Here is a 72,089-nt window from a genome sequence, read left to right on the forward strand (position 1 = left end):
TTAGCTACATGTTAAGCTATTAATCTTTAATAGTAGTTTAAGAGTTTGTTTGGTAGAGCTTTTAAAACAGTTTTTTGGTTGAAATCTAGAAAGATCTGCAAAACAGTAGCTTTCAGCTTTTAGTTCATTAAGTAAAATCCGTGTGAGTAATTATCTGAAATAAACTATAAGCTGGAGAGCTAAAAAACAGTTCTTCTCGATTCATTTTTCGCACATAATTACTTTCTCCATATATATTATTTTAGAGAATCACTTCGAGCTACAGAATCACTTTCTTTAGAGAATCATTCTTCACAGAAAATTTAGATCAGTAAGAGGTGTACCAAACAGACCCTAAATCATATCATTAGTTATGTTGCCTTTAATTAATAGGTTAAGTTGGCTAAAGATCACATAATGAGTCTAACACTCACCTCCTCCATCGCACCTCACCCACAAGTGTGCCTCTTCCTACTGTCACTGCAGCTTCCCCTCCCCGTGCAACCCCATGATGCCTACAACCCACCTCGCTGAACTCAGATTTGGAGTCAATGCCGACAACAATGGTGGGACGAGGAGCGTATCACCCACCCCTGTGACGAGATGTCGTTGTCTTGCTCTTTTTCAGTTCCAACGAAGTTGGTCAGAACGTTCTCACCCTCAATCCGTTCAACATCATAGCACTACGAACACAGACAGACTGCTTGGTTTGTGATCACCAAGTGCTTTGATTGCTCTGCGACAGCCTACATCTCCAAGGCCATCGCCTCCTCCTGCCAGGCGAGCGTGGAAAGGCCCTCGATTTTTTTATAGTAATTTCTGAGTTCCTTGAATTTTACTGTTAATCTCTCTGTTTTGTTACGATCACTGTATTTTAAATAAACATATGTTTTACATCGATTTTTTTTTATTTTGTTCTCTTATTTTATAATATGAACCCGGTTTAAAATATTCATTTTTACAAGTAAGCTCCTCGCCAATGCAAATTGTCAATTTGCTACAACCATGTCAATGTTTTGTAGATAACTTGGCCATCAGCAACAAATGAGTTCCTTTTGAAGAATGTATTTAGTATTAGCATAGTATGACAGAGAATAACCGCATGAGCTCATTTATTGCACTTCTTTTATTATCTGTGTTAAATTCATTTCATGATATTCAGTCATGTCACTTTAGAATTGACTAACTTCATAAAATCCTAGCTAGACTTGACAGAACATCTTCAGAAATGGACAAGTGCAGAAGTGCTTGATAGTTTCCCAGTGTTTAACTAATTGAGACAACATACATTTAACTAATTGAGACAACATACAAGTATGATCACGTCAGAATATTTATGTACAAGAATTGCTCTATGAGAAGCAGTTCAAACTATATTCAAATTAATCAATTGAACGATCATCTAATAAGATGAGGGGTATCACACGTCAGTCTCTCGACATATCACGTGCTAATCCATATCTCACCACAATAATCGAAGCCATCAATGATTAAAACGAATTTAATCCTGATAATTCCGGTATGTATTTTATACCCAAGATTGGAATACACGCCTTTACAACATGCTTCATCACATTATAGCATAATAAAGAGTGAATAATATAAATATATTACAAGCCTTTAAGTCATTACAAGTTTAACAATTTAAAACAACATAACATCAACGAACGCTAGGAGGAATAGATACATCAAATTTATATTCTAACTTGTTGATATTATTACGCAGTGGAAAACAACTTATAAACAACAAAATAGATGGTACAATTGCCCTAAGGCACCATCCCATCATCACAAGTAGCCCACCACTACTCCTACCCGTCACTGACATCTGCAGGCATGAAGTAACAGTATACTATTTTATCTTCACATGCAAAAACTCAACAATAGCAAGGTAAGTATGAGAGTACTCGTAATACTTACTCAATAGCGAGTATATATAATAACCCAACTCCAAAGATCATACATTTGTAATGAGTAGTAAGAAATCAGCCACATGTTAAACGAGTTTACACGCAAAGCCATTTATTGATTCAAGAGTATGAGAATCTACCAGACTTAACAACTTATACCTCATATTCTTAGATCACAAACATAAACATAATTGCCACGTGAACACTCTTTTCAACATAAACTATTACTAGTCACTTCTCAACATACCATAACCAACCAAATATCGAAACTCTACAATTAATGTGGATGGACATAAGCATACTCATAATCGAGAGCATAGCAATTCGAATTGATCTTACACCCTGCAAGGGGTACATCTTTACCCACACGACTCGAGTCTATCCTCGTTTCACCCGAGACAACCTTTATCATACTCGGAACTACCCACTCGCGTTTGCGCCTATGACACAGGGGTTACCGCGAGCGTGTTCCGGGTACCTTCAGCTCTCCGTCACTTTGCTTCTCCTCATCAACCAAGGATATTGATATATTGGCAGCATTCCGAGTAATTCCTCATCCCGGGGTTTCGCCTCAAGAAAGCAAGGGCTGCATTAGCTGCAGAATCTTCTACTAGTACATGGACAACTGTTTGGACTGATGGACTTACCAATCTTGATCGTTATAAAGGACTATGTGTCATAGGACCACAAGTAAAGTATTAGCACGACGTATGATAATCGGCTTATTCATATATTTATTGAATAAAATACTAAAAGTGCTTAAGCCAACGACAAACAACGGTTGATACTTAATCGATGCACGTGACCTATGGCTCGACCTGGCTACGTGAGCCAAGTCGGCCTGCCAAGCCAGCCCAACCACCCAAAATCCGCCCCCCAGTGGGCCGTCCCAGCTCCACAACCCGTGAATCAGCCAGCCCAACAACTGAGTGGAACAACACTATGCAGCCTGGCACTATGCAGCCCAAGCTTGGACCAAGCCCACTTCGGCCCAACCAGTACTTCTAGGCTACTGTTCAGTGGATCCCAGCTATGGGCCCCATATGTAAATAGTACAATTTCTTAATTTTCTGATTTAATTTTAGATTAAATCTTTCAGAGTCATAACTTCTTTGTTTTGTCTCCGATTTTGGTGATTCTTTCGCTGAAATTCATCTAAATTTGAGATCTACCTATCCATCACAATGTGATATCCATTGGGGCTCATTTGGTTTTTTATTTGGTATTATTTGATTCTTCTCTAGTGTCACCATTATTTATCATAGTCGCAATTGCAGAACCACCAGAATTCTGCGAGTGCTACGCCAGGAGCATCAAGAGCGAGGAGGATCTTAACTAAAATCAAGACCTTGAAGGGAACTTCAAAGAAGGCAAGTCCTATCTCTTTGATCATATTGAACCTATATTTTTAACTAATCTACATGATCAACTAAAACTAGACTTATATCGCATGTACTATGTATTGCTCTTTTATAAACTGCTTGTAGTAGTTAATCCTATTAAACACATGCCATGACATAAATGTTATCATCCAAAATACATATCACCCTAGGATTACATATTGTTATATATATTAATGATAGACGACATATTGATATCTAGCATGCTTAGGATTGAATACATCTCCTCGGAGACATCGCTTTTAAAACACCTCTCCTCGGAGATAAGATTTATTGTTATTAATGATAACTAATATACCATGAATCTTTGATGATTGTGAATTCCATGATGGTTGTGAAATCCTTGATGTTGGGTAGGATTTGGTGGGTGATGTGCAAAAATAGGTGAAAACTGTTTCGCGAGGGTAGGTAGAGTAGTACTTTGGATGAGGATGCTCCTAGGGGTTTGAGTCACCTCTGTGGTGTTCATTGCTAGGTGATACCTGCCCCAATAGTTTAAAGACCGAGTCATTGCACCAGCATGCTTAGCCACCCCCGTGCAACCATGCATCCTGATTGGGCAGAACTTGACTTCTCCTTCACCGGACTAGAGGCTGAGCATATGGGTATAATGTACAACCTCTTCAAAGTATAAACCTATTCGAATAGTCGTGTTCACGGTCATGGACATGCGAAGACGTGGTCACGCTTGAGTAGACTCCGGGTGCGTGCGTCTTGATGAGTGAGTGTGTGGACTAGATGTCCATGTGATGATGGTTCCTGGCTTAATTTGTTGGAAGCTGTGTGGTACTAGAGCTACACCAGATGTGATAATAGAGATTGCGGAGCGAGGTGTAGCCCCTCCTATGACCGAAAAACCCCAGATATAACTTGTGGCTTTTTTTTGAACTATTTAAACTGTGTTAAAGCTAATAGTAGATGGTACAATTGAATACCTGCATAAACAGCTTTGCACTTAAAACTAAAACATAAAGCCTTATCCTTAAATTTCTCTTTTATGCATCTATCAACACCTTGAAGTAGAATATGGCTTGCTGAGTACGTTTCGTACTCACTCTTGCTATCATTCAGATGAGGAAACCGATGCTGATAACGCTGGAGGCGAAGTCTGGAACAAAGAGTAGTCTTAGAAGTTATTTTCGCACCCTAGCTACTTGTGGGTTGGGTCTTTGCTTTCTGTTGTGTTTTTGTTGGTCGTTCAGCTAGGTTTGTAATATATTGTATGGTTTGTAAACCTTGTGTACTCTAAACCTTAATACTTTTATATGAAGTTTGATTATAATACTACAATTATTATACTATGCATATCAGCTACTTGATTCTGAGACTAATACAAGAGGCACATGAGATCTCGGGTTAGGGTCTTACAATCACTTTCCTCTAGACAAACCAATATGTGTTTGCGTGTCAACCGTCCGATATGCCTGTAGTCCTTAGGGAGGTGATCAAGTATCGACTAAACGTGAAAACCGACGCTAATCCTACGGTTCAGACGCATCAAAGATTTGTGGAAGATAGAAAGCAAGCCATCCAGGAGGAGGTCGACAAACTCCAAAAAGTAAACTTCATTAGAGAAGTTTGTCATGCTACGTGGCTTGCAAACCCTATCCTTGTAAAGAAAGCCAACAACAAGTGGAGAATGTGCGTCGATTTCACATCAACCATATTGTCGACTCTACAACGGGTTGTGAATTCCTGTGTTTTCTAGATGCCTATTTGGGGTATCACTGAATTAGCATGGGGATAGATGATGGAGAGAAAACTGCTTTTATTACTCATTTGGTGTATTTTGCTATGTAAAGATGCCCTTTGTTTTAAAGTGTGCTGGTGCTACTTATCAACGGCGTATTCAGAATTGTTTACAACCACAAATCCGGTGCAATGTTGAAGCTTATGTTGATGATATTGTAGTCATGTCTAGAACCAAAGATGCATTGATTGTTGACCTGAAGGAAACATTCGACAACCTCAGGAAATACTGTATGATGCTTAACCTCGAGAAGTGCATATTTGGCATTCCGTCCTGCAAGCTTCTCGGCTTCCTGTGTCAAGTCGTGGCATTGAGGCCAAATCGGGCAAAATCGAGGCCCTCGACCAGATGCGATCACCTCAAACATTGAAGGAAGTTTAAAAATTGACAGGATGCATAGCAGACCTTCATCGATTCATCTCCAAGATGAGCAAGTGAGGGATGCCCTTCCTCAAGCTTTTGAAGAAGAACGATTGATTCGAGTGGACGAAAGAGGCATAGAAGGTGTTTCAAGATTTAAAAAGGTATTTATTGTCCCCGTTGATTCTAACCTAGCCTAACAAAAAAGAGAAGCTCTTTTTGTACAGTGCAGCTACCCCACAAGTTGTAAGCACGGTCCTGGTGGTCGAACAGAAATACTCCGAGAAGAAGGCTAAGATCCAGAAGCCGGTTTACTATGTGAGCGAAGTCCTACATGATATTAAACTACGATACCCACAAGTACAGAAGTTATTATATGCCATCCTAATGTCTTCCCAAAAGCTACGACACTATTTCTAAGCACACAAGAGAACAGTCGTAATGACGTATCCACTGAAGGATGTTATACGCAATAGGAGTGCTACTAGAAGAATCGCCCAATGTGCGGTCGAGCTCAATGAGTTTGAGATAAACTATGCACCGCGTACAAGCATCAAGTCAGGTGTATTAACATAATTCATCGTTGAATGGACAAATGTTGAGGAAATAAAGCTAAATATGGCCAAGGACCATTGGACGCTCTTCTTCGACGGATCACTTACGCATCAAGGCTCAGGGGCTAGCATCATACTCAAATCTCTAATGGAAGATGAACTCAGGTACGTCATTCAATTAGAATTTAAAGCTTTCAACAATGTTGCAGAGTACGAATGACTAGTAAACGAGCTCCTCATATATCGCTTGGAATCGAGCAATTGCTCGTGAAAGAGGATTCAAAACTAGTTGTAAACCAAGTGCAGAAGGAGTACCAATGTTTAGACAACAACATGACATCTTATCTGAACGATGTACGAAAGCTCAAGTAACAGTTCAATGGGCTAGAAGTCACACACATCCGAAGAAGTTGCAATTCCACCGCTGATGAACTCGCTAGGCTCGCTTTGTCCCCTTCTCCAACACTTGCAGGAGTCCTCATCGAGAAACTCCTTAAACCATATGTATTGATAGTTTTGAGCTCAGATGCTGCCTAACTTGGCTAGCAGTCTGGTGAGGTCAGCGAGGCATGATCCACATACACGGTAGCTGCACTACTCAAACTGACTTGGATAACTCCATTCTAAACCTATCTTGAAGGTCGAGAGATCCCTGATGATGATGCGTCTGTGAAGAAAATTTCTCATAAGTCCAAGCTATACGCTTTGGTAGACAGCAAGCTTTACCAAAAGGGGAGTAATGGAATCTTCATGAAGTGCATCACTCAGAAAGAGGGCAATACAATATTGCTTGATATCCATGGAGGAAATGTGGTAATCATGCATCTTATCGCACCTTGGTCGGAAAGGTTTATCGCCAAGGACTCTTTTGGCCGACTGCCCTCCAGGATGCTTCCGCGTTAGTCAAAAAGTACGAAAGCTAGCATTTTTTTGGAAGGCAGACCCCTCGACTAGCTCAAACTCTATACACAATTCATCTTTCTTGGCCTTTCTCTATCTAGGTCTTGGATATTCTGGGTCCATTCCCAAGGGCCCAAGGTGGTTTCAAATTTCTATTCGTGGCTATCGACACATTCAGTAAGTGAATTGAGGCTGAACCCATGGAAAAGGTAACCATAGAGCAGAGAGTCGGGAGCTACATCATATGTTTTTGTGGTACATGTATGTTCTTTCTTATTACCCGCTCGAGCATTTTCCTCCTCGACCAGAGAGTCAGGGGCTACATAGTACTACCATATTCTATAAATACATGTTTTTTGCAAAAGTTTATCTGTCTTTGTGTCGGCTGCTTTGGATAGAGCCAACAGATGCATGTGTTAGGTCAATAACGAACAACTACACCTCATAAGGTATAACTTTATTTGCATCTATTCATGTTAACTTTATTTCACTGACAAGGAAATAAGGGTAAAAGCATGGTGGACAAGCAAAGTAACAACCAAGTATTCATCACAACAATCAAGAAAAACCTACTAGAAAATTTATTACATTTCCAAGCGGGAAGCTTGGGTGACAACCATCTACAAGGACGCCACTTAAAATTCCCCACGATGGAATTGATTGTTCTGGAGGCCTCAGAATGGTATGTAATTTCGAGCATCGTACATCCATCCCAGTCGTGAACCAGATTTGCTCGGCGGAAGCTGAGAGTTCGACCCTGTGTGGTGATTCCAGGAATTGGTGGCATGGCCTTTGATGTCATACCCAACAGGGTTGTTCTTTCTATCACCAAAGGAACATATTCCCATCTTAGTGGTTCCCAAATGTCATCATTGGAGGCGTGAAGAGTGACCGGCATTAGAGCATTGTGTTCAGCCGGATCGTTAATTTGGTCGCTGATCTTCAGGAAGAATGCACAATTTCTGGCCAACAAATGAGTAGACCTCCCCCTAGTCCAGGCTGCTAGGACTTGAACTCAGGCATCGACTATTCCGATGCCATTATGGCTCATGATGATTCTAATTAGCAATTCCATCCAAAAAACATGTGATATTCCACTAGAACTTGCTCCTAGAAATCAGAAGCCATTATGGTGGTCCATTGATAATACAAACCTGCACTCCCTTTGTCATCTGGAGATGAAAACATGGTATCCTCAGAGCAACAATGATGAATAGTTTCCCATCCCTTCGCACCACACATCCTTCTCGATTCACCCAGAACGCATCATAGGAGAGCGGAGGTAGGTCACAAAACCATCCAATCACTGGATTTACTACCTTGGCCTTGATCTAACGCCCCCATTTGACAACGATAAAAAGCTCGTTTGAGGCACCAATCATCTCCCAACTGTTGTCGGCCCCGTGCACTTCGGCTCCCATGCAGTGTATCTCTACCACGCTGTCCCCGTGCACGAAAGGACCTTTTAAGATCCAGGGTGCAAATTCCGCTATTTTGTGCACTTTGCGCCAGGTGGTGCAGACACAGCAGAAGAAGACAAAGTCTTTCAGATGCAGTAACTTGTTGAAGATGACTTCTAGCACCCCACGGCAAGGCCACCCAGTCGGAGGCCCCCTCCATTGGATTGAGGCTAAAGGATGAGTTTCTAAGTAAAAGCGGCAGCGCTAGAGAAGGAGATGACAACGAAAAAATTCTAAGGCAAGTAATCTATGGAAGTTGAAAAGGTTGGATGGTGAAACTCTCATCAAAAGAATAAATAGGCCTCATCCAATGATGAATTTTGGAAAAACATCCCTTTTCATAGGTGGATTTTCTAGAAATCGTTTGTCTCAGAGATATTTTGAGGCATCATTGAGGCACCTCGTTTGGCATGAAAGACGGGATGGTGGCGTCGTGTGAATCTCTGCATGCCCATCTAGATGCATTAAATGCGCATATACTCAACATTTCAAATTTCAAAGATGTTTTTTTTTTAACTCTACTCAGAGACGAATATCGGGAAGTCGAGTTTTCAAGTCTTTCTCAAGTCTCGAGTGCAGACAAGGGCAGAGTGCTTGGCCCAATAGCATTTCCACTCGATACTCGAAACAGAGCTTTTCCTAAGTCAATTCTTTCGATGGCAGACTTGATCTACCTTACCTGACTAGGTTTAGACTTGGCAGAACTCGAGTAGACATTTGTGGCAATCCTCCTTGCTGAGCAGAGTTAGGGAGCTACTTTCAAATATCTAATTATGGGGTATATACGCATAATGAGTACATCATATATGGATAGGATACCTTGTTCGCATCTTTAACGACTCTAGATATCGCGGATCCGAATATGCGGGATCCGATATACTCAGAGATCACGAAATACCATATTAGGAAGGTCTTGATCGGGTTAAATGACTCAAGTACGATTAGTATCCAAGCTAGATTCGGCTGCCTTGCTTTGATCGACAACACAGAGGACTCCTCATCAATTATGACAGGATTCAGGGCAGTGTCTGAGCCTATATAAGGCGGGGATCTAGATCCTTGAGAGGAGAACTTCTACAAAGCCCCACAACTTTGACAATCTAGAGCAATTCAACATAACTCAACTCGATGAAAGCACCAAAACCATATGAGATACTCAATGACTTCAACTCTAATTTAGTTTATATCCAATCAATTTCTTGCAATATGTCTAGCCACCTTGCTTGTACTTGAGAGAATACATATACATCAACCTCCATACATGACGTAGGATATTACTCCAGCTAGGGGCATGAACCTGTCTACATCATATGTCTTGTTTTGTGCTCAATTCCTGATCTCGAAGGTACCCCAGTCTAGTTACGGACAAATTATCAGGAACAAATATTCGATAGTTGGTGCAAAGACAAAAAATAAGAATAAAATCCAAGGCCTATTCATTTCTCATCGGTGACCGACACTATGGCAAATGCCTGTAGAATAAGGCAAGGTACACCATCACAACATTCTTCACAACAGCGGCCTCCCACATCATATAGCCATCAAGCAGGTGGAGCACGACCACTCGACTGTCGATGCTTCTGCCGAAGAAAAGGTCACCCGGGCACCCTCATCATGCGCAGCTACCGCACTGAGCACGAGCCTGTCCATGACATCATCCACAAAACAAGTGCCTACCCCAGATGCACTGATGAAATGAACGCAACACCAAGCATGTATGCATCCCCAACCATTGCAGCTGCAAAAGCTGCAATCTGCGCGCGACTGGCAGGAAGTTGGCGGCGGCAATGTATCATTGTGCGATTGCCACTACAGCCTCTACCTAGCGGCCTTGCGTGCATCCTCGATGTGCATCTCGATCTCAGCCTCTATGTACTCCTGCTCCTCGAAGGCATTCTGCAGCACGAGCAGCAGTAGCTCCGCTAGCCGCACCAGGTTGTGCTTGGGGATCTCCTTGTTGGGGTTCCACATCTCGCCGAGCCCGTTGCCAGCTGTTGCTGGTGAGGGAGTCCGGTGGCGCGCCAGACACCATGCACGCCACCACACAGAACTAGGTGGCAACACTAAAGGTTTATATAGCCAGGTTTTTGTGTGCATAAGTTGCATGGTTTTGCATTGCATTGCATATTCATGTCGATATATATTTTGTCATGCTTGCTTCGTATGCAAAGAAAACTTCTTATGAAATTTGAGATAGATAATATATGCAATGATATTTAATAATCATTCATACATGCATACATTGTGGGGGAGTTTGATATATACATATGCTTAGTTCTACTAGCATCAAAATCTTTGTGGTGTTTGATGCTAGCAAAGCTAGTTTTGGCAACATCAAATATCTTTGTGATGTTTGATATTTCCAAAATTTGTTCTTAATATATGTTTAATTTTTGGATTAGATGTATAGTAAAAACTTAAAATTTTCAAATATAACCATCCAGTGAGATTGCCATCAATTACCAAAATGAGGGAGATTGAAGGTTTATCTAGCCCCTAAGTGTGATTTTGGTAATTAATGACAATACCTATAGACTAACAATTGTGTTGAGAATTATTAGTAGGTTTTTCCATAGAAGATGCATAAGTGATAAAGCATGGATTCGTTGAGGAATGACATGAGATAAAAGAAATGCATCGATGTCATTAAGCTCTAGGTGATACTCATGAGACAAAGGAGAAGCTCAAGAAGATTGACAAGAAGCATGAAAGCAATGTCACTTATGGAGATTAAGTGACTAAATGTACGAGATTATCAATTGTGTTTATGGACTAACCTGTGTGCTATGTGCTTAAGATTGAGCGGGGTTAAGTTCCATATGAAGATTTACAATAAAAAGTGAAGGCCAAGTTACTTGTGAAGAACAATTGACTTAAGGTATAAAGTTGCCAATTAGGTTTTATGGACTAACCCACATGCTTTTGTGCTTGAAAGTGAGTTGGAGTTAGGTTCTATAAGAAGGAATGAGTTGAATTGATATATTCAATATGCCAAGTTGGAAGAGCAAGATTAAGACAAGTTTAGTGGATAACATATATGCTTGATGCTTGCGGTTCATGTCTTGGTGGTGAACCAAATGAAGATGATGTGAAAAGAGAAGTCATCTGCGCTTGGTGCATGAGAAGCAATCAAGTGAACTTCATTAAGCTTCTGGAGATCGAGTGAAGATCAAGATGAAAGTGAGGATGATCATCATCATCAAGATAAGAGGAGTTGATGACGAGGCTTAAAGAGTTATGAGAAGCGTTGGGGTTTGGTGATGTGTTCATCAAGTTCGAGGGGATTGCTGAAGGTAAGGTATAGCTAGAATAGGTTTTCTAATTTTACCGGTCTCAAGGAGTTTGCTGGGAGACCGGGTTATAGGATCAATAGCCGTACTATTAAGAGGGGTTATCGAAAACATTGTTCAATTTTTGTGTCGAGTGCTCAAACCATGTGCTTAGTGTGGGATGTGTTTGTGTTGAAAGTTCGCTTTAGGAGTCCGGGGTATCTAAAATGTGTTTTAGATTTAACCCTTTGTTGTTGTTGGCCATAGTGGTGAATAGTGATTGTAGCAAAGCTCTAGTGGTGTTTGGCATGTTCTATGTGGTTCCTAGTTTAATATTGGAGGATTAAGCTTTGGAAAATTGGTGGAAGTGTCCGAATCGACTTTTAGACTATTTTTAGTTTTGATATAATGTGTTTGAGATCATGAATTCAAGAGGGATTTGTAGCCCTCAGAGTCTAAAATCATTAAAATTGGACTTCAGGATCAAAAGTTATCGCCGTTTTCAGAGTATCAGCTGTGCTGAAATCGGAAGTTCTGATCCAAAGTTTCGATGATCGGAAGTTCTAATGGGTAGATTGGAAGTTTTGATCTGTCAAAACATCTGATGTTCAGAAGAATCAAGGTTCTTGGTTTGGAGTTGGTTTTTAATCGGAAGTTTCGATGTGTTGTTTTTCCCAGGTCCAGGAGTGAATTTCGTCTGAATTCAACCATTGGGATACTTGGGATCGGAAGTTTTGATCGGGGGATCAAAAGTTCCGATTTGTGTAATCTGAGTCCAACATCTAGTTTTTCAGAATGGGGTATTTATACCGCTTGTCCTCCTAGCGTGTTGAGGTTTTTTTTTTGCATGTTTTGTAGTGCTGAGAAGTGGTGTTAAAACTTGGTGTTGCATCTTTGAGTGCTCCTCTCCCCTCTCTATCTAGAATTTATGAGAATCAAGCCTTTGTGTCTTAGTGAGGATAGAGTGAGGTGTGTAGATCTTGAGTTGTTCGCACGTGTTGCATTAGTTACATGTGTTTGAGCACTTGGCATTGATTGTGTGCTAGTTTGAGAGTTTGTTAGTCTTAGAGACCACCGTATTCTAGACAGCTCGGTGGTGGATTGCCGATGATCTTCTCAAGTGAAGATTGTGAGGAGACTCGAAAGTGGTAGCAGAACTCACCATCTGCAGAGTGGAGAAAGGGTTGGCCATAGTGGAGGCGAGGAGTGCATGTGTGTAATCTTGTATGGTTGAAAAAGATCTAGCTCAAATATGACTGAGCTTTCTCAATGGAGATGTAGGATATCGGTGGATATTCGAATTTTGGTAATAAATTATTTATCTCTGTATTTCCTTACTCTTGTGTATTATCTTGATATACATGCTTGTATGCTTATTTATATGTGCATTGAGTTAATTTTGTGATAATCAAATCTATTGCTTTGCACTGATCGGAAGTTCCGATGAATAACATCGAAACACCTTGTGAACAGTAAAATTGGAACATTCGATGAACATTACTTTCAGCACATCCGTTTAGAGTTCTTTTTCATATCCTGCTAGATATCTTTGTCACCCTAGGGTTGTAACCTTCACATTTATTTATGACGATTGTACTCTAGTTGAGGCTAACATTTAGGTTTTTCACTTGTGAAAAATCCGTTAGTTCATTTCCGTTGCAAGTTTATGCCATATTTTAAAAGGGATGAGCTTTTGCAAAAATGCCTATTGACTCCCTTATAGGTGATATTATTGTCCTTTTAATTAGTATCAGAGCCAAATATATCTTTTAAAGCTTTACCGTCTAGAGAGTAAAGATGTCGACTAGTGGATTAATGCACATACAACTACTCCTATTAGATGACTCAAATTATTTTGAGTGGAGTACTCGCATGCTTACTATTTTTAGGACTATGATTCCTCAAATAGAGCGAGTTGTAGATATATGTATTTCTCCTCCTAATGATAAATTCATATCATTTGATGAGGAAGAGAAATATATACATCTCAATACTCAAGCTACTAATACTTTATTTAATATTTAATATTTTGAGCGAAGATGTATTTGACACGATCATGCCACTTGAGGACGCTTATCTCATTTTGACAACGTTTAAACAAAGATATGATAAGCCCAAATGGGATGAAGAAATTTCTCTTCCGAAGACGTCATTTAAAGAATGCTCTAGTTCATTGTCTTATCATGAAGAGCACCAAATGACTTTCTCTTTCGTCTAAGAGGATGTCACTTCGTCATCCACCTCACCAACATACAAATCCGAGCAAGGTAATAAAATAGTGAGTGAGATTAGTAAGTGTAACATCCTTCCTTTGGACTTTAATAACACTAGAAATGAAATTTCCGTATCTACTAGTGTTGTTATCCCTTGCATATTATCTTGTATTAAAATACCTATTTATCATAGTGATATGGTTCCTTGTTCTCATAGTGATGCATTGATTTCCACTACTATTTGTGAGACTAACATTTTAAAAGAAATTTAAGTCGATAAGAGAAAAAGCTTAGGTGAAGAAGCCAAAAAGAAAATAAAAAAGAAGCCTCCACCTAGGAGAAGATCAAGGACAAATAAAATGTGCTATACATGTCACAATATAGACATTATATCATCGATTGTCCTCAACTTGTAAGTGAAGTATCCACTTACTCAAGATGCTCATCCCCTCACTCCGATGCACAAATATGCCTTATGGCACAAGGTAAAAAGAAAGTGGTAAGTGACGTTGATAGTGATAATTCTAATTGCGATGCTAGTAATAGTGATGAGCTTGAATTTGATCTTTTGAGCAAAAATGATATGTCTAAAATAATCAAACTCATGAGCATAATAAAAGATCAAAAGTAAAACCTCGAGAGGCAAGATAAATACCCTACAAAGAAAATCGAATAGCTTAAGGTCTTAAATAAAAAGCATAAAAAGCTTAGAGAATCCATACCTCTTTATCTGTTCTTTATGGAAATCTTCAAATTAAACATGCTTCTCTATTTGATAAATTAGATGCTATGCTTCTAGTGGATTTAGAAATACCACTATTTCTCCTATTGATGATGCTGGTACTTCTAACTCTATTTCTCATGTAGCATGGAGAAAGAAAATGTTGAGCTAAAGGCTCAACTTGAAAAACTTACTAGTAAGTATGTGGAACTACAAAAAGATTATGATGAGCTTTCGTGCACTAATGAAATCTTTTAGCCTTTCATACGAAGCTAGAGATGGCTCACGAGGTAATTATCATAAATGTTAAATCATATGGAACTCGTTTGGACATTAGCACATTTTCTTTGACTAATGTAGATTTGACATGTGCTAGGGCTAGAAATTCATCTAATGATAATTCTATATCCAATGATGAATTATCTATTTCTTGTTGCTCTAATAAAATGGTCTTCTCTAGTTCTATTTGTGAAACTAACCTTGTAAAGGAAATTAAGGAGCTCAAGGATTAAGTCATTTCTTTGAAGAAATATTTGACTATATGCTTCAAAGAGAAGACCACTCTAGATAATATGCTTAAAGACCAAAGGCATCTACATCTAAAAGACAAGAGTGGACTTGGATTCAACTCCAACAAGAAGAATAAGTCCAACAATAACAGGAAGAAGGGTCAAGGTCAAGTAAAGGCCACCACACTCATCACTTGCTTCAAATGCAAGAAAAAGAGTCATCATGTTCGAGATTGCCCTTTGAAGAAGAAGAAGAGAGCATTGACCAAGAAACAACAAGGCAAGATGTCTATAAAGGAAGAAGCTTCTTCACCATCAAGAGATCAAGGAAGTTCTCATCAAGATGACCAACATTAAAAGAAGATACCCCAAGCTATGTTTAGATCACACAAGCAAATAGGCCAAACAAATAGTCATCAAAGTGAAAAGCCTCAAATGAAGAGGCTAGGTGGCAAATTTTGCTATATATGTTCCAAAAAGGGACATTTATCTTTATCATGTCCCCAAGGTACTCATCTTAAGTCTCAAATTTTCAACTAATATGTGTAGATCATATAGCTATTATGGTTAGAATGTATGGCACATTTATTTGTTGGTTGTGTAGTTTTATAGGCTTATCTGATCTTACTTGTCTTTATTGAAATCAATTTGGCTCTTTCAAGAAAATAGTGGATTATCACATAATTGTGGAATATTATGCCTTGTGCATCTCAAATACCCTTAAATTGTGAATATTTGAGCAATACCATTTAGAACTGATATAATTTCTTATCTAGCATCTATGTGGTATGTCAAAATCATATAAAGCTCAATCTCTCAAATATCCATTAATTGATCCATATTTGATTTTAATTTGAAACTTGAGATTCTTGTTACTTCTTTAGTGATCTATTTAATCTCAAGATTTTATTTGAATCACCTTCTCATTCGGATCAAATAAACTATTATTTTTATGTGTTTATCTGTAATAGTTGATTTTGTGAAAAATGCATTTGAAGCATTGTCCTTAATTTCTAAACCTTTCTTCTCATGCTTCTTTGAAAGAAAGTTGATCTATGTCATTTTATAAATACCAACTTGCGATATCTTCATATATCATTATTCTTACAATTGGTAGAGATACTAGTAATATTATTGATCAACTTTATTTCAATTTTTATTTCTAGTGATTTCTTTCTTTGTGAAAGGTTTCTTTTAACTCTAAAAGGCAAGGAAATGCGTTTATGGAAGCTTGCTATCTCAATGCTTGAACCATTTTCAATATACTTGCTTGAGACAAGTTTTTAAGAATGTTTACAACTTACTCATCTCTTCATTTGCTCAATATTTTCACTTAGTTCATTTGTTGAACTTTGTGAGTGATCATTCGTTGATCTTTTGTATTACATGTAATTTGGACAACATTTTTGATATTTACCTTTTATTTGGTATCTTTATTGCTTATATGCTATTTTGTCCAAATTATATCTTCATTGGATCTTAAAAGTGATATGCATACTTGTTTTAATTTAATTGTTAATATATATAACATGTGTGCTTTCTTTGTAATATATAGAGTAAGCCTCTCTCAAGAGCTTTTAATGGCTAAAATGTGCATAGAGTTTTTATTTGACTTCAATTGATATATGCTTTCAATCTATCAATTGGTACGAATTTTAATTGATATCATTTCCATATCAAATCAATATACACCGTTTATAGGAGAGTTTGCTCTATCTGTTGACTGTTTTGCTAACGTTTTAGGACCTAATGAGTTTGGAGATCAAATTATACTTATATGAGTTCTAGGTACAATGGAGATACATTGGATGTTTGGATTAATCATAATGAAGATCCTTCCAAAGAGAATATCATTTCAATTGGAATTTATGAAGAAGGTTTTCATCTTTCAATTAATATTTATAAAGAAGGATCGCATCAAAGTACAGCCAAGTAAGAATGAACAATGATCTACTACATCAATCCAATGTCATTTCGGCAACTTATTCTTAATTCATGCATTTAATGTCATAGATAAAACCTTATGTAGGTTGCATCATAGCATGATAATAACTTGCGTGAATTTATTTTTCATACTAGTGCCTAAAAACCCCTTTATTGCAATTATGAGCAATTTGAAGTAGTATATCTTTGTGTGAACTTTATAATCATATTTATGATTCATCCAATCTCAAATATTCAAAAGAATTCATTTCAAATGTTAAGTTGTTCTTATATGCAATATTGATGAAGATTGCAAAATATATCTTTTGCTTGAGGTTTATAGTCCGTTTTGAATGACCTTATTAAATATATAAGCTTATGAGATATTAACTCTTTATGATAAATAAAAAAATTGTTATATCAACAATTTTGATATGTTCAACTTTGAGCCTAATCAATTGCACTTGTATTTTGGATATTGATTTCGGATTCATGCGTAACTTGCCTTCAATTAAATTTATTTCAATTGATATCTCTTTCATTTGGTGTGCCTTGCATTTTCAATTGACATCTCTTTCTTTTGGCATACCTTGCATTTTCAATTGACATCTCTTTCAGTTGGCATGCCTTGCATTTTCAATTGGTATCTCTTTTATTTGGCATGCCTTGGATTTTCAATTAATATCTTTTATAGGTATCTAATTGATATCTTTTGAAATTTTAATTGTATCTTTTTAAAATCTTATTTGACATCTCTTTAAACCCCTTTGACCTATTGTATAGCATGATCACCCTAAATTATTCATAATTGGATAAGTGCATATGATTTCACTCAAATTACGAGAAATACACAAAATTGTTAAGTAAGCTCGCTAATGTGCTTATGGGAGATTTTTTTAAAAAAATCATATCTAATTTGTAAATTCTTCAAAATTCTTCTATTTTAGCATTGATATCAATTAGGAGAGAATTTATACTAGATGTTATATTTTGTAAAAGAACTTTGCTTATAGGGAAGTTTTAAAGGTTATACCTTTGATAAATGAGATGAATGTTTTTTATGCATAAGTTGCATGGTTTTGGTTTTCATTGTATATTCATGTTGATATATACTTTGCCATTCTTGCTTCGTATGTCCGAAGACCATTAGACCACAAAAGTAACATGGTGAAATTTTCAACTTTCAAAAGCACTTTCACATGATATGCCCCTTATCAAACATACAACACAGGCACAGTAAAATTAACAGAGGAACCATACGGCAACACAGGCCTAGGTTGTACTCCAGTATTTTTAGTAAAATTAACTGAGGAACCATGCATCATCCTGACCTGCAGAAATAAGTTCTGACCATCTGGTCTGCTCCCCCAGTCATGCCGAAGGCTGGCCCGGTCATATAGTAGATCCAAGCAAAGCAGAGCATGACAAAAGAGCACAGGAGGGAGAAGAAGAAATGGACTAGGCCTTGGCGTAGGACAAAGCAAAGTCGAGGAAAGGCCATGCAACAGCGAGGACAGAAGAAAAAAAAATGCATCACTTAACATAAGTCACAGAAGCAGACCAGATCTGTCTCAGCATCTCCCTGCAGTTGCTTTCTCTCCTTTTGATGCCTGTCTCCTCCCTTCCACTTCTCCACTTTATCTTTCTTCAGTTCGACGAGCCAACGGTGGTAGTGCAAGTGGCACTGCCTCTCTCCAGTGATCCAGTCTCCAACTCTCCATTGTGGTCAGAGCAGGCGCAAGCAAAAGATGAACTGCAAATGCTTGCAAAGAAGGCAACAATGTTTACAAGACAGCTTCTTTTTTCTGAACTAAGAACATGGCATCACTTTAAGAATTCATCTAAAGATTCCAAACAGTGTGGCAAGAGATTTTTCACCCGCAAGCAAACAAAGCTCCAAATAATTACTGACGGCAAGATGCATTCGAGTTCGATTTTAATATTTGAAAAGATGCATCAGCTCCTAAATCCATCTAGTGTATACAGCACGACAATATGTACATGTACAACGTCTGAATCTCAAGAAGCAAAAATACTTGAGATTCTTCTTGGTAGATGCGAGTACAAAAAGAATAAATAACAGGAAGGTTTGGGATGTGCTCTGCAATCATGGAGTCGGCACTTACATTTTTAAGTCTTCGAAAAGGCGGTACTCTAGTTTAGCTCACATCTTTTCAACATTAGCATGCGTGTCGGCAGAGCCTCTTGACGCCAACTATTCAGAAAACTGCCAACCATCATTTCCACTGTTTCCGGGCACGCTCGGGATCATACGATCATGCTCAAGAGTCAAGACTTCACCAATGGATCCCATGATGTAAAAAGTCAGTGGAATAGTCACCAGTTAACCCTATACAATTTTCTTACTGTTCTTGGATGAACACTCTGCGAATAAAGTTCTGGAACCTTCTTGAGTATAGCTTTGGGTCTACAGCAGAAATGCGGCCAGGGTTGACCTGGAAGGACTTGTAAGCATGCTCAAGTTTCTTAGTTATGTCATAGTCTTGAAGAATGTCAATTATTCCAAAGAAGAGGTAGACATCCCGCGATCCTCCACTTGGCATGGTTATGAACAAGTGTCTTTCATTTAGGAGACACTTGTCGAGTATTTTCTTTGACCTGCGTTCTGCCTGGGCGGGCATGTTCATACCTAACTGGGCCAATGGTTTCCTGATACGAGCAGGCAGAGGTTGGATTAGCCCAATGGAAAGGATTCGACAAGATCACAGGATGCAGTAGCGAAAGTTTGGGATATGTTTAGCGCAAAAGTTAAAGGTATCTTGATATTTCCTTTGCAAACAACCGAACATTTGACTTAAACAACCAAACATGACCCCATAATGCTCCTTGTTTGTTGGCTACAAAGGGAGCAGCAAAGTAGGATCATGATGAGAACATAAAATTACCTTACTGAAAAATACAACATAAAAGTCAGCACTTTGCCATAGTGGAGGGTAGCAATCTCCGAACTAAAGTAGAGTATGAACTACAAGTTAGGGAAACAAAAAAATCCATTTATGCTACCCAACTTATCAAAATAGTTTAACTGATGCAGCCGTAGAAGCAACTAGTGGCTAGCTACACCCAAATGTTACTAGGAGGCAGGAGCTATTGATAGCTTTAATAATGAAATACTAAAGATACAATTGACAAGTTCTGAAGGACTACTGCACCTGCAAAAGGGCAAAATACATCACATTATCCTGCCAACTGTGATCTTTTTTTATTTTTTTATAAACTGTAATACTGAGATTGATCGATAAATGGGTTTCATGCTTCATCATGACTAAGTTCCTAAAGAGTTATTCTCATTATTCCTAAACAGTCCACATTTGGTTGCAAACAATCGAAAGAGAACACGAAAGTTATAAATTACCGAGAGTCGATGATCAAATCTCTGTCCTTGCATCCAGATTCCATAAAGCAAAGCTCACAAACATCATCTCCACCTTCAAATGATTTTCTTTTGCCGGTGGATTCTGATCGGCCACATCGTCAAGGTTAGATCAAAACTGGTGGACTATCAGCCTATGAGCAAAGTACGTGCAAACCACAATCCAGATTATTTGAAACTAACCGAGATCCATGCTACTTACTTGGAAAACCAATATACTGAGATACGCCTATCTTAGACATTGAGAAATCATTACGGAAGTGAACTCCTAACAACAAGCTGTAGTCCATAATTCCTTGTGCCTCTAAGAATGTGCAGTCCATCTGAATTTGCCTGTGCGGCACGAAGAGTACGATTTAGGATCGATCTCATAGTTGTCATGAAATTGCAGCCGATGAACTTAAGTTAATCTAATGGGAAACTCACTTCATCAGTTCCTCATACCAAAATCTCTGCAAGTGGAATGCATAATCAAGGTCAAGGTCCTTTAGAGTAGTGGTTTCATCAATCTTCTGTTCGGCTTTGTCAATAGTCCGACCATGTGAGGAACCTTTCAAATCAAAGCGCCTATGGATCTTATAATCTGAGCAGCAAAAGTTGCCCATTATAATGAACCGGACCTAGTTGTTTAGGTTGACATCGTGTTATTACCGAGATCATTTGCACATAAATACAACAAAAGGAAAGGAATTAAATGAGTTATGTATGTTTAGTTGACTGTTGATTACCTTGAGGCAGCCAGCTTGCTTAATGCAGTGTGTGCCATAAAACCTTGTCAATAAAGTGGACTTGTATCGATAAACATGCTCATAGTAACTCCGCAGCATCCTAATTAGAACCTGCAAACCAAGATTTGGAGTAAGTGGGTGTTTATGTCACCAACTAATATTAGTTTGTACTCTCATAAACAATCTAAATTTGGAATTTAAAGATGGCAACAAATCTAGTTTCCTAAAATATAAAAAGAACAGGTATTGCCCAAAAAAATTGCAAAAGGTGTTTTATGTTATTCGAGCTATTTTTTAAAAAGCATTTTTCAGGCACAGCAATAAAGATGACCAAAGTGGTAGAAGAAAGATGGAAGTAACAGGTAAGTATGTGACTGGTCCACGAATGAAGGGATTTTAGCCTAGCATATCAGATTATCACTAACTCACCTTCACTTCGGCCTTCTTCACGGTCTTAATCATGAATCGATCATCCTGCGTAACGAAGAAGCAGCTGCCGCTCTTGCCCGGGGACGCCAGCTCCCGGAGCGTGTCGTTCCCGCAGATGGCGAGCATGTAGTCCGCAGGATCCACCCCGAACAGCTTCCTCAGGTGTCTGGCATCACCCAGCAGTCAGGCAATGCATCCACGCGCACAAAACAATTGCAGTCCTTCTCCTAACGACCAAATCCATGACAAGCAGAGCAATAATGGCACCTGAATACAGCGGGGCAGTAGTCCTTCCACCGGAAATCAACGGAGTGATGAGGCGGCGTGAGCTTGGACCCCTCCGGCGGGAACCGCGTCCACACTTTCTCCCGCGGGTCGAAGTCCGACGACGAGAGCTTCCTGAATGGCAGCGACGACGACTTCCCCACCGAATAGCTACGGCACGAAGACCAGACCAACACTGAGACGCAGGGTATCCAAAGGACAAGGAAACGTAGCAGCGGCGAGAGAGCATTGCTACCTTATGCCAAGCTGCAGGTTAAGCATGAGGCTGTAGCTCCGGTGTCCCTTGCAGATGGTCTCCCCGGGCCTCCTGGCCGCCACCTCCCCTGCCTCCCTCTGCGGCTGCCTCGGCCGCGGCGGCGGCGGCGTCATCATCCGGCGGAAGGGCGGTGCCGGCGGCGGCGCCCACGGCATTGCCCTCGCGCTGCAGCTGCGGCGGAGCGGCGCGGCGACGATGTCGCAGGTGATGTCCCCAGCCTCGCCGTCGCACTCCCAGATGCATATCCTCGGCGCCGGGCACTTGCCGTCCACCGACAGCCGCTTGCGCAACGGCAGGTAGCTGCATGACGCTTCGCCGGAGAGTTCGCCGCTGCCGCGCCGGTGGGGGCCCGGCCCGTGGCTGCAGCAGTCGCCCTGCTGCGAGGCGACCGCGGCGCGCGGCGGCATGGGCTCCGTGGGTGCCTCTCGAGCACGGGTGGGTGGTGGTTGGGTGCGCGAGTGACTTCTATAGTAGTACTAGACTACTAGATTTCTCATTTTAGAGAAGGGGATGAGACGAGACGAGAGAGGAATCAGCAATGGCTGTTTGCGCTTGGCTTCGGCGTGACGGGAGGAGGGAAGGGAGGGGAGGGGAGGGGAGGTGGTGGCCGCTTTGCTTTGGCTTTCAGTTGCTTTTGTGCGGCGTCAGCTTTGGCACGCGACGCGATGTCAGGAGGGCTCGACTAGCGGTTGAGGAGCTGGAACTTAAAAGTGACTCCCGCTCGGCGGGGCGGGGAGCGGCGGAGCCCAGCTGACATGGTCGAGCAGGCCTATTTCTACGGTTTTACACACGAACTTCGGAACTTGCAGCTGGATAGGTCTTTCCTACGCGGCCGACTTGCTGCCGCGGCCCGTGGTCGTCGATAGGTTTGAAAATGGTTCGAATATTTTTCGTTTTGGATCTGAAAAAATGATACGATGGTCTTATCTGTATATAGATATAGATATTTTTAGAACGGATATATATATATATATATATATATATTTCTTATCCACATGATATAGAAATAGAAACGCTTTTTAGTTGAATACAGATACGAAAACGAATAATATCCAAATAAACATACGGATAATATTAGATTCACCTACCCCATTTAAGAACAATAACCCACTACGACCTTAACTACGTAGACCACAGCTAAGGGTCGAGGGGGTCATGGACCGCCTCCCTGGTCCAGCCGTCGGCTTCACCTTCGGCAAATGTCGCAGGGCTCCAGATGGCGCTACCTCTGGAGCCTGACCACAGCTAAGGATCGAGGGGGTTGCAGATCGCCTCCCCTGGCCTAGCCCTCGGCTTCACCTCCGACAAACGCCGCGAGGTTCTAGATGGCCCTGCCTTTGGAGCATGACCATCGCCAAGGATCGAGGGGGTCGCAAACCGCCTCCCCTGGTCCAACCATCGACTTCACCTCCGGCAAATGCCCTGGGCTCTAGATGGCCCTACCTCCGGAGCTTGACCGCAGCTAAGGGCCGAGGGGGTCACGGACCACCTTCCTTGGCCCATCCATCGGCTTCACCTCCAACAAACATCAAGGAGCTCCAGACGGCCCTACCTCCAAAGCTTAACTGCACCTAAGGGCCAAGGGGTCGCAGACCGTCTCCCCTGGCCCAGCCATCGACTTTACCTCCGGCAAACACCATGGGGCTCAGGATGGCCCTACCTCCGTAGTCTGACCACGGCTAAGGGTCGAGGGGGTCGTGGACTATCTCCCCTAGCCTAGCCATCGACTTCACCTCTTGCAAACGTCATGGGGCTCCGGATGGCCTTGCCTTCGGAGCCTGACTGCGGCTAAGGGCCAAGGGGGTCGCGGACCGCCTCCCTTAGCCCAGCCTTCGGCTTTACCTCCGGTAAATGTCGTGGGGCTTCGAATGGCCCTTCAGAGCCTGATAGTTGCTAAGGGCCAATGGGGGGTCGCAGAACGCCTCCCTTGGCCCAGCCATCAGCTTCACCTCTGGCAAACACCGTGGGGCTCCGGATGGCCCTGCCTCCGAAGCTTGGCTGCGGCTAAGGGCCGAAGGGGTCACGGATTTCCTCTCTTGGCCTAGCCATCGGCTTCACCTCCGGTAAATGCCGTGGGGCTCCAGATGGCCTTGCCTCCAAGCCTGACCGCCTCTCCAGCCCAACCATCGGCTTCACCTACCTTAACTCCTCTAGCACATCGTCGTGTGGCTCCGGGTGGTCCTGCCTTCAGAGCTCGTCCGCTGAGCTCTGGGTGGATCTCTTTGAGTAAAAAATCTAGAACATATTTATAGAGGAGTCTGAAATGATATCGGATAGAAGAAAGGGTATATCATGCTGAAAGTGCATAAAGACGTGTTTGACCACATATTCGGAGAATCGCCATACACTTTGATCCGAGAAAAAACACTAAGTTGTTCCAATGATTTAGTTATATTACTAAAAACTTGCACATCCAAAGAACACTTACAAATAGGAGCACCGACATACAGGAAACAAATCCTAAGAGAGCAAACTAGAGGGAGAAAGAATACAAGGTGACAAAAGAACACTTGAGAGCTCTAACAACGGTCGCGCATGAAGCAACGTATGCGTTTCATCTGAGACCAACCGCTGTGGAGGCTGATGCAATAGCCAGCCCCCAAGCTGTCGAAAGATGAGGACGAGGAAGATTGACCTCCTCCACAACCCTCTTTCCCTCCTCCTTGGCCTCTTTTACCGTCTGGGCCGCCCCTTTCTTCGCTTCCGCCTTCTCCTCATCGACCTCCTTCCTCAGGAGATCCCAGTCGACCTCCCCTTCATCAATGGAGATATCGATGATCTTGACGAGAGTGACCGCTCGGATTGGAGGTTGAGCTGGAGCAGCGGGAGGCGGCCCCCTCTGCAAGGATGAAAGCACGATTGCCGTCGGTTCCATCCTTGCAAGCACTAGCTCTAGCCTTGCAAGCATGCCCATGAAATCACTCGGCTCTAGAGGCATCGTGGCAGGCGAATCCCGGGCAGGTGTTGGAGGTGACGAACCAGTCGAGGCCATCATCATTTCTGACGGTGAGGAGGAAGAAGGTGCCATACTCAAGACAAATAGAAACGCTCCCTCACACAACAGTGAGGGATCAGCTGGGTGAACCCCAGCTTTTATAACTGAAATAATCAGTCACGCACGCCCAGGGAAGAAAATAGAATAGCCCGATGGTGAGGGGTTGTTCAAGAGATCTTGACTATGAGGCTGGGCTGTAGCTAATTTGTTCTAAACATCTTCTCACCCCTCCAAACCTCAGGGTCATCAAATGAGGTGGTACTATTTGGGGAAATGCCCCACCTACATGCATTACCAGGAAATCACCAGCTGGTGCCACTCAGGAGCCCTAAGGCTCCGGGCTCCCCACCGAGATTACAACCTTCGGAGGTCGTAAGGGCTCATCAGGCTGCTCCTTCTCTAGGCAGGGGGTAGCTAGCCTTCGGAGGAAATATCAGCAAAGAAAGGACATCCCATGTAGTCATCTGACACAAAGTGACCGGCACTTAATGCCAGTGCAAGTGGAGGCTATCCTAACACTCGGGATAGTGCGACGTTGTGCCACAATTGATGATCGGCTCAGCATCGCACCCTTATGGTTGCTTGCACCACTGTTTTTACCATAATAGATAATATCTTCTAAGTAGGGATAAAAGTATTTTTACCAGAGCTCAGGCTGAGTAAGTTCGACCTGTCCTAGGCCCTACAGCATGGTGGTAACTTGTACCGTTATTTCTATCGGGGCATACTTGTACGTTTATACTCTGTGGGTACTCGCTGATCATGTCGCACATGTTTTCTATATAAACAACCCCACGAATGAAAAGAAGCACATAGTTGTTGCTAGAAAATAAAGAATTGTCGGAGTTGAAATTGTGGAGGATGAGGAAGAATACAATCAGTTCAACGATGTACCGCCTTTTGGAGATCCATAAACGATCAAACTTGTAGAGGCAACCCTCGATAGATCTGTGATGCCCTACATACGCCTTGATGGTGTAGAAAAAGTAGTTCAAGGCAAATAGTACCATGTTATGTAACTTAGTTTCCAATGTGATTTTCATGTTATGCAACTTATTTTTGAATGTGACATTCATGTTATCTAACTTAATTTCCAATGTGATTATTGATTCCCAAAAGTGACAAAAAATGATAATGTTTAGTAGACCTGTCAAAATTTTTTTTAAATGATTGTATACACATTGCCTTATGTAACAAAAATATGTAATACAACAATATTATATAATATACGAGATTGTATTATTAAGGATATGTATTAAATATGTGCATATAGAATATGTAATATTCAATGTGACATACATGCATTTACGTAGGCGGTTTATTGCGTCAACCACTTTTTACGTCAACCACTTGTGTAAATTAATTTTCACATGTGGTTTCTTAAGTGAACCGCCTATGGAAATGAAGTTATATATATAACATGCGCAAGCCCTCGAAACCCTAGACCCCATTGACCAAGTTCTGTGCCGTCAGGCTGCCTCTCTGACGTGCCGCCTCCAAGCTAATGCACCACCTCTCCGACGCAGGATCCTCCTCAGCGTGGCGCCGCCCCTCCGACCAGTTGCCACAACGCAGGCTCCTCCCTATTGACCTCTACCCCGGCGGCCTCCTCCCCTGCCACGCCAACGCGCTGATCCACGGCCTCCTCGTCCTCAAGCCCGACGTGCGCGCCCCGAGAACCCCCTCCTTGCTGCCATGAGCCTGAGCCCAACCTCCTCGTCCCTGAGCCCGGCCTCCTCCCCGTCCCCGAGCCCGACCTCCTCCTCCCGACGCGAATCCACACCGCCACGAGCCTAAGCTTGGCCTCCTCATCCCTGAGCACCGCCACACCGCTATGGACTTCTTCGCCAAGGACCCGGTGCCCGATGCCCCCTCCGGTCTCCCTCCTTCCCGCACTGCCAATGCCAGAGGCCCTCCTTCCAGTGCCCTCCCCCATTCACCTTGGTGAGTGTAGCCATCCCCCTCCCGGCCGAGCCGTCGTAGCCGGTGCTCCGGCCGAGCCCATGGTCCTTTCTTCCTCTATGTGATGCCCGGCCATCATGCCACTGTTCTCTGTGTGTTGCCCAACCATCGTCAATCATTCTAGGTTGTCACACTCACTTTTATGCGCGAATAATGCTTTTTCTCATCAAATTTTATCATCGCATTTTTGTTTCTTGCAAGAACAATATTCATATGTCTGCTTGTTCTGCAAGTATATGCCTACCAATTTTTGTCTAGAGAAATGACAAAAGTGGAAGATTGTCCGTGCCACTTTGAGTCCAAAAGAACACTGGTTGAACCACATGCTGATCTTTTCATTGTCCTAGGGCTTGCAGATGGCCACCAATTCACCGCTCTACCTTCCAGTCCAAAAGAGTGTTAGCTACAATGTGAATAGTCAATCTTTGAATTATTCAATTAATAAAACACATAATCATGTGCCTTTCTTTATTGAGATTATAATTCTTTTGAGCCATTTGGAGCATCTGATCGGTAGGAAATGACTTGATTTTCAATCTAGTGCAGCCCATAGTAGTAGCTTGCAAAGAAAAAATCAGACATGAATTTGCTAGTTTCTTTATGCTCATAAATAGCAAGCACTATAGATACTTTCTTGTCTTGGAAATATCTTTCTATTATGAAAGTTTATTACTAGTTTCTTTACAAATACATTACATAGAAATTAGTAGTGAAAGGCATAATTCTTGCAGTACACAAGCTCATGTTGCATGTATCCTTCCTTCTCTAAATCTTTTGCCTTCTAGTCAAACAAAATTAGACATAACACATATCTTGATTCCTTTTATTTCCTCTATTGAGACATAATATACTATGCTTGATCCTAACTCCATTGATCTTTATTGCATCTTGCATCACAATGGCATATTGGAACGAGAAATTTCATTGATGAACCATTGCATACCTGTCAATTTTTTCTTGTCAACAATAATCTAGTGGTCGATTAAGTACCATGGGGCAGAAGAGGACAGTAACCCCTTAGAAACCAGAAGCACAGAGGATGCTCACACTAGAGGGCGCCCCGACACAAGATGGGGCAGATGCAACCAGGAGGTTGGATAAGAACCCAAGCCCGCACCAGTCGTCCTCCTCCGATAACAGTGAAAGCTCGGGCTCGTATCATAGTCTGAGCCCTGTTCTATGCGAGCGGGAGAGCCAATGTCAGGAAAGTAGTCCCAACTACAATCCCGCTGAAGAGGTATTGAGATGGGTTAATGCATTTTATAATTCTTAAATGTAGGAATATTTTCTGTTTATGTCAACTCTCCTTTTTTCTCTTTAGAGGGTGAAGGTGTAAAGATCTTCATGCCGTTCATCTGTGCCACAACCTTCCACTCCCTTTGCGCCCAAAACTTCAGGTCCCTCTAGGGCTATGCTAAAACAAAGATGAGGCGAGCGAAGCAGAAACAAGTTGTCATACAACACTTATACAATAATGCAAGTCGGTGTTAAAGGGGAGCTTGTTGCACCTCATGAGGCCTACGCTAAATTCTGCAACAGTTGTGGATTTCTTGTTATGGAGTACATCTCAATCACAATAATTGACTGGCAATTGCTGCCGGATGAGATAAAGGAGTTTATGGGCAACATTGTAGAGAACCATCCGATTCTCCTTAGGAACAGAGGATGCCGCCAAATATAGTGCATTGAAAACTATGGGAAAGAGCTTACAGGGCTGGAAGAGTGAGCTGAATAAGGATTTCATGAAGAAGAACTTTGTACCCTTTAATAATTACAGAAAGATTATGCTAGACCAATGGGTGAAATTTGTTCGGTAGAAGACCACACCTGAAGCTATCATATTGGGTGAATATTTCAAGCACCTTGCAAAAAAGAACAAGTATCACCATTACCTGGGCTCGTCTTGGTACGCCCCCAAAATTTCTAAATGGAGGAGGCAAGAAGAAGTGGCTGCTCGGGCTAAGAAACGTAACCCATTAGAAAATTATTATGAGTGAAGCAAGAAGTGTGTTTATGCTCGATTAGAACAAACTAAATCTGGGGACTTAGCCTTCAAAAGCCCCGAGACCATGGAAGTGACCTAGACCATTCAAGAGATCGCTAACGAAGGGTCTTTAGAGCCTAATAGGGAGAATGATCTGCTTACCAAGGCCCTGAGGAACAAGGAACACACGGATCACACTCAAGGCATCGGATCAAAAGTGGGCTGGAGGAATGGGTTTCCAGATGTCATTGGCTAGTACAAGACTCTTAATAGATATAAGAAGACTCTAGTGAAAGAAATACAACAATAGGTTAAGGTCCAGTCCATGAAAATGTGGAATAAAAAAGAGAAGAAAAGGGTGGCATTAATGATGATAGAGCAACCAACCAGCTTAGGCTGTCGAAGCTGCATCAGGTCCACGCAAGTTGATAACCAGAGATATCTTGTGGATGATATCATAGAGGCTACTCCTTGCATGTTACATATTCCTGTCGGCAAGGGATACTTGACTGTCGAGACTGCCATGGGCTAGGCCATTCTAGGCTGTGTGTTTCACAATCAAGTCATTCCGATTGGTTACGCCAAGGTACAAGTGGACTCAGTACAACCACTGTTCATAAAGTACAAGCTAGACATCAGCACACTTGAGGGTATTGAGATTCTTGATAATGATAAACTCTTTGAGCAATCCTAGGTGATTGTGAGACAATTAATTATTGATTCTTGATGACACGTGTGAGGGTATCCAGATTCTTGTATGAATTTCAATTGATATCAATTCCATATCAAATCAATATACACCATTTATGGGAGAGTTTACCATATGTGTTGAGATTTTTTCTAATCTCTTCGGACCCAATGAGTTTAGGAACTAAATTGTAATTGAATAAGTTTTATATACAATAGAGATGAGGGATGCTTGGCTCATTCATAGACAAGTTTTTTTTTCCAAAACGAAGATCATTTCAACTGGAATTCATGATGAAAGTCTTCATCCTTCAATTGATATTTATAAAGAATATCCTCTCTTTCAACTTCAACTAAAATTATAAAGAAGGAACATATCAAAATGAAGCTAAGCAAGGACGAGCAATGATCGACTACATCAATCCAATGCTTCCTTGGTAACTTATACCTAATTCATACATTTAATATCATAGATTCAACCTTGTGTAGGTTGCATCGTAGCATGAAAATTTGTTTTTCATGCAAGTGCCTAAAAACATCTTTATTACAAATATGAGCAATTTGATATAACATATTTTTATGAAAACTCTATAATCATATTTATGATTCATCCAATCTCAAATATTCAAAAGAATTCATGCTTGAGTTGCTCTTATATGCAATATTGATGAAATTAGCAAAATCTATCTTTTGTTTGAGGTTTATAGTCGGCCACCTTGAATGACTTTATTGAATGTGTGATAAACGAGATATTCGTTATAATGTCAACCACTTTGCTATGTTCAACTTCGAGTCTAATCCATTGCACTTGTGTTTTGGATATTAATTTCGTACTCATGCTTGAATTGTCTTCAGTTGAATTTGTTTCAGTTGACATTTCTCTTTCAATTGGTATGTTTTGGTTTTTCAATTGGTATCTCTTGTAGATATCCAATTGATATCTTTTGAAATTTTAATTGATATCTTTTGCAATTCCATTTGATATCTTTTTAAATCTCATTTGACATCTCTTTAAACCCCTTTGACCCATTATATATCGTGATCTCTATAAATTATTCATAAGTGGATATGTGCATTTGATTTAACTCAAATTACAAGAAATGCATAAATTATTAAGAGAGCTCATTGTATACATGGTTGTGCATTAGCTTTCAATGATTCCTTTTTTGGGATAGGGCTAATGTGCTTGGGAGAGATTTTTTTTTGGACAAATCCTCTCTATTTGGATTTTTTTTTCTATTTTGGTATTGATGTCAGTTGGGGGAGAATTTATACTAGATATTATATTTGTAAGATCGCTTTGCTAATAGGGGAGTTTTAAAGTCTATGCCTTTGACAAATGAGGTGAAGGTTTTTCCATGCATAAGTTGCACGGTTTTGCTTTGCAATTGCATATTAATTTTGACATATACATTGTCATACTTGCTTCATATGTATAAAGGAAGCTCCAGCAAAAATTTGAGATAGACAATATGCAATGATATTCAAGATTCATTCACACATACATAGATTGTGGAGGAGTCTGTTGTATACATATGTGTAGTTCTACTAACATCAAAACCTTAGTAGTGTTGATGCTAGTGATGAAGAAGAAGCTAAAGTGGAAGAGACCTCGAAGCTTGAGTATGGTCTCAATAAAATTGACAATAAGTATGAAGGTAAAGTTACTTATGGAGATTAAGTGATTAAAAGTATGAGATTGTTAATTGTGTTTTATGGACTAACTCATGTGCTATGTGCTTGAGAGTGAGTGGGGTTAGGTTCCATATGAAGATTGACAATAAGAGTGAATACCAAGTTACTCATGAAGATCAAGTGACTTAAGATATAAGTTATCAATTGAGTTTTGTGGACTAACCCATGTGCTTTGTGCTTGAGAGTGAGTTAGGGTTAGGTTACATAAGAAGGCATAAGTTGAATTGAGATACTCAATATGCCAGGTTAAAAGAGCAAAATTAAGACAAGTTTAGTGGGCAACTTATATGCTTGATCCTTACGGTTCATGCCTTGGTGGTGAACCAAATGAAGATAACACAAAGAGTGAAGTTTCCTATGCTTCATGCGTGGGAAGCCATCAAGAGAACTCCATCAAGCTTCCGGAAGATCAAGAGAATATTGAGATAGGAAGCGATGATAAACATCGTCATCAAGCTCAAGTGAAGAGTTGATGACAAGCCTAGAAGAAGCATCGGGACTAGGATGACATGTTCATCAAGTTCGATGAGATTGCTCAAGGCAAAGGTATAACTAAAATGTATTTTTTAGTTTTGTTGGTCTCAAGGAGTTTAGTGAGAAACCGGGTTATATGATCGATAGTCGTACTATCAAGAGGGACTACCAAAAGCGTTGCACAATTGTTGTGTCGAGTGCTCAAATCATGTGCTTAGTGCGGGATGTATTTATGTTGAGAGTTCGTTTTATAAGTTCGGGGTATCTAAAAGGTGTTTTAGATTTAACCATTTGTTGTTGTTGGCCTTTGTGACGGGTGGTATGCCATGTGGCATCTAGTTTAATCTTTGGTGATTAGGATCGTGGAAGTATCAAATATGTGTTTCCGAAAGTCCCTAGAGTGCCTTTGCTGGCAAAATTCTGTGTGTATCAGAAGTTCTGATGTTAGAACCGGATGTTCTAATTTGGGTCGGACAGTCCAGCCATTGAGAACTTGGTGTTCTCGGGTTGTTGAGTGATAGGTATCGGAAGTTCCTGTGTGTCGATCGGATTCCGACATGGGTCGAACAATCTGGTTTGTTGAGAACTTGGTGTTCTCAGTTAGTTGTGTGGGAGTTAATCGAAAGTTCCGATGTGGTGATTGGAAGTTCATATTCTGATCGGAATCTCCAGTCTTGTGGGAGTTAGGGTTCTCGGTTAGGAGTTTGTTTTTAATTGGAAGTTCTGATGTATGGATCGGAAGTTCTGATGTGTAGTTTTTGTCAGATCTAGGTTGGTTTGTGAAGTTCAAATCTATTGTTTTGAACCGATCAGAAGTTCCGATGTGGAGATCGAAGCATCCAATGTGTGCTGGAAAAGGTTGTAACGGCTAGTTTCTGACTGTTGGGATTCTAGGGATCGGAAGTTTCGATCTGGGTATAATCTTTCCTACGGTTAGTCTTTTCAAAGTGGGGTATAGTACCCCATGGCCTCCTTGTGTGGGGCTGACATTTTGGCTGGCTTTGTGCTGCTTGTGAGGGGTGTTGGAACTTGATATTTCACTTTTGAGTGCTCCCCTACCCTCCCTATCAAGATTTGGTGATAATCAAGCCTTTATGGCTTAGTGAGGATAGAGTGAGGTGTGTGGAGCTTGGATTGCTCGCACGTGTCGCATTAGTTGCGTGTGTTTGAGCACTTGGCGTTGATCTTGCGTGAGTTTGGGAGTTCGTTACTCTTGGAGACCATGTTTTCAAGAACTATCTCTTTGATGCTTTCTGCTTTGAACATAGCATTGAGCATCATTTTTCCGCCCGACGCGTTCCTCAGCAGAATAACATGGTTGAAAGGAAAAATCAGATTTTGGTGGAGATAGCTAGGACGATGCTCAATGAGAATAAGACTCATAGAAAATTTTGGGCTGAGGCGATTAGCATTGTTTGCTACATCTCCAAAAAATAGGATTTTCTTAAGCTCGATCTTCAATGTGACTTCTTATGAGTTGTACTTTGGGAGGAAGCTGAAGTTTCGCACTTACGTGTTTTTGGCTATTGTTGCTTCATCCTAAAGCATGACAATGTTGACAAGTTTGAGTCGCATTCTTTTGATGGGATCTTTTTGAGTTATTCGCTTCATGGTCATTCTTACAGGGTTTATAATCTTGACACTAATACTATCATGAAATCCTGTGATGTGACTTTTGATGAGTCAACTCCTTATGCTAGCACTATTCTTAAGTGTGCAGGTGAATATGAGATGAGTGAAATCATCTTTATAGATGGTGACCTTTCAGCTCTCGGTGATGATAAGGATGATCCACTACTTCCTGTCATCACGCCTTCTTCTGAGCTGGCTCTACTTCTTTGACACCGGCAGAGGGTCACCCGGTCAGGATTGGCGCAGAGCGCCATCTCTTTCCATGGGAGCTCCGCCCGGCTCAGGTCATCCACCCCGGTCACCACCCAGAGCATGCCCCTCAACTCCGGCATGCCCAGGTCCCAATCCTCGCCGATCTGGGTCCGGGTGATGTCCTCGGGGCCAGTGTAAAGCCAGCAAGGCCGGGCCCGCTCCCGCAGGGGCGCCAGGCGACGGCGCTGGAAGTCCACCACCACCATCACCGAAGTGATCCTGGCCTCGCGCAGGAACTTGATGCGCTCCAGGACCGGCTCTAGCCGCGCGTCCATCGGCGGCGGCACCTCCCAGGTCGCCTTCTGGGGTTCCGCCGCCACCTCCGGCAGGGTCAGACGGTCGTGGGGGCTGACGTCGACATAGAACCAGTCGTGCCGCCATTCCTCCCACTTGCTTCGCAGCACCTGGCGAATGTATCACTCCCCCAGGCCGTCCCGCAGCCGAAAGCTGCAGCAGCCAGCAACGTCCGCGGTGGAGAAACCCCTCTTCTTCCCGGCTGACCGCAGCGCGAAGAAATGCCAGAAGAGCATCACCGACGGCGGGCGAAGACTGCCAGGATGACGACGGAGTTGGGGCTGAGAAGCACGAACTGGATCCCGTAGTTGTCGAGGATCTGGAGGAAGAACGTTGAGAATGGCGGCACCAGCCCGGCCGCCACGAAGGAGGTGAAGAGGACGATGCGCCCCGGGCGGTTTGTCGCTAGCGGGAAGCTCGCCGGCGTCACCACCAAGGCCCCCTGCTGGCCTTCGGGGACCAACAACTTCTGAATCTTCTCCGTCGCCTCCTCGTTCGACAGGCGGGACTCCGGCAGCACGTCGTCGGGAATCCTGTCGCGGCGGCTTCTTCCTGCTCTTGGCATTTCATCGGGGCGGGGGATGATCTGGACGGTGGAGAAGGGAAGGTGCTCTGATCGCCTAAGGAGAGTCTAGGGCTCAGAAGTGCAAGGAGAGCAGGGGCTAGATCACGAGATAGCATAAAGAGGGGGGCGGTTCACTCCCCTCCTCCTTTTATACCCCAGGGAAATTCAAACGTCGCCCGCCACAGCGCACTCGGCAGGACGGTTTCTTCGATCGACACAACCGCCAGGCGAGTCTCTCACGGGTCGTGCGGTGTCAGCGGTTGCCAGGCGTATTTTCCTCGATTTACGCGGCTACCGCGCGTGCCGCCTGCTCCGTCATCACGCGCCGCCCGTCCCGTTGTCACACGCCTCGGGAGTCATTTGGACACGCGTTCGTTTGGCTCCCTGTTGGGCCGTACCAAAGGCCCGGACCGGAGGGACCGCCATCTGAAAGTTTGCCACGTGGCGTCAGTGCCGGCTTCGGCCTCGTTGGCGATAAAGGGTCCATCCGCAGTCTCTGGGCCATTGCCTGCCAATGGACCTGGGGCCTACTGTCGATGTATCAGGAACCGGGGGTCCCCGAATCCCGAGGCCAGGCCAGCCATCCGCCACATGGCACCATCCCGTGGAGTCTCTCCCGCAAGGTGAGAAAAGATCAAGTCCCGGGAGAGGGCGCTCGGGGCCGCAGTCGGTGGCCCCCAAGTACCCCAATTCCCCGATGATCCACGAAATCTAAGTACCGGGAAGAAAGTGCTCGGGAAGGTGTACGGTGGCCCCCGAGCACCCTAGTCCCCCGACGACCAGGAGAGCTAAGTATCGGGAGAAACATTCTCGGGGCCGCCGGCGGTGGCCCCTGGGCACCCAGGAACCCCGAGGACCCGTCGATGGAAATTCTGGGAGAGAGTGCTCGGGGCTGCGAGCAGCGGTCCCAGAGCACTCGGTTCCCAAGGATTCGTTCAGGAGCGCCCAGGAGAGAGTGCTCGGGGAGGTGAACAGTACCTCCGAGCACTCGGTCCCCCGAGGGCAAGAAAGGACGTTCTCGGGAGAGAGTGCTCGGGGAGGTGAACAGTACCCCCGAGCACTCGGTCCCCCGAGGACAAGAAAGGGCATTCTTGGGAGAGAGTGTTCGGGGAGGTGAACAGTACCCCCGAGCACTCGGTACCCCGATGACCCAGAAAGTCCCCTGGTGGAGGCCCCCGAGGGGCCCACCGATGAGGTGTCAACCAGTCAAAGGCTCGATGCCACATTTAAAGAGCATGCGTGGCCTGTCACCTCCAACTGCTCCCGCCGCGCTTAGCGTCAGTTCCTGCCATGTTCTGGCAGAGAAACGTGGGGTTATTAATTGCACGGGTCCCGTCCCGTGCCATCCGGCCTGTCTCAGGATAACGTCGTGAGGGCCGACGCGTTCCGTCTGCCGCGCTGCTGTGGCAGGGGAACAAGACAGGGCGGGCACGCCGGGCCGCTCTGCGACTGCCCGGTGGGTCCTCTCCACGGCGCCCGTTGCCAGGCCATTTATGGTGACAGATGACCGGGCATGTGCCGCATTTTTCCACCCCTGGTCACGTCGCCCAGAGGAAATGATGACGCCCATTCCATTTATGGCGCCTTGGAGTTCACGCCCTCCCGTACGGGGCGTATCGTCGTTGGCAGGTATTTGAAGGGGCCGGCGGCACAGCAGGAAAAAGAGGAGAGGAAAAAAAAGAGGAAAAGAAAGGAAAGAAGAGGCAACAGATAGATAAAACAAGAGAAGGGAGGACCAGAGAAGGCTGAGCCCAATCCCAGCCGAAGAACAAGGAGCCCCAGGCTTTAGAATAGGAGACCCTCCTTGTAACCAGCAACATCCTTGAGGGACTTCCTCGAGACATTCATAGAGTTCATACAGGAGTAGGGTGTTACGCCCCCGTGCGGCCCGAACCTGTCTAAATTCTGGTGCATTTACTTCTTCTTACACTAGGTCACTCCACCATCACCGGCAGTTGCATTCATTTCCATTTATTTCTCCGACGAACATATTCAGGATCATCCCCCCAGCCGAATCTCTAAAAAGGGGTCTCTCGGGATCCCTGCGACTGGAGTTAATCCTCCGACAGCTGCCTTCGAGCCTGCAGCTACAGCGATTGTGGGAGAGGTCATCTCACAACGCGAGGCTCCACAACACATTCAGCAAAGACATCCCCAGTAGCTGATGATTGCGACCTTGGTAAGAGGGTAACGAGGTCCAAATATGCTCAACATGCTTATTTCACTGATTCTGCATTTGTTGCATCTTTTGAGTCTCATGATGTTGGGCACACTCTTTCTAATTCAAATTAGGTTAATGCCATGTATGACGAATTATAAAATTTTGAGAGAAATCAAGTTTCACACCATAGGAACCAAATGGTTTTCAAGAACAAAGAGGGGGAGGATAGGTCCATAGTGAGAAACAAGGTTAGACTTGTGTCTCAAGGTTTCACTCAAATAGAGTGAATAGACTTTAGAGAGATATTGGCACCAGTAGCTAGACTAGAAGCCATTAGGATCCTCTTAGCATTTGCGACATCCCAAGGTTTCAAGTTGTACAAAATGGATGTCAAGATGGCTTTCCTAAATGATTTCATAAAGGAAAATATCTATGTTAAACAACTCCTAGGTTTCGAGCACCTCAAATACCCATATTGAGTATACAAGCTTCATAAAGTTTTGTATGGGCTTAAGCATGCACCTAGAGCTTGATATCATAGGCTTAAATCTTTCTTGCTAGAGCATGGGTATGTGATGGGGTCAGTGGATAAAATTTTGTTTACCTTTAGGCATGACATGATTTCCTACTTGTTAAGATATACGTGGATGATATCATTTTTAGTGGCTCTTCTCATGCACTTGTGACTAAGTATGCTGATACTATGAGCAGCAAATTTGAAATGTCGATAATGAGCGAGCTCAACTTCTTCCTTAGGTTGCAAATCAAGCAATGCAATGAAGGAACATTCGTCCACCAAACAAAGGACATAAAGGATTTGTTGAAGAAGCTCGACATAAGCGATGCAAAGCCCCTGGCAATACCAATGATTGCTTCGACCGTGCTTGATCCAGATGAAGATGGCGAGGAGGTAGATTAGTGTAAGTACATGAGCATGATTGACTCCCGCCTGTACCTGATGACAACAAGACCCGACATCCACTTTGTTGTCTACTTGTGTGCTCGCTTTCAAGCTTCACCAAAGATGTCTCACCGCCAAGTGGTGAAGCGCAACTCAGGTACCTCAAGCACACCCTTGAGTATGGTCTTTAGTTTTCTGCATCTTCTTCCCTTCCTCTTCAAGGTTTTTCAAATGCGGATTTTACTGGTTGTAGAATTGACATAAAGAGTACCTCTGGTATCTGTTATTTCTTGGGTATTTTTCTTGTGTGTTGGTCTTCTCGCAAATAGTATAGTGTTGCACAATCAACTGCTTAAATTGAATATGTTGTTGCCGCTAGCTGTTGTTCTCAGGTTTTGTGGATGGTTGCTACTTTGAGAGACTTTGGGTTAAACTTTAAGAGTGTGCTACTCCTATATGATAACACCAATGCTATAAGCTTAGCCAATAATCCAGTCCAATACACCAGAACCAAACACATAGATGTGAGATTCCACTTCTTTCGAGATGCTACAAGATTTAACCCTAAACATATTTTTAGCGTAACTTTCTCATTTTAACCCTGATTTAGATGATTTTTGCGCTCTCACGTTCATAGCAATGTGTGCTATCTTTTAGTACTTTTTTTAATAGAGGTTAGATATATTGTTCTTAGTTAGTTTTGTTGTGTGCTTTTCTAGTGTCTTTCGATAGCAGATAAGGAGTAGTTTAAGAATCTCCAGGACCAAGTCTTTGAAGAGTTTGAGCAACAAGTTGGAAGAGTCAAGTGTCATTGAACATTATGATCTTAGCTTTTCAAATGTATTCTTTATTTTAAACATGTATACTGTTAATTCTGAATCCTATTTACTTATAGTACCATGTTCCCTATATTCCTTGTTGACTAGTTGTTAGTAGTGATTATGTTGGGTAGCTTATACTTTGCTTTGCACAAGGGTATGGATGGGTAGTCAGTTAAACATGACTAATGAACTATGTAACTATGAGTTGGTAATGGTATAGCAACATGAAACCTTAGGTCTTAAGCAAAGAGGTGCTAGTGATTGTGGTTATAGTTATGTTGTTGGTTTGGCAATTGCTCAAGTGACCTAAGTAAGGACCGGTTCGTGGAGCGATAACCTAAGAAGTATCGTACCAATCATGAGACTTGGTATGGGACAAGATTGGCCTATTATTAGTGGATTTCAGTGTTGTGTGTGCCAAACCGTAAGAGTGGATGTGTCGGGACAGCTAAGGCCAGAACCATTTGGTTGGTAGTATGAGATGTGTAGTGGAAGGGAAGACTGAGATCTTGTTGGAGCTACAAGGTACAAAAGGGGGCTTCTGGGTGGCGTGAAAACCACTTTGACGACGGTGAAACCTAGCGGGCATACACATACTGGATGAAACTTTATAACGGCTTTGTAGTGATTTTTCGGGCGACACACCATGGGCGTGTATTAAGTGTTTCGCAGACACGGCAATAAGGAAAACACGACTCGTGGGGAAATCTGGATAACCTCTACATAGTGTAAAATCTAGTATATCAGCCGTGCTCATGGTCATGGGAGACTTAGATTCTCACATGATTAGTTGGATGGGTTTGGTTTGGCTTAGTTGGTTTGGTTGGATGGTTCTTTGTTATGGGTATCAAGTCAGATGGTTTGGGAACCTGAAGTGGTTTTCAGAAAACATGTGGAGATGTTTCTAGGAGATGGAAATCTAGTGATGAATCACATAGATAAATAGGATGCTTTTGTAACTTTATGATAGCATAGTTGATAATGAAGAAGAACGAGACTACTACATCGATGAAGATGAAGAATGATAGGCTGGTTGACCCCTGGTCAATTGCATGTGGAAGATGGGAGCTTCGCTGTGTTTTGCTAGTGGGTTTTAGTTAAAGACTTTGATATCTTTCTATCTTGTTTAAGTTAAATATTGTAATAATAGTACTGTGTGTGATACACTAATGAAGTTGTTGCATGTATGAAACTTGATCTTGACATACATGTGGTTTACATCTGGTTTTATCCCTTTATAAAACCAGTTGTGACAGTCCTTGTCTTTGTGACTAAAGCTTCGAAGTGAAGACGGTGTTCAAGTGACCAGAAAAAAGATTAGTGGTGAGACCTCACCTTGGTGGCTTGGTAGCTCATCGTGTTTGAGGCCATGTCATGGTGACTTGGTAGCTCAAGAGCCGTGATAGGAAGAGACTTGGCGACCGGGAGCATATCCTTCGTTTAGCTCTAACGTGGACTAGGGGTGGCTTGTGTGCCACCGACACCATAGGATAAAAATCTCTTGTGCCGAGTTTGTTCTTTCTACCTTATTTACGTTTTCGCATTTACATACTTGCAATTTACTTTGCTAGAGTAGGTTGCAATCCTCTTGAGCGGTGGAGTAGACGTACTAGGACGTCACCTAGAACACATTTAGATAGAAATTGAGATAGGTTTTGTGAAGTTTTTGAAGCCATTAGTTTATAAGTTTCCTAATTTATCATCCCTCTTAGGACGTCACCGTTTCTTACAATTAGTATCAGAGCCTCATGCTCTTGATAGGCTTAACATCCTAGAGTTGTGGCGTCCAGGGTTGGGATGGATACTCATAGCGCTCCACTTTTCGATGACACTAATTTCCCCGTTGGAATATTCTAATGACTTATTTTCTATAAGCCAAGGGTTTAGATGTTTAGAGAGTCACCGAGAAATGGCTGACACTATGTGTCACCAACAAGGAGAGACAATTAGATGCATTGGCAAAGAGTATTCTTTTATCATCTTTATGCGTTGATGCAATTAATCGTGCTTATTTTCTCACCAATGCACATGATATTTGGAATAGTCTCTTTGAAATACATGAATGCACGAAGGATGTGCGCAATGAAAAAAAATCATGTGCTAGTTACTAAGGTCAATGGCATCAAACAACTACCCCATGAAAGTGCTAATGATATGTATTCTTGTTTTAATATTCTTGTTAATGAGATCAATGTGCTATGTTTCATGCAAATTGAAGATGTTCAAGTGGCAACAAGAATACTTCAAGCTCTTCTTCCGAAGTACAAGCTAATTGTCTCCATCATCTACGACAACCACATCATGAGCAAGATGACTCCAAGCCAAATTCTCGGCAAGATCACCACCCATGAGATGACCATGAACATGGTTGTTGAAGCTTGTACCTCATCTGACGCCAAGAACCTTGCCCTCACAAGCAAGCAAGCATGATGCTCACACATGAAAGTAAAGATGAGGAGGCAAGAGCAAAAGTCAAACTCAAGTGAAGATAATGGTGATAAAGAAGATGAAGAGAGTGATGAAGAGGATGAGAAAATCACCTCAAATGATGAAGAGATGGATCCCAAGATCACCAAGCACATATCATAGTTGGAGAAGATCAATACCAAGATTGATCATCCAATCTCTATGAAAGACTTGATCAAAATCATTGATCATATCAAGAAGGAAAAGAAGAGCAAGATCAAGAAGAGGGAGACAAGGGGAAGAGACAAAGCATTTGCAAGTATAGGAAGATGAGTGAGCGAAGATGAAGAGTCAGGATTAAGTGATGAAAATCTCACCATGCACTCCTTTTTGAGATTGTTGACAAATGACGAGAATTTTGAGACCAAAGTAAGATGCAAGAGAAGCAAGTAAGATGCAAGGGAGAAACAAGATGCAAGAATTATCTCGGGTAGATTGTTGACAAAGGGGGGTGTATCTTGGGTTGACAAAGGTGAAGAAACTCTTGCAGTGGTGGATCAAGAGAGATAGTGGCAATAGAGAAAAATAAAGAACTATCTACATGACAGCCACAACTAAAAGGGGCACATAATGTTGAAAGAAATTGTAGAAAAAAAGGAGATATAATATTGGTAAGAACATGGTTATCCTTACAATTGGTATCGTAATTTGTTCTTATCATGCATACAAGCAAAGAGGTATGGTCTTGTTAACTCTTGAAATCATGTATTTTCTTAATTGTTATCATTTGTCTCTTGCTTTTGTTGATTAATTACCCTATTAGGCTATGATTGTAATCAATCACAAAAAATGGGGATATTGTAGTGAACTATTAGGCCATGATTGTGATTTTAAAAATTAATAACAACATAGTTATTGGGACTAATTGTTTGTCAAGAATATATGTTAGTAGGTCTTATGGATGCAATACATGAAGAAGCTACCGCAGCCGGGACAAAGTTCGATTGAATTGGAAGAAGTCCTAGGAAAATTGACTACACTGGAAGGTCTAGTGCTCATAGGGCTATACACATCGGAGCATTCTTGTTAGAAGAACCCAGAGAAGTTCCCATACACTGGAAGGACCGGTGCTTAGAGTTGAAGACACCGGATGCTTACACTGGAGCATTTGTTGTAGAGAGTGTGCAATAGTGGAAGACCAAATATCAACACACCGGAAGATCCGGTGATAAAAATATGCACACCGGAAGATCCGGTGATAAAAATATGCACACCGGAGACTTCACTGGAGCATTTAACATAGTGTGTGAAAAATCCTGAAAAGATGGTGTCGGTGGATGGACACCGAAAGCGGGGATCCTGAGGGACCCCCTTTGAGATTCGGCCGGGAGGCTGATTCTGGATCTGCATCGTACGTGGGGTTAATGCGAAAGTATGGGATCTAGGCGGGAAGAATGATCGTCGGCTAGTAGGAGTAAATGCACAAGGGATTTAGATAGGTTCAGACCGCACGGAGTGTAATACCCTACACTTGTGTGTCTGATGTGCTATTAATGCTCTTGGAATGCCTTTCTCTGGATCTCTGTGTTACAAGGTTTTTTGGTCTAAGTATTAAGCTTCCTTATTGAGAGCTTCGATATCCTTAGCTCCCAGTCAAGTCCGATCTCTCTCAACTTCTCAACTTCGATTCTCCTCAACCTCTTTAACCTCGTCTTTCTCCTTTTCCGCCCTTTCTACGAAGTGCTCCCCCCTGTTATCCTACCGGGAGGGAGGCTCGGCGTGCCCAGAACGGGTTACAAGTTTTCGTAAGCCATAAATAGAAAGCAACCATTATGGGTCTACAGTTTGATATTACAGGGGTTGAAAATGTGCCCTTCGGTCGGTCCCGTCGCTCATTACGCCCCAACTTTAGCAGGTGCAGGGGGGTCCATCGGCCAGCCGCTGAATATCCCCGCATGCCCGTCCGGTCAGAGTAGATCTGACACGGTCTGACGCGGCAGGGTGACAGGCGATACGCCTCGAGCCCATCGATAATATCTTCAAGCCATCTTCCTTTATGGGCCCCACAGGGTGACGTGCGATGGGACCCATCGCATTAATTATCCCCACGCCTTCCTACCAGGCGGTGGCAGGGACTGACGTACTCAGTATGACAGGCGTGGGGGGGAGTGGTTGGATGTGACCGGCCATGCTCCCCCTTAAATGCAGCATCGGGCTTCCCACCGATTGGCACCTCACCGTGGAGCCATCGTGGGGTCCACCGGCAAGGGGCATCTCAGGTCCTCGGTGAACTCTAGGTACTCGGGGACCAACTGTTCTTGGCCCCGAGCACCCCCTCCCAGGCCTAGTTCTTCTCGGGTCCTCGGGGAACTCTGGGTACTTGGGGACCAACTGTTTTGGCCCCGAGCACCCCCTCCCGGACTTGGCTCTTCTCGGGTCCTCGGGGAACTCTGGGTACTCGGGGGCCAACTGTTCTTAGCCCCGAGCACCCCCTCCTGGACTTAGCTCTTCTCGGGTCCTCGGGGAACTCAAGGTACTCGGGGGCCAACTGTTCTTGGCCCCGAGCACCCCCTCCCGGGTCTGGCTTTTCTCGGGCCCTCGGGGAGATGGCGCCATGTGGCACTGTGCTGTCCTGGCCTTGGGACTCAGGAACCCCCGGTTCCTATATCACCGACATATGGTGTTGTACACACCGGAGTCTGACGATGAACATTGTGAATGCCAGAGCTTTTGCATAGAGAAGAAATGACGCGGTTAGGCTCAGGTCAACACACCAAAGAGTCCGGTGATGGAGTGAATGTTACACTGAAACATCCGGTGTTCAAAAGAGTCGTTGAGTGGAGTTTCAATGGCTAGTTTATGATGTTGTACTCACCGAATGGTTCGGTGCTTGTACTACTATTGTCACCAGGCTATCCGATATCCATAGTAAAGTTGAGTCATTAGAGCAACGGCTAGTTGGTGGGTTTTGAGGCTATAAATACTCACTCACTTGACCATTTGAAGGTGCTGGAGTTTAGAGAGGCCTATACACTTGAGAAAATATTCAAGCCATCAAAGTGCTAAAACTGATCATCCAAGGTGATTAAGCACACCATTAGAGAATGATTAGTGCTTATAGGCCAAGAGAGAAGTGTTACTAGGTGCTGCAACTTAGAGAGTGGATCAAGGAGTGATCCAACGATGTACCAAGAGGTATGCCGGCACCTTATAGTCTTGGTGACTCGCCGGTAACTTGTTGACCCTCCGACTTGGTGTGGGGAGATGGCAAGAAGATTGTATAGGGACACGGAGATCTTTGTCTTTGTGACTAAAGCTCCGAAGTGAAGGCGACGTATAAGTGACTGAAAGAGAGGTTAGTGGTGAGACCTCGCCTTGGTGGCTTGGTGGCTCATCGTGCTTTAGGCCTTGTCTTGGTAGCTCAAAAGTTGTGACCTAAAGAGACTTGGCGACCGAGAGCATATCCTTTGTGGAGCTCCAACATGGACTAGGGGTGGCTTATGTGAAACTGATATCACGGGATAAAAATATTTTGTGCCAAGTTTGCTCTCTCTACCTTATTTATGTTTCCGTATTTATATAATTGCAATTTATCTTTCTAGAGTAGGTTGCAATCCTCTTGAGCGGTAGAGTAAATACACTAGATAAACCTAGAGCACATTTAGATAGAAATTGAGATAGTTTTACCTTGTGAAGTTTTTGGAGCTATTAGTATTTAAGTGTCCTAATTCACCCCTCTGTTAGGACATCACCGTTCCTCACATCACTTTATTTTCTATCTTTGTCAAATGTTTAGCTCATGATAGAACCTTGGAGAAACATGTGTTCCTTATATCGCAAAGACACTACTTGACTTGATCTTGTGAAAACTTGATAACTTGTGAAAATTGAAAAATCATGTAGAATCAAGTTTCTTGTGCTCAAATGTGATCCAATACGGTTGTCTTGAAGCCTCGAGGTGTTTGCCGTACCTAGTTACACGACACTTCGCTTAGATAAGAGGCAACTTGAGGATAAAAATAAAAAAAATAAAAAAAAATACCAAAATGATCAATTTTATTTTAATCACTTGATCTAACTAAGTCTCAGTTTCATATGTGAGCATTTGTAAAACCTTCTGTCATAAATTCTTATTTGCATATTTTGAGATTGAAGTTTGCTAGCTCTTAATGCTTTTATTACCTCGGTATGATTGAATGCTTATGTGGTGATCTCATTTAACATGATTCGGCTATGTGAACCTAAATGAGCCAACAATTCTTCAATTTAGCTTGTATAGCTTCATGTTCTTATGTAACTGCATCTTTTCAAGCATTTGTGCAATTGGGAGCTTCTCATTCCACTCTCATAGCCCTTTGACGTTTCTAGCTCTAGCAAATGCTTTGAGGTATACTTATAAAAGCTCATTAGGATTACATGTCCATGCATTGCATGGTATTTTTGCCCTTGATGTTTTCATTGCCAAAGGTGGAGAAAATACGCTATACACAAAGAATCTTAATAAATGAAAAAGGGGAGAAAATATGTCATAATGAACTTATGCGTTCATCAAGGAGGAGCATTTGAGTTCTCATTGCGATCTTCGGGCTTTTGCAATTTTATTATGCCAAGTGACATCTTTTTTGCTCTTTCTTGAGTTATTGGTCACTTGGATGAGCTTCTTAGGTTTTCTTGAAACCAATTCGTTGTGCTTTGTGAAGTTGTCAATGCACTCATCAAGGGGGATTGAGAAACTAAGATGAAATGTGCCTTGGTTTATATATGATAAGTGATTGACAATGACGTTGATTTGGTTTGATGATTTTTGAGATTGCAAGGGCATGGTTATGTACTGCAATTATGATCATAACTAACAAAAGTTCCAGAGAAAATTGAGTTGGTATATTTGTGACTGAGTCTAGGAAAATTGTACACGCCAGATGGTCTAGCGACAAGGATTTTGAACACGCTGGATGGTCCGGTGATAGGCACAGTTAATGCCGGGGCAATTCTTGCAGAGAGGTTACAACTCGGCTCTGGTGGACTTACATACGCCGGATGGTCCAACGATGGAAGATGTAAACACCGGAAAATACATTGGACCTTTTTTTACAGAGAGGATGCAAGTGGTGGTCCGGTGAAGATGTATACGCCAGATGGACCGGCGATGAAATAAACAACATGCTGTAGCATTTCTAGCAGAGAGTGTTGCAAGATGGTCGATCTAATGAATTGCACACGCTGGATGGTCCGGTGCCTAGGAGGAGTGTACGTAGGAACATCTGACGTTCACGTTCTCTGATTGATGTCTCTTTCAACAGAGATTTTGATTTCTGCTAACATGAAATAGAGTGTTTCTTGCAGAGAGTTGCAGAGGGTGTTTTCTTGTCTCTCTGCAACACTCTCTGTGGCCGACGGTGGGATGATTAGGGCCAAGCAGGGTGCTTGGTGCCAGACGATCAAGGAGGCCAGGCGGAGTCAAGGATGATCCTAGTTGTACACATGGAGGTCAAGCAAAACATGAGATGGAGGATGAAGATGACGTGTTGACAAAGTTAAGCGAAAGGGATATCGGTGCAAGTGACAAGGCGGCTCGAGGGATTGAGAGTGGGAGAGACTTGCTGGCAGTCAAGATCATAAGATGAAGGATACTCGTCGATATCAGAAGACTTTCTTAAGGTGTAAGCAAGTGGTTGTGAGTCACGCTTTGAGAAGCATGCAATGCGGTTTCCCGGTTTGGCCGTAAAAATCGTGGGAGGATAGAGTGCATGTGGTATCATCATAAAGCTTACGTTAAGACGAAGCTAAGTCATGAAGGTGCCACGACCATCCGATGGATGGAGAAAAATTCGAACGAAATTACCCCCGATGGTAGGTGGGATTGCATTGTAAGTGAAGGGCAGTTTAGGGATAGAATTGCTTAAGGGTTAAACATACCTGCTAGGCCTGTAAATAGACGGGTATGGTTGGTGGTTGGAGGTGAGCCTTTGAGAGTTTTTGGAGAGTTTTGAAAGTCTTCGAAATGTGTTGTGTGGAGAGGGAGAGAGGGGTGTTTAGCCTATCTTTAGGTGAGAGCTTTAGTGAGAAAAACGCTTTATAATCTGCTAAAAGAGGGCGTTCCTCTAAGCTTAATGAAGAAAGTGTTTTTGCATATGCTTAAGTTCATCTCCTTCTAGTGTCTTGCTTTTGGCTCCCATGTTTCATGCAAGTTTTGTTGGTTTCTTGTTGATTTTCATTTTCCTTGAGAGTTGCTCCTTTTGGGTTATGTTAGAGGTATTCTTCTTGTTGCTAGAGGGTTAATCATCTCATATGAGTTGGTGTTCAACCATCCCAAACTTCTAGATCCATCAACTTGAATCTTTTCTTCCAGCAGCTAGTTCTCTAGTGTTTAGGAGTTTTTCTTCTAATTGATTGCTTTCTTGCACTATGACTCTTGATATGGGCTTAAATGGAACATAGAGTTCTCATACATCGAAGAGAAGTGTTTGTTTTGGAAGTCTTGCAATCGGTTCTTGTCTCTTTTGCTTCCGCATGTCGTTTTGAGGTGCGGTGGGTTCAAGAATAGGAGAAGACCATCAACTTCAAAAGAAATTTGTTAAAGCACCTACTCACCCTCTCCAGTCGCCAATCTCGATCATACAATGATCCAATTAGATAGTGTTTGGTTACTTGCACCAACTAGAATATGTATGTGATGATTTAGTTGGATGAGATGATCCTGAATGGGCTGATACATGTAGTTTGTTTAACTGTGTATATAGAATGATACTTATTTTTATTTGGTTGGTTGTAAATTAGATTGTATGATGTCATTCGAGCTCATGTTTGGTTAGATGAATCCAGGATGTTATAGTAATCCTTTTCCTTGATAGGGTAACATACTACCTGTATGCATTGAGCAGTTCAAGAATGATAGTATTAGATTTGGACTTCTGAATTTTTTTCCCAAGAAGCGTTTATTCAGCACCGATCATTTGATCAATATTTATAGCACTTAGCAACTGAGCTATCGTAACGGCTGTGGCTCAAGAATCATGTAGACCATATATATGTCCTGAAAGTTTCTGGTCATCCATATTTGCATATCTTTTTTGGAAGGAAAAAAATCCACATTGGGTGAACCTAAAACAGGATCATAAGTTTCAACCAAATACAAAAAAAAAGAATAGTCTAATACAAGATCATTGTAACAGAGGAAACATTCCACAGATGTGCTTGTTGATGACAGCAGCCAATACACACCTTTGTTCCCTAAGGATCAAACATTTTCAAGGGAGCAACCAACCAGACACAAGGTGGAAGCAACATTAACCAAAAAAGGCATCAGTTCTAAACATCAAGCATACATGTTGGCAGCACAGTACGCACACCTCTCAATATACATCACGTAGCATCCAACTGAAATAACATCAGTTCTCAACGTTAACTTAAAAAAAAGCATCCGTCCTGAAACTTCCATCAGGATGAATCCTCAAGCATAAGTTCTAAGCATGCACAGTAGCATCCAATTGAATTAACCAATAGCAACACATATTGGCAGCCCCCAGACTCATCCAACCACCTCACATTCCATGGTCACTACCTTACATTCTATGGTCAGAACAAGAAGAAGCACATATTCACAGCATAAAGTAAAAGCGACAACATCAAGACAATAGTAGTTAACATCCTTAGCACAAACTGGCAGCAGCCAAATACACCAACAACATCCAACATTGGTTTTGGAATGCAAACATGTACGATTTTTCTCCTTCTAAGCCTCCTCTAGTCCATCTATAGTACCCACAAGAATGCAGACACATATGAGTTTTGTATGAAATACACAAATCTAACACTATATGCAAACACATATGAAATACACAATTTGAAAAAAACCTATACTTTCACATCAAACACAATAAGCATATGTAGTATGTGTCCTGACCAAGCACATGCCTAGTCTAGCTAGGTAGATGGTCAAGAGTTGGGGTCGTCTCTATGGCGCTTTATGCCTAGCTTAGGTAGGTAGTATGCCCATTGTGTCTTGTGGTTTTTGCTCGATTTTTCCTCAATTAACCAAGCAATTCAGCCCGTCGGGCTTTCTTCTTATTTAATACTATAGGTAGCTCTCCTACTGGTTCATTTAAAAAAAAACCATTGAAGCAAGCACATTTGAAGCCGAACCAACACCAAAGTACCAATTTGTGGCAAAAATATAGCCAAACCTCACAAATCTACTAACCAAAAGAACCAAACCACGCATAAATCTTGTTTTGCAAGTAAAACACTAAGAAAAATGGGATGCGGATTGGGGGAGACTTTAACTCACCTCACGAAGCTGGTGGCGATGGTCTATAACTATGGTGCTGGCGCCCTTCTGGTCTTGTGCTGGCGCCCTTCTACTCTAGGCTCCAATGTCGAGGCGCTTCTACTCTGGGGCAGCGGGATTCAACTCTAGTGGCGGTGGGGATAGGAACAGAGGATGGTGACGTCGGTCGGCGGCACAGGCCCGATAATGGTGCCAACAGTTCTATGGTGGTGATGGGTAGATCTGTCGTGCTACTGGGTGAGGAAACTGAGGGGAGAGGAGAGCAATATGCGCACAAAGGTTCCACTAGAGGTGACCCTAGAAGTGCTCAAGATGATTGGTCCTGGACAGCATGGTGCGACCGATTTTAGTGCACCAGCTCGTTCAATATATACAGAGAATATTTCTAGAATATGTACAACCAAATTCTGGACAAGTTTGTTCCATTCAGGCATACAAGCGCCTCGTACATGACTTTCGATGATCAACTCGATGGGCTCAAACTTAGACTGAGGGCCTAGTTGTGTTGGGCTGGGGTATGACATGATCGTGATTTGGCCACAATCTCGGACTATCCAAATTAAGCCTAAAGGAGAGGCGGAGAGAGTGTAGCGTATATTATGTGGATTCGTCGTAATCTGCGGGTGCAGACTGTTCGGCTTGCAACGTGCTTGAAAGGGTGGTGAAGCTAAGATCGAGCTTTAGCTCAGGTGCAAGTCGTTAGGTGTGCGACGAGCCCACTTGTGATCGAGCGTTGCTCGACGTGCGTGCTCACTGGGGCCTCTCATGCGCCTGTGCCGCAAGTGGTAATGCAACATTCATGTTGCTAGCGAAGCCACAGGCTTTGTGAGTCTCTCGTAGCACGTGTGTGCATATAGTTCATAGGTCTAGCGTGTGCGCAGAGGTGTGAGTTGGTGTGAGTGGTGTAAGTTTGCGCGTGCGTTGAGTACTAAGTTAGAGAGAATAAAAAGACTGAAGTTGTATGGCCACATGGGCCGTGGACAACCACATGACCATAGCCAGTACCACTTTGTGCTATGTAGAAAAGCAAGCCTTTAATATTGGAAGCCGGCAAAACCCACCGAATGGTTGGTGCCGGGATGAGATGAGCTCCGCCATTGGCATTAAAATTTGTACTGCTGATCTACAAATCATGATTCATAAAGGAAGAACGGTACAATTCGTAGATTCAACTGCAAATAAAGATGTAAATGAATACTTAATGGGTAGTTCTGAGTCAGTTAATTTTTTATTAATTTAATTAGGTGGGAGCCTCTAAATTTTTTTAATTTTAGATCAACTCAATGATAAAAAAAAATACAAAACTTACATCCCTAACTGCTAAGCTGCAATGCATATTACGTCAAGATTTGCCGACACTGAAGTTACAACTATAGATCAATATACTTCTCCAAAAATATGCTAGAGGGTGTAAGGATTCGTGCGTTCCTCTTTAAGCTATTGCTAACTTCCAAAAATATTGATTGCAATAAAGTTTTCTATTTGTTAAAAAATAATGATCCCCCAATTGAAACTCATGAGCTACGAACCATATTTGAAACCATTAATAGAAACCATTTAGCAGAAGTGCAGATCTTGATGTTATACAACCCCCAACGCAGTTTTGAAAGAGGAAGTATTTCTTGAATCTTAGTTAATGTTTGTGATAAATTTTCTGGAACGAGTAATAGCAATAATGGGCGGGTTCTTGCAAAAGGAAGTGAGATATGAGAGTGTATATGTCACGAAATGACTTTAGATGTTTTTTCAAACTCAGATTAGAGCTTACGCATTTGTGTTCCAATTCATGTTAAGGTGTTTGAAACATTTTGTGTTCCAATTCAGAGTGACAGCCTATGGCTATAACTTTGTAATAATGGCGAACGTGCCTTCAGCACGGTGGTAAGGCTCCGGAGTTGAGCTGAGCCCACTCGGGCTTCAAGTCCGGGTGACGCACGGGGAGTTCCGATTTATTTCGGATTTCTTCAGTTTCTCCGGCGTGGCGCTACAGAAGGGATTACGACGTGCTCGTCGTCTACGGAATTCTCGTTGGATTCTGGTGATCTTTGGATGGACGCTATCTTCAAGCTGTGTGTAGTTGTAGGGCTAGCATGTGCGTGCGTTAGGTGTGTGTGGAATGGGTGCGTGTGTGTGGAGGGTGAGTGCGCGCGTTCATGTTCAGATACTACAGCTGTATTCAGTGGTGAAGAGTCAAAAAAAAACTTCGTAATAATGAATAGCTACGTGCATTTAAGAATGCAGAGGCTGAGATAATTTTATTTTATTATTATTGAAAAAAGATTAGAGCTTATGCCACTCTGATTTTGTTTAGCAGAAGTGCAAAACAGCCAATGGAACTTTGGATGAACCCAGACCGAATTTGAAAGTGGACTACACTGGGCTGGACTCTACCCCACACGGGTACAGTTGGGCTGGGCTAGCCGGAAAATGCATCCAGCCCATTCCCAAGTGCATTTTGCAGCCAGCCACTCGAGCTGTCACTGTCGAGCAGTTGCCAGGCTTGCAGATGCAGCCGAGCAGCTCTACCTCTGAAATTTATTATTACTAATTGGGAAAAATAAAAAAAACTCTAAAAGTCACTTGGATTTTAACTTTTCTCTAAAAATTGTTTTTTTTAAAAAAACCCTCTAAAAATTTGGTTTTGTTGAAAAACATCTAAAAAATTCAAAAAAAAAAACTAAAAGAGCACAAAAAATTCTAAAAAAAAACTAGAGACAATTCTAAGACCTTTTGTGAAATTTTTATTAAAAAATAATATCCTTTTCATCATATTTCATGGAGAGTAAGTTTAAAAAAAAAGAAAAACGTGCAGCTCATTTATTAATTCGAGTTAAATGCATAGTTAATTATTTACTAATCCAAAAATTATGAAACAAATTTTTTTAGTCTTCTTACATGATCCTCTATCTTCTAAAAATACATGAAATCTTGAAATAGTTATTGTAATGTGCAGGATTGAGTAAATGTGTTGCAGATAGATTAATTCATAACTAATCCATAACACCTCCAAAATTTATGAAACCACTTTTATTAGTTTACTTAAACAATTATTTATGTAGAAAAAATAATGGTAGACATGAAAATTTTAAAATAACATGAGTTAATAAATGAGCTGCACAATTTCTTTTTTTTTCCAACTTCCTCTCTATGAAATATGATGCAAAGGATATTATTTTTGAAAAAAAAATTCACAGAAGGTCTTAGAATTGTCTATATTTGTTTTAGAAATTTTTTGTGATTTTTTTATTTTTTTAATTTTTCAGGGGTTTTTTGCAACAAAATTAAACTTTTGAGGGGTTTTTTTCAACAAAACAACTGGGGGTCAAAATCCAAGTGACTTTGGGGGGGGGGGGGTTGCATTTTTCCCTTACTAATTGAGTGTCCGTGCGTTGTAACGAAAATAAAAATTACATAAGATAACATTAAGTATATGTAGAAATTATTGCTTACATCAATAGATCTAGAAGTGATTCTCTATTGTAATGACCTCATAGCTCAATAATTGGTAATTTTGTATGAAATGAAACGAGAAACCCCAATATTACTCGGTATTGATATAATACTAAACAAACGAATGATGAAATGTGACCTTTGAACGATCAAGATAGAGAAACAAAAGATGATAAGGTGATTACTTAACAATATGCTGGAAACCCATTAATTTCATGCCCGTTGTATGCTTGTATGCTACTCCAGTTACTCCCTGACACGTTGGTTTCTGATCACGCCAAAAAAGGACTATTAGAATTTGAGCAATCAATCAGAAATATGATACAGAGATTTCTAAAATCGCAGTGGCCAACTTTATGATAAGTTAAGACTCCCCACCAAGGTAGGATATGACATCAGTTGTGCCCTTAAAGGCATTGTCAGTTGTCACCCTGAATTTTGCATATTTTTAAGGAAAGAACAGTAATAAAATCAGTGACAAAAGACTGAAGATACTACAATATGCTAGCTAACAGAAACATTTGATAAATTTAGCAACAAAAATTTACCACAGCGCCGCTCGGCCACCGCCCCTCTCGCCCAACCGGCTGCTATATCTCTCTTCTTATTCATTCAATAGAGCAGCCGGTTGGATAAGCGGGAGAGATATAAGAGGGAGAGAGATAAGGAGAGAGGTGTTTATGGGTCGAGTTTATAGGAGAGAGAGATGAGGAGATAGAGCTGGTGTGTTTTTTGGGCTTTATGGGTTGAGTTGTTTTCGATGATAACTTGTATCTTGGGTCGAAAGCTGCTCTCCTAAGAAACTAATCAATACCTCTATTGTCGATGGGCCTGAAAGTGAAAATGAACAGTTGATTTGAGGCAGCCAAGAGAGAGATATTATTTATTAAGAAAGAAGTTAAATATATATTATTTATGTTATAAAAAGTAAAATAAAACAAAAACAAAAACATATTAGCAAAACTGACCTGAATGAGTCAGGATCACGTTCCATGTCGCTAATTTGTCGTCCCAAAGAGGTATACCCCTTAGTACCATATTTTTGTTAGATATCGACCAGCGTCTCGCGACCCTGTTCGGCGACCTAATCAACCCAAATTTATGGTGGCTATGAGTCTGCCTAGAGTTTGTAGATAAAATTGAACACTGTTTGTAGTTGTAAAATGCTCTCGCAATACTGAACTTGTGGGCAGCTATTTGATGCCGTTCCATTATATAGTCAACAAATGAATTACCTTATGAATATCTCAGATTACGTAATTAGAATTCAGGGAAACCTGAAGAGTAACTTTCCATCCTGTAAATTTGTTTGGTCACTAGTTCTTGTTTGTCTTTATGTAGATACTATTGGGATATACTTCGTTCTCTGCATCATTTGTTTAGTAATTCTGAATCAGATGATGCAGTAAGAGATAATGCTGCTGGTGCTATTGCTAGGATGATAATGGTGCAGCCTCAGTCAATTCCTCTCAACCAGGTTGTCACAACATTGTACTTGGTATGTTTGGACAACTTCAGGTTTCATATTTAAGAGTGTAATGAATGTTTGGTTGCGATCTTATAGGTTCTTCCAGTGTTTATCAAAGCTTTGCCACTAAAAGAAGATCACGAAGAATCAATGACTGTCTATAGTTGCATCTGTAATTTGTTAATGTCTTCACATCCCCAGGTGTTCATTATTGGTCTTTATTATTCATGGACCAAACCTAACTTTTTACTGTCGCAGATCCTTCCTCTTGTGCCCGATGTGATACATGTCTTTTCCCAAGTGGTAGTATCTCCAGATGAGAGTGATGAAGTCAAAACAAATATTGGCAAGGCCATTTCTCATTTGATATCTGTTTATGGTTAGCAAATGCAGCCAGTATTGAGTGCTCTGCCACCAGCTCATGCAAACGCATTCGCAGCATTTGCCAGTAGAAGATGACCTCCGAGAATCAACTTTTCTTCAGTTCTTTGCTCTGCTATATTGTTTTGGTTTTGTCAACGATTGCCATTTGCTGAAGACCATTTTCATCAGATCTGGTTAGATAGGTCAAACCATATGGAATATCTGCGTTGGACATTAGCGCCAATGAGCAAATTCGTGTCAGGTTGGCTCATGCTTAACTATATGGCGAGCTTAAATTCTTAATATTTTTCGTTTGAGCTATAGTTGTGCTTGCATTGGAGCAGTGTGTACGGCGGTTGAAGGTGCAGTCCTTGGCCGACCGCACATTTGCCTGTATTCAGGTTCCAGTTTTGGTTATTTGTGTTGGTTTTATAATTCTTTACCGGACTGTGCCATTCATTGGTTACTGTTTGTTGTATATAGAACAATGTTTTCATATAGAGAATGTATGATTCTGGAACCACATCTGTGAACTGTGATATATAGATATTGCTCATACTACTTGCGGTTATTCGTTCAGCCTTCAGAATCACCTTTGTTTTGCCCCTGTTGGAAAAAGGAGCTTGCTCTGAGAACTGAAAAATAATATAAAAAAGAGAAATTAAAATAAAAGCACAAAAAAACTTGTGGAGAGCAAAAATAACCCAAGCGATTACAAAGGAGCCAGTATAACGTCAATAGCTTCAACTTGCCACGCACTCATCGAGCAGTGGTGCAGCTGTGGCTGCTGTGCTTGCTATGCTGGTTTTGGAAACTTTTGTTTCTTCTTGACGAAGGATTAGGCAAAGGGAGCATCGGTCGCCGTCCCTGTCCGTGCTCCACGATCGATTAGTTGCTCTGTTCCCTTTTGGCGCCTTTTGGATTAAGGCCGGTCGATCAGCAAAAGCCCATCAATCATTGGATCGACTGGTCAATTCCTGTCTGCTCGACCCTGCCTTTTAACCGGTTATGAACAGACGTTTTTTTTTATTTGATAAGTATGTGATCAATTGTCATATAATTGATATTAGTAGTTAAATATGTAATTAACAGTTACATCATGAAGGAACACCTGTTGAGGAAGACCGACCTCAACGGATCAACCCTTCATACAATATAAATATGTAAACATTGTTTATCAATAATACAAACAATCATTTTTTTATTCTCTATGTTCTTCTACTTTCTATTATAATATGTTATCAACAGCGCTAGTTTTTACCACTAATCGATAGCAAAAACAGAGGCCAATCGGCCTCAACATCCAACCAAAAGAGGCACGAAGACCTTGATCATAAGGGGCACACAGGATGGCTTGCCCTCACTGTCCCATTCATGGCATACCTGTATCGTCGTTTTTCTCCATCCTTGCCGCTCTCACTGTCGTTCACGCCGTGGTACTACTCGTCAGCGTTTTGGCCATCACAGCGGCCCTGCAAGTGTCGCACTCCTTGCGCCAGCCTCTCTTGTCATCTATCCACCACCCTCACCGCTACTAGCCTCGCTACCCTTGCCGTCCTACTCTTTTGGAGTTCGAGCACCTGTAGCAATGGCCACTAGTGTGGGGTCCTTCATAGCGGCGGCTACTTCCACGACGACGATTGGCTCTGGACCACCACCCACTATGTCAATCCGCCAAGGTGTTGTCCCTCTCTTCAATGGTTTGATGGTGGTGGTGTCCTCCTCTGAGAAGGAGGATCTGGAGAGTACACCCCGCTTACTCCTCCAACGGACAACAACGCTGCACGTACCACTTCAGAGGATACCATGATGCCTTCACCAACATCCACTTCTCTTGCCTCTGAGACGGCAGCACCGGTTCTGATGCCCTTCGACGTGACGAAAACACTCGCCGCAACTGGATCTTTAGGATCTGTTGCGGTAGGAGACTCCCTGGAGCCATGATGAACTACGACCCCGCTTCTTCTTCCTGCAGCTTTGACCTCAACAAGCCGGCCGGGTCATCCTCCTTTGAACCGACCTTCATCGACTCCAGCCTTGATGTCGAGGAGGCGCCCTCCAACGTGTCCTCTACCTCAGCCTCCATCGAGGCTGGCACGACGCAACAATTTGGCCTTGACCATTGATGCCATCGTCGGATCCACTCACGGCGACACCGAGGTTGCTCTAGTGCTTTGGCCCGCCGCATCCTCCGTCGATGGCAGGCAACCGCTGACCGGGTCTTAGCCCCTGGCCATGGGCTCTCGCGATCCTCGACCTCCCCTCCGACGGTGCCTAAGCGCGTTTGGGCACGCGCCATGCATGGGGAAGAGGAAAATTGCCAAAATACACTCCAGCTGATAGGTGCTTCGATAAATGTCACCCCTATGTCAATGACATGTGGTACCACCTGTGTCAATGACACGTGGGTCAACATGGCATTTCAGCAAAGTGCAATCAACTAGAGTGTATTTATACAAATCTCTCCATGAGGAAGGAGGCTTTCGGGCCCCTTCATGTGTGCGTGTGGGGGGGGGGGTGGCGCACCCCAACGTTGGAGACCCACCGGCGGCATGACAACGCAACACTAGAGTGACTTAGTGGTAGTCCACGGTGACAACCCCATCTACTATGGCAGCTCTCCACACACCTATGGCCGGCGACTCTCCATCAACGTGGCATCCATTTCAACGGGGGTGAAGGTCCATGCGGCGGTGGCTACACTAGGGTGGGCGGTTAGGGTTTGCAACCCTAACTGCTGGCTGTCCCGTTTTATACGACATGGGGAGGGGTAGCGGCCGACGGAGCCTTGGGCCGAAAGGCCTAAAAGTTCGGAGCCCATGTTGTCTTGGTCCATAGGTCAAGATCTCCGGTCCATAGGCTGAGATCTCCGGTGGACTGGCTATTTTTCAGTAAACCCCTTTGGTTTCTTATAGCCACTTCTAATATTTATTGTTTTATAGTACTATCAATTTATGTTTTAATCCTTGTCTTTAACTATAATTGTATTCAGTGTTGTTTCATGTTGTAAATTGGTGTTCCAGACCCTGTTTTATCTAGAAATTTATTATGTCCCATGTGTTTTTCCTTATGCATTCCCTATGACATATCATTATGTTTATAACTTTGTCAATTTTGCAATTAAAATTCTATTTCTTGCAAAAACACTTAGTAATTCTAGCAGAATTAAATAATGCAAAATATGAGACTACCTCCAAATTAATACTTGTGAAACACAAGGTTATAGAACCAAGCATCTAATGCCCCTTTGCAGATTATGCTTCATCACTATGAGTCTACATAATGTCATTTTGACATTACGACTACCTTCGAAGTGTCCATCTAAATATTCAATTTCACATAACACAAGGTAGAAGGAATATAGGCATCTATTGATCATTATTATATTATGCCTCTTACTACTGTGAAATCTACGCCATATTTGGTGATTATCTTTAATGTGTTAACTACATAATTTGAGGTCTACACTATGTAATTCAATTCTCAACTTGACTTTACAAATTTTGCATTATTACAACATTAACATGATTCTTCAATTTACCCAAAGTGTAAATTCATTCAATCATTTGTCATTTTATAGGAAAAAAATTATGTCCAACGTCGAGTTTGATAGACTTGAGTTAGATCGCTGAAACTATCCAACTTGGGCTATGGATATGAAGATAAGTCTATCGTCTCGTGGACTCATAATGGCAATTAATCCTCCTCAAGAAGGAGATCTTCCACTTCTAGATCAAATCAAGTATGAGGTTTTATACTTTATAAGGCACGATCTACATCCAGATTTAAAATCTAAATACTTGGTAGATGAGAATCCATATGATCTATGGAACTCACTCAAAGAGCAATATGAACAGCAAAAGACAGTCATACTGCCTAAAGCTCAACGCGAGTAGTCCAACATTTGCCTCCAGGACTTTAAGTCCATTGGAGAATACAACCATTTTGTTCATAAGATCTGCTCTATGTTGCTATTTTGTGATAAAGGTCCCACATATAAGGAGAAAATTAAAGCTCTAGGTTGCTATTTTGTGACAAAGCATCATGAGGACCTTGAGAGCACCGACAACATGATCATGAAATTTTCTTCCAACAACTTGTTTCAAGACCTTAATTAGTCTCCCAATTAATTAGATTTATTATATCTATGTCATACATAGTGTTGTAATAGGTTGTTGTTATTTTATACCTATATTGCATATTCCAAAAATATATCAGCATATTGATACTCAATAAAGCTGTATTTATTCTATATATCTATGAAGAATTTCACTTTAAATTCTACATTTCTATACATAGATGTTTACAGGGGGATAATCTGATGGAAGAGGAAATGTGCTTAGTAGATAGTTATACCACTAACTCTATACTTAGGGAAACCAAATATTTTTAAACTCTTAAAAAGATTAAAGGAAATTTATGACAAGTGCGGGATACGATACTAATATTGTTGGCTCTGGTCACGCCATAATCACACTCCCTATGGGTACTCAAATCACAATCGATAATGTACTATTATATCCCAATTCAATTTGTATGCTACTAATTTATATAGATATCTGTCAAAATAATTTTCATATCGAAACTCATAATGACAACAAAGAGGAATATCTCCTCGTTACAAAAATTAATGGATATGCCAAACAAATACTAAAGAAAATTCCATCTTTATCTTCAGGATTGTACTATACATACATCAAACTTGTACCACATATTGCGTACAAGATAATTTTTCATAATATAGACACATTCCAAATATTGCATGAATGCCTTGGTCATCCCGACGTCGGGATGATAAAAAAAATTATTAGCAATTCAATTGGTCATGGCATGAATACTGCCAAATTTTCACAATCCTCAAATGTTGTGTGCACTGCATCTATCACAAGAAAAATGATTTTAAGACCATCTTTATCTTAAAATCTGAGTTAGATCACTCAAATTCCTTGAACTCATTCAAGACGATGTATATGGTCTAACCCAACCATTATCTAGACCGTTCAATTAGTTCATGTTTCTTATTTATGCATCTACACGATGGTCACATGCTTGTCTTTTGTCTATACGAAATCATGCTTTTGCCAAAATAGTTGCTCAAATTATTAAATTACAAGCATATTATCCTAAGCATAGGATACAATCCACTGGAATAGACAATCATCACATACTTTCAATAATTACTGTATAGCTCTAGAAATTCAAGTTTAGCATTTAGTATCATACGTTCATACTCAAAATGGTTTGATCAAATCTCTCATCAAGAGAGTCAAGCTCATCGCACAACCTTTATTACATAATTGCAACTTACCAACTTTATATTGGGGTCATGCAGTCTTACACACTGCTGACTTAATTCAATTGCGGTCAATTGCATATCACACAGTTTCCCCACTATAGTTAGTATGTGGAAATTCACCTAGCATTTTCCATCTGTGAAAGTTCGGTTGCGCTGTATATGTACTGATCTCACCATCGCAACGTACATCAATGGGTCCACACAGAAAATTAGGGATCTACGTGGGGTATAACTCTTCGTTAATCATAAAATACCTCGAGCTCCTCACAGGAGATCTATTTACAGCCTAGTACGCTGACTGCATATTTGATGATGAGAATTTCCCCGCATTAGGGAGAGATTTCAATTACCATAAAGAATACAAGAAAATTAATTGGAATGTCACAGACATTTTCTCCTTAGATCCATGTACTCAAGAATCTGAATTCTAAGTTTAGAGAATCATAAATTTGCAACTTATTCAAATAACCTACCAGATGCATTTACTGACAACAAAGTTGTCACTAAATCATACATTTCTGCTAGGAATGTGCCAAAAAGAGTGAATGTACCAAACAAAACCACTCAACTCCTAAATCAAAATAAGAAATAGAGAAGTACGGTAAAACAGGACAAAGCTTCCTGCAAGCTACCGTGAAAACAAAGGAATCCCTCCTCCAAAAAATAAATGCAAATCAACGCCAAGTTGAATCACAACTAATGCCTATGGATATTATACATCCAGTGGATGATCAACATCCACATCCCAGCTCAACCGTGCACACAAATACTGATGCTGGGACATCGGAACACCCTGACTCTATCGTAATGGGAAATCATGATGGGTCAGAGAGGGTAGATGAAATTTTCATCAATTATATTGATTATGGAGAATTATTTGATCAAAAGACTACAATTGTCAGCACTTACTTCTCCTCAAAGATTGCAAACGACCTTCATAATAATCTAGATCCCAAGACAATGGTAGAGTGCCGCAAGCACTCGGACTGTGCACAATAGAAGGATGCAATCCAGACAGAATTACATTTACTCTCCAAAAGAGAGGTATTCACATCAGTAATACTTACTCCTCGTAACATCTTCCCTATGTGATATAAGTGGGTTTTCATCCGCAAACGAAACGAAAATAACGAGGTGGTGAGATATAAAGCGAGACTTGTAGCATAAGAGTTCACGCAAAGACTCGGCATTGATTTCAATGAGACATATTCTCTAGTAATGAATGGAATCACGTTCCAATATCTAATTTAATTGGCAGTTCCAAATCATCCATCTATACAGTTGATGGATGTACGGATCGCACACCTATATGGGTTACTTTATATATATATATATATATATATATATATGAAAGTCCCCGAAGGACTACATTCCGAATTCAAACGCAAACCGCAACATGTATTGTATAAAGCTTAAAAAATCACTATATGACTTAAAGCAGTCAGGAAGAATGTGGTACAACTGACTAAAAGAATTTCTTCTATAAAAAGGGTATTCTGACAATGATGATTGCCCAAATGTTTTCATAAAGAAATTCTCAACATGATTTTGCATCATCTCTGCATATGTCAATGATTTGAATATCATTGGAAATATAGAAAATATAGATGATGCACGTAATCATCTAAAGACGGAATTTGAAATGAAGGATTTGAGTAAAACTAAATTTTCTTGTGTATACAACTTGAACATCTTCCTTTAGGGATTCTAGTACACTAAGCCGTATATACCCAAAAAATATTAGAGAAATTCAATATGGATAAATCATATCCATCCAAGACTCCTATTGTTATTTGATCGCTTGATATGAACAAAGATCCATTTAGACCACGAAAGGAAGGAGAAGAGATACTGGGACCTGAGGTTCCTTATCTCAGTGTCATTAGAGCGTTAATGTATCTTACAAATTGCACCAGACCTGATATCGTATTTACAGTGAACTTACTAGCCAGACATAACGCTCGTCCAACTAAACGCCATTAGGCGGGAGACAAAAATATCTTTCGATATCTTTAAGGTACCATAGATCTTTATCTTTTCTTCCAAAGAAAACAAGATATGGATATGATTGGATACACTGACGCTAGCTACTTATCAGATCCCCATAATGTTAAATCACATACATGATTCATATTATTATACGGTGGAACAACCATCTCATAGAAGTCTTCAAAACATACCATAGTGGCTACATCCACATATCATTCTGGAATAATTGCATTATATGAACTATCACGTGAATGTGTGTGGCTTCATAGAATGATAAATCACATACAATAATCATGTGATATTTGTTATATTAAATCACCAACCATTATCTATGAAGATAATTCTACATACATTGTTCAAATACAAATAGGTTACATAAAGAGCAATAAAACTAAACATATTATCCCTAAATTGTTCTATCCTCATGAATTGCAAAATAATAGGGAGATACAAATCTTACAAACTAAATTATGTAATAATCTCGCTGATTTATTCACTAAGTCCTCACCAACTTCTACATTCTATAAATATTTTCATGGAATTGGTATGCGACGACTCTGAGATTTGCAAAGTTCAGAGAGAGCTGATCTCTGAATAATAACATGTTCATATTATATTGCACTTTTTCATTTTATGAGTTCTTCATATACGGTTTCTTGTATAAGATTTTTAATAAGATAATATCTATCTTATTCCTCCTGTTTTCCTTCGTGATTTTTCGGAGGTTTTAAAATGGTCTATAGATCATAGTTATTGTTCTCTAAGCTCACTAATGAGCTTTTCCTATTTAGGCTTTTTATATGAGCTTCAATAAAGTAGTGACCAATATATGTCATATCATTTTCTCGTTGCATTTTCCTATTGAGTTTTAAAGAAGTTTTAATGACATATCAACATATTATTTTCTTTTTATATTTGTCTATAAGATTTTAGAGGAATTTTAACAAGAAATGTACATTACGAATAATTGATCAACGTAGAGTGTTACGAACAGATGTCCTTTGACATGATAAGCATGTGATCAGTTATCATATACCTGTCATTAGCAATTAAACATGTAATTAGTAGTTACATTATGAAGAGACACCCGTTGAGTAAAACCGACCTCTCCAAAAGGGCCCTTCATATAATATAAATATGTCAGCATTGTTTATCAATAATACAGGCAATCGTTTTCTTTATTCTCTCTATTCTTCTACTTTCTATTACAATATAACCCAGACTTGCAACTGGCGCATTAATCTCTTTCTCTAGCTTTTAATCAACCAACCTTTTTTTTAAAAAGAAAACTTTGCCAAGTACGTACGTGCGCAGGCCTAATCAGCACCAACAGAGCAGCAACCTCACCAGCAGCAAGGTAGCACCGATCTCGAACTTGATCGGACGGCGGCGACGCGCGACCAACCCCGGGTTGACACGTCCAGGGCGACAGCAGTACGACGAGGGCCGGCACGATCTCGGCCGGATCCGCGGCCTCTGGGGTCACCTGCTCGTCCACTAGGCCACTAGCCCCGAAAGGCTAGGGCACCGCCATTTTTGGCATCCCGGCGCCCCGCGCCGGAGGCGACCATGTGCCCCTGCCCGCGTCCAGCGGAGCGAAAGAAGCTTGCTGCTGCTAGCCCGCCCGTGCTAGCTTTCGACCGGTCGTCAAGACGCTTGTCTTTCGCGTCAGAATTAACGCGGGGCATGCATGTCGCTCTCGTCCCATTAGCCGGCCGGCTGGCTAGACGCCGGCCGGTCCGATCAATGAATGGATTGGCAGCTACACGCATGTAGCACAGGCTCTCCGGCTAGGGCTAGGCATGCACGCATTTGCGGTGTTGCACGATGAGAGGAGAGAATCGAGTGTTGCACGATGAGAGGAGAGAATCGTGAAGTGATATATCATGAGAGCTAGGTAGCCGGGCGCATGACTCTTTTTAGGAGGGGTGCTTTTGTACGTGCGTGGGTACGTACGTTCCCGAGGATAGAAAGGAGGAAGCGACACTGCTGCTTTGTACAGTACTGTACTAGAGTGACTACTAGTATCTGGGTGCCGATGGTCGAGACGTACGGAGGCGCCGTGGAAATCGTAATATGTATTCCTGCCTTGGTGCTCCGCCGTGCACGTCGGCTGCACAGCACGGCATACCTGCCTAATTCACGTACGCTTCTGGCCGGCGCACTGCGCGCGCGCGCGCTCGATCTCCATTTCCCTCGCGTACGCTTGTCTGATTCTCTTCACGCGACGTTTCCTTCGCGTGTTTACGTTGGGAAGTAAGATACTTTTAGTTTAATATAATCAATAAATAATTCATAACATAAATTAATAAACTAATATATTCATATCATCATAATATAATCTAGATATATGTATAATAACATTATATATGTCTAGATCTACTATACTTGAAATTAGAGATCGCGGGAAATAAAATATGAGCGATATAGTTTTACATATTGATCATGCGCTGTGAAGATTGCTGGGATACAGGTTGCACCGTGCTAACGATACGATCGATCCTGCTGACGACGTACCAGATTTGTTGACGATGACAGCGGGCGGTGCACAAGCGATCACGAAAATGAGTCGTGGTGAAAAACTTGAGCAGTTGCGTGGAGCGCTTCCTAAAAATCTTATTCACCCTCTCCCGGTGCAAAAGGTGAAGAGCGAGGGTTTCAGAAACTATTCTTCCAGTTGCCGGCGCACGCCGATACCAGGATGGAGTAGATTACAGTGGCAGCGTAACAACAAGAGGAATAGACAAAAACCCTAATTCTTATATAAACTCACTTAATAAGAGTGTTTCTAAATTGAGGATTACTCTTATTAGTACTCTGTCTTCTATCCCTAATGAGGTGGGGTCTTTAGATATATATAGGGAGAAAACCTATCACCTTCATCTCTATTAATAATATGATACTAATAGAAGATATGCTCATCATAGATCACCTCTCTATAATATGAGTCTTTAAGATTTATCAAAAATTATTAAAATAATATGAACCCCTATAATTCTAACAGTTTACAGCATCTCAGCTGGTGATGTTGCATTCGAGTTATTCGAGAAAACCTAATGCTACTAGGAGCTTTTGGTGCTTAAAAGGGGACGGAGGCATGCACTAAAACCATATTATGTTATAAACAATGTTAGATGTTTCAGAAAAGAGAATGATAAATATTTATATAAAAATTGTAATGTCTAATGTAAACAAAGACTACTGGTATTTAAATATGGTTAATTATCTTATTAGTACTAATATAAATAGCGGTGCTTAAGTAATATCTTACCCTTCGTCTATGCACATGTACCCATGCAGTTGAGTAAAAAAAACCCGATTTTTTTCATAAGCATATCCTTTAAGCATCCCATTGTACATGCTCTTAGTTAAACGTGCATTACGTGAAAAATAGAAAAATAAGATACTATATAAGTGACGGGTCGTAATATGATCAGTCACTTATAATAAAAGTGACGGGTCATAGTTATGACCATCACTAATGATGACTTATTAGTGACGGATCATTCTAGACGAGTAATTGGTAACGGGTAAAAACTTGACCCGTTACTCATAACGACTCATCAGTGATGGGTCATCCTAGGCCAATCATTGGTGATGAATTAAGTTTTCACCTGTCATCAATAACAAACTCATTAGTAATGTATCTCCTAGGCCAGTCATTAGTGACAGATTAAGTTATGACCCGTCACTAATGACAGTATTCATAAATATTTGGCTCATTTTCGGTAATAGGATAGTTATGACACGTCACTTGTATACTCTATAGTCTTATACAACATAACTTGACATAACACTATCCTACTATGTACTGATGCCAGAATAATGTAAAGGCCATAAACTCCAAGTATTATCGAGTCAAAAGATCCATATTTCAAATTGAAAGTGTATTAAAAAACATGTCAAAAATGTTTGATCTTCAATCCAACGTGTCTTTAGTTTTAAATTAAAAAATATTTAATGGGGGGCTTTGGAAGTGCTTTGAATTCCTCTAGAAGAAATAAATCTCAAGTTAGAAGTGTTAATTCTCTATTAGATTCACACTAGAATATGAACTATTGTATATTTTTCTCAAGTTTGATATAAGGGGTGACCGCTATGGACATAAACGCGTGTTCCAAAAATGATGCAAAAACTTTCAGGGACGAGAACTAAATCTTCCAGGCCATTTTTTGCCTCAAAAATCAAGGAGAAATGGATGTAACTTTTTCTATAGGTATCCATAGAGTCAAAAAACATGGAATTCAAAGTCCGTATGCAAAAGTTATGCTGAAAGGCATTCTGGTCAACTGGTTTGTATGTCTATTTTACAAGGAACATTAGTGATGGGTCATAACATGATAAGTGATGGATCACAGTTATAACCTGTCACTTATGGCATTCGGTAAAAGGTTAAAATGATATTTATCTGGCTCCTTTCAGAACGCACGCGAGAGTGATATGGTAAGATTGCTACACACGTGAGGCACTATGTGAAAAAAGTCATTAGTGACATGTGATAACTGGTATTAGTGACGGGTCATATATCTGTCACTCTTATCGCGTCACTAATGATAGGTCGTTAGTGACGTGTCATAACTGTGATCTGTCACTAATGTTCAGTCATTAGTGACGGGTTATAACTATGACCTATCATTATTGACTGAACATTAGTGACGGTTGTAATCTTGACTTGTCATTAATGATCGATGAATATTTTTTGTATTTTTTGGACAAAAAAAGTTAAAAAAATATTTTTTCACTCGAGCCATCCCAACGCAGGCTCATCCTATATGCCTCACAAGCCACGTTTTTTTCACATTATTTTCAAGTTTGTGTTCCATTTGAATCGAAACCACGACCTCCTCCTCGCGCGTGTAGCCACCTTACCACCTTTGCCATCACGTAGTTGAGATAGAAACCGGATATTTTATCCTTTTAACATTCTTTGCCAAAAGTCATTAGTAATGCGTCATAACCATGACCAGTCACTAATGACTAATTTTGCTAAATTGCGTGGAGGGTTATAATTTGATAGGTGACTCGGAGTGCATTCGGTAAAACTGGCATAACTTTTGCATACAAACTCCGATTTTGATATTTTTTGATTTTATGGACATCTAAAAAAAAGTTACATCCATTCCTACCCCACTTTGTGGGGTTAAAAAAAATTCTAGGCCAAAAATGGCTTGGAAGATTGAGTTCTCGTCCTCAAAAGTTTCTGCATCGTTTTTGAAACACGCGTTTGTGTTCATAGCCACCACACCTTACATAAAACTTGACCAAAAATATACAATGGTTCATATTCTAGTGCTGCTGAGGTGAGAAAAAAATAAGAAAAAAAATAAAAATAAAATTATTTGTGAATACCGTCATTAGTGATTGGAGTTGGTCATTAGTGATAGATTGCAAGTTGACCTGTCACTAATGACTGACATAGGACAACCCATCACTGATGAATGGATCATTAGTGACGGGTCAAGTTGTGACCCGTCACTAATGACTGATCTAGGATGACTCATCACTGATAATCTAGCTATTAGTGATAAGTCATAACTTGACCCGTCACTAATGACTGACTTAGGATGACCCATCACTGATGATCTTATCATTAGTGACGGGTCACAAATTGACCCGTTACTGATGACTGACTTAGGATGATCCGTTACTGATGACCTAATCATTAGTGACGGGTCACAACTTAATCTGTCACTATTATGATCAGTGACGGGTCATATTACGATCCGTCACTAATAACCACTCATTAGTGATGGGTCTGTATCTGGTTCCGATTAGATGGCACATTAGTGACGCATCCTTATTAGACCCGTCACTAATAGGATATTATAACATGTGTTGAACAGCCATCATTAATACGATGTCTCATTTACTGGTTTCTTACGTAGTGATGATAGGTCACGAATTCGATTACTACAGAACACAAAGTATGAAAACAATGTGAAAACTTGCAAGGAACACGTGACGAGTGGTGATGGTACTGAGTTGGGTTGGCTCAATTAATTTTTTTGACTTTTTTTTTTCAAAAATTCATCGATCATAAATGACAGTTTATAATTATGACCCATTACTTATAACTTGTAATAAGTGACAGTCAGAGTTACGACTCGTCACTTATGAGGTTTATTAGTGACGTATCAAGTTTTGATCTATTACTAATGACCTAATTGGTGATGGGTCTTTATTTACCCGTCATTTATGACTAGTCGTTAGTGATATATTTGTAGTGACGGTTATAAGATCCGTCACTTATGTCATTTATCACCTATTACTTATGATATTTTTTCATGTAAAATGCGCCATGGTCTATTTTTCCCCTTTAGCTGCGAAGATCCATGTTTTTATAGATAATCGGTCGATTCAAGAGGTGGTACGAGGGTTTGAACCGTTATCTGCGTCAAGATTCGCACAAGGGGTGAGAATGGGGCGGCTCTACTTGCAAGCACAGATCCGAGAGGCAAATTGGACGGGAATAGGTATGGTGAGGGGCGTCCCTGTTAGAACAAAATCCCTTTATTTTCCGAGGCATGTTACTTGCACGAACCATGCCATGCATGCAATTATTATGCGACTGTGAAATATGTACTCACGGTTCTCGCCCTAGTTTTTGCAAGACCAACTTGCCCGGCGTATATAACTTTATATGAGAAGACAGGCACGCGCCACGCCACTGCATATATACATGATTACATGCAGTAGTCCGAGCCTCCAACGACGAAGATATGCTGCGTCCTTGGTCCAGTATTAGCTAGTGTGCAAGGTGGGTGGGTGCATGCTATAATCCACGGCTTCTATCCGGCCATGCCCCAGTCCATCAATGGTGCAATCTATATGCTGACTAAAGTTATTCCCGAATGGCTCTAAAAGAAGCTTCGTACCTACATGACATATTTAATCGTTTGCATCCGTTGTCAGCTTATCAGATGGCAGCAGCACTGTTAGCAAACCTAAAGTTTATAATCGAACGTGGGTCTGTATTGATCCTAAAAAAATTAATTATATTTTTTATGAGTTTTTGATATTATATGTGTCAGAATCTCTCATTATAAATACAGATAAATAAAAAATAAGTAATCTTTCCTCTATATTATATCTCCTTTGCAATTGTTCTCTCGAGAGATCATTGGACTATACCGATAGCAGTGGTTCCTAGCGGAATGAATCTGCCTCGCGTCATCGAGCAGACAAGTTATAACCTAACCTACGTAACATGAATTTATCACGACATAAACAGGCTACGGTTTCTCGGCAATCTTCCCATCATTTTTTAATCCGATAGATTAGCTTGTCATTAGATCAAATAATAGTATGATTAGAACATGCCGAATCGTGTGTATTAGTCATCGAGCTTCTCTGCAGCACCGACCGCCACCCACACGTGGATGCGCGCGCTCCTGCAGCTATCGTGCCGCAACGCCCTTGCAGGCCGTGGTTCTCGAAGTTGTGGCCTTTCAGAATGCGAAGTCGTGTCCTTGCAGGACACATGCTCAACTTTTTGGCCTTGCAGAATACCCACGCATCAGGCCATTGCAGAACTCGCCGCCCATCCTTGCGGTCTGCAAGCCGCCACGTGCATGCGCTCCCAATGACTGGCCTGGAAACCCTAGTGCTATCCACGATGCGCTGCCACAAAGCCCTGCTGGCCGCTCCGTCCAGGCCAGACCACCCTGCGTAGACGGCTCGAAGGCTACCTCGACCTGCTACCGTACCGTGCTCTGATGCATGCCCCGATTACAGCTGCCGCCCTGCGCAGATACGCAGAGGAAGTGCAAAGGCCCTACTGGACGGAGATTTGCAACACGCCACCGCCATCTCTTGCAACAAAACACGAAGGCGCCACGCCATGTCCCGCAGCAAAATGCGCAGGTGCAGGCAACGTGGCTCCAGGATCTACACCATCTCCCGCCTTCTGCTTGTATGCAGCCACTGCTGGACTGCCTGTACACGCAGCCACCACCTATGCGCCGCCCCTTGCCGGGCCAATCCATGGCCGGCCAGAAAAGAGAAAAGAAAAAGGAGAAGATACGTCCGCTAGAAAGGAAAGTAATGAGCCGAAATTGAAAACAAATTGAAAAGGAAAAAACAAGGCTGTAGAAAATTTGCAAATTAGATTATGTGGTTTATGGAAATTATGCAAATCATATAATTTTGCGTATAAATCCTAGGACTTTGCATAAGACCCCGAAAGCACTTTTCCCTGCATGAAAGTATCCCTAGAATTTGAATTTTGCATCTATTTTTAACAATTATGCGGTATTTATTTTTTATGTTATAGTTACTGTTTAAATTATATACGTTTAAATTCAGTAATATTCATATAAGTATAGGAAATATCGGAAAATTTGCAACAATCCTACTTAGCAATACTATGCAACTTTACTAATAGTAATACTTGCGTCATTTGAATATAAAAATGGATTGCATCACGAACAAGGAGTTCGTTGAGTTGAGTGCAGATGGCCGTAACTATCTCACTTGGACATCGGATGTTCAGATTGTACTAAGAGCGAGAAAAGCTCTACACTGTCATTGGTTTAGAAACAAATAGTGCAATGGTTCATATAGAGAATAAGAATGATCAAGCATTTCATTTTTTTTCTGCCATCATTTCTCCCCCACTTTGAAGGATGAGTATATGGCAATGACCAGCACTAAGCCACTATGTAACACACTGTAGAAGCATTTTAAGCGTCTTAAGTACACCTTTAAGCCTCTTACAGAGTAAGAATGGGCCCGGTTCCATTTTTTGACTACAAGAATGTCAGAGATTACAACTCTGTGGTGCACCACATTTACACACTCATGTGCCTTTGTGGGAAATAGATCACAGAAGAGAAGAAAATTGAGAAGACTTTCTCCACTTTCCACCCAAATGCAGCAAAATCCGCACGCAATCACCATCAATCAAAATATAAGAAGTATTCTGAATTGATTGACGTGTTGTAGCTTCATAAAATTCATGACGAAATAAAAAACAAGAACTTTTTATCCCAGCCGCAAGGGAAGAGCAGTGGCCTAGAAGTGAATCATAGTTTTTTCAAAGTACGCAAGAACTGTAATAAGAAGTGGGGAAAGGGAGAAAGAAAAATGGTGGTAGATAAGGTCAAGTCTAGTGATGATAATGGCAAGACATTGAAAGAAGTTAAGCCATATGATGAGCGGAATCAGACTCTGCAAAGAACCATTGCATGTTGTCGAAGCATACCGGAAGAAGGAGCAGTCAGAAGCACACCTCACCTTTGCAATGGGGATGGAGGTGAACAAAGTAGCCGCAATTGAATGGGATACATCTAACATGGAAGTTGATGATGCTCCCACACAGGCTGTAAAAGATCTCTACTTTGCAATCCTCTACTACCATAGAAAATGTTATGAAGGATGAAGCAAAAAAAAGCCATTGAATAAATAGTGACCGAATTTCACAGATTCTATCTAGAATTAGAGTAATTAGCCATTTATTTTGTTGCTGAATTTCAAAGGATTGAATGAAGCTCTAGAAGAGCAAACTTAGCTGCAAATAATATTTTTGGTTTTTAATGGAATAAGTGTGGCACCCAAGTGGAGGAAGTGTGTATTGTGGCTAGTTGAACCACAAACACCATCTTAAGTGAAAATGTGTATTTTCAGTCTATCGGAAATATCTCTAGAAAGGTGATGACTATCACTGGTAGTGATAAATGCACAGTATGTTCTAGAAGAGTCACAATTATACTACATATGGGAAACTACTTTGAATAAGCATTGTTGTACCCTGAATCTACAAGAAATCTCTTAAATTTTAAGGATATTCACGCTAATGGTTTCCATATATAAACTAGTGAAGAGGATAGTAGGGAACACTCATCACTAAGCGTGATAGTACAGTAAGAATACTAGAAAAACTTCCCTCCATGAGCAGTGATTAGAACTACACTCGCATTAGCGCACCTACTGAAGTGTTCACTACCTTGAAGACTGTGTTTCGTAGTACAAAATTATTCTCCCTATAGCATGATAGATTTGGTCATCCTAGTCTTAGAATGATGAAGAACATAATTACTAACTCATAAGGTCATGACATAAATGTGAAGAATTTCTCGAATCATGAAGATTTTATATGCCATGCATGTGCTATCAAAAAATTAATTATAAGACCATCTACCTTGACGGTACAAGATGAAATCTCTTCATTCCCTGACCGAATCCAGGTGGATATTTGTGGTCCTATTCAGCCATTTTCTGACCCATTTTAGAACTTTATGGTATTGATAGACGCATCCTCGAAGTGGTCGCATGTATGTTTATTATCTACCCATAACCACGTCTTTGTAAAGTTGATCTCGCAGATTATACAATCAGGAATAATTTTCTAGATCATCGTGTGAAATACA

General features: G+C 41.5%; 1 protein-coding gene and 1 pseudogene across 4 annotated transcripts; one reads left to right on the forward strand and one right to left on the reverse strand.

Annotated features, from left to right (window-relative positions):
* Window positions 1-18,119: 18,119 nt before the first annotated feature.
* Window positions 18,120-22,745, reverse strand: LOC133916480 (phosphatidylinositol 4-phosphate 5-kinase 2-like). Of its 4 annotated transcripts, none has more exons than XR_009909502.1 (9): window positions 22,020-22,742; window positions 21,767-21,934; window positions 21,500-21,665; window positions 21,071-21,181; window positions 20,769-20,962; window positions 20,545-20,675; window positions 20,325-20,427; window positions 19,075-19,618; window positions 18,120-18,701 (listed from the first exon to the last, which is right to left on the reverse strand). XR_009909502.1 is itself a non-coding variant. In XM_062360159.1 (8 exons), exons 1-8 carry the CDS (start codon window positions 22,445-22,447, stop codon window positions 19,312-19,314), a joined length of 1,608 nt encoding a protein of 535 aa, XP_062216143.1. In that variant the 5' UTR covers window positions 22,448-22,742; the 3' UTR covers window positions 18,905-19,311. The 4 variants fall into 4 exon arrangements, 2 of the variants coding, with proteins under 2 accessions (XP_062216143.1, XP_062216144.1); XR_009909503.1 differs by having other exon boundaries at window positions 18,120-18,710; XM_062360159.1 differs by lacking the exon at window positions 18,120-18,701 and having other exon boundaries at window positions 18,905-19,618.
* Window positions 22,746-37,471: 14,726 nt separating this feature from the next.
* Window positions 37,472-54,533, forward strand: LOC133914789 (uncharacterized; annotated as a pseudogene).
* The last annotated feature ends 17,556 nt before the right edge of the window (window positions 54,534-72,089 follow it).

The sequence above is a fragment of the Phragmites australis genome, chromosome 4 (assembly GCF_958298935.1).
Source record: "Phragmites australis chromosome 4, lpPhrAust1.1, whole genome shotgun sequence".
Lineage (NCBI taxonomy): Eukaryota > Viridiplantae > Streptophyta > Magnoliopsida > Poales > Poaceae > Phragmites > Phragmites australis.

Coding starts and splice junctions, on each gene's coding strand:
- LOC133916480 (XM_062360159.1), bottom strand. CDS start 22,447: ATGCCGCCGCGCGCCGCGGTCGCCTCGCAGCAGGGCGACTGCTGCAGC. Junction 20,428..20,544: donor TCAGTATATTGGTTTTCCAA/GTAAGTAGCATG, acceptor GTGGCCGATCAG/AATCCACCGGCAAAAGAAAA. Junction 19,619..20,324: donor GATTTGATCATCGACTCTCG/GTAATTTATAAC, acceptor TGCTCGTATCAG/GAAACCATTGGCCCAGTTAG.